At 45.9% G+C, this 60,948-nt stretch overlaps 2 protein-coding genes across 8 annotated transcripts; one reads left to right on the forward strand and one right to left on the reverse strand.

Annotated features, from left to right (window-relative positions):
• The first annotated feature begins 2,587 nt into the window (after positions 1–2,587).
• On the forward strand, positions 2,588–42,942 carry Edc3 (enhancer of mRNA decapping 3). Of its 4 annotated transcripts, none has more exons than XM_057766828.1 (7): positions 2,588–2,638; positions 6,812–6,993; positions 12,426–12,745; positions 26,692–27,027; positions 35,774–35,927; positions 38,488–38,705; positions 40,911–42,942. In XM_057766828.1, exons 2-7 carry the CDS (start codon positions 6,830–6,832, stop codon positions 41,243–41,245), a joined length of 1,527 nt encoding a protein of 508 aa, XP_057622811.1. In that variant the 5' UTR covers positions 2,588–2,638; positions 6,812–6,829; the 3' UTR covers positions 41,246–42,942. The 4 variants fall into 4 exon arrangements, with proteins under 4 accessions (XP_057622811.1, XP_057622810.1, XP_057622812.1 ...); XM_057766827.1 differs by having other exon boundaries at positions 2,597–2,727; XM_057766829.1 differs by lacking the exons at positions 2,588–2,638; positions 12,426–12,745 and having other exon boundaries at positions 6,865–6,993.
• A 504-nt stretch (positions 42,943–43,446) lies between these two features.
• Positions 43,447–57,813, reverse strand: Clk3 (CDC like kinase 3). Of its 4 annotated transcripts, none has more exons than XM_057766822.1 (13): positions 57,280–57,813; positions 53,811–53,962; positions 52,956–53,172; positions 50,800–50,896; positions 50,458–50,524; positions 47,938–48,054; positions 47,141–47,307; positions 46,141–46,235; positions 45,916–46,045; positions 45,488–45,570; positions 44,949–45,028; positions 44,573–44,663; positions 43,447–43,933 (listed from the first exon to the last, which is right to left on the reverse strand). In XM_057766822.1, the coding sequence occupies exons 1-13, from the start codon at positions 57,721–57,723 to the stop codon at positions 43,757–43,759; spliced, it is 1,917 nt and encodes a 638-aa protein (XP_057622805.1). In that variant the 5' UTR covers positions 57,724–57,813; the 3' UTR covers positions 43,447–43,756. The 4 variants fall into 4 exon arrangements, with proteins under 4 accessions (XP_057622805.1, XP_057622808.1, XP_057622807.1 ...); XM_057766825.1 differs by lacking the exon at positions 57,280–57,813 and adding an exon at positions 57,243–57,263 and having other exon boundaries at positions 43,450–43,933; XM_057766824.1 differs by lacking the exon at positions 57,280–57,813 and adding an exon at positions 56,650–57,053 and having other exon boundaries at positions 43,450–43,933.
• Positions 57,814–60,948: the final 3,135 nt, after the last annotated feature.

Genomic DNA, 60,948 nt, shown 5'->3' on the forward strand with positions numbered 1-60,948 from the left:
ACTGCCCACAAATCTGGGACAGAAGATGTAGTGAAAAAGACAATCCTGGAACACTTGGTCATGCCAGATGGTAGAGCTGCTACAAAAATTCCCGGAGTGGATTGAATCACTCTGGAACCAGCTTGAGCAGGTTTCAACTTCTTTTTTTTTTTTTTTTTTTTTTTTTTGGTTTTTCGAGACAGGGTTTCTCAGGTTTCAACTTCTTAAGATAGGACAGTTTGATTATTCATAATAATTTCTATTGGGTATGATGGCACATGCTTTTATTCTCAAAACTCAGGCAGGAAGGTTGCTTTGGGTTTGAATCTAGCTAGGGCTACATAGCAAGACACTGACTCAAAAAAATTTTCCCATAAATTAAAATCCTTCCAGTGTGTTTGAATCTATAAGCTCATAAAAATTTAATTTTTGAAGATTTATTTTATGTATACTGCATTTATGTCTGTGAACTGTGGTAGTTTAAAAGAAAATGACCCCCAATGAGAATGACACTATTCTTGGTCATCAACTTGACTATATCTAGAATGAACTATAATCCAGAAATGGAGGGCACACCTGTGATCTGGATCGTGAGGCAAGAAGACGACATGTCTTTGATGTGGATCTTGAGATTGGATGGCGCACTCCTTTAATCCAGATCTCGAGGCTGGAAGACACCTGGAATCTGGGCCACACCTTCTGCTGGAAGCCTATATAAGGAAAAGGGAAGAAAGAAGGGTTCATTCTTGGCCTGCTTGCTCGCACCTTGTTAGCGCATCCATTCCTTCACTGGCATAGGAGCCTGCTTCTTCAGGATTCCAGCATACACAGAAGACCAGGTGAGACACCCAGTCTGGTGGGACTGAGCAGCTATTAGATTCTTGGACTTTCCATTCACAGCTAGCCATTGTTGGACTGCAGCCTGTAAGTCATTCCAATAAATTACATATATATATATATATATATATATATATATATATATATATATATATGGAGAGAGAGAGAGAGAGAGATTCATTCCATAAGTTCTGTGAACCCTCACTAATACAGGAGGTATGGCCTTGGAGTGTGTATGGCCTTGTTGGAGGAAGTGTGTCACTGTGGGTTGGGTTTTGAGATTTGATATGTTCAAGCTACTCCCACTGTCACAGACCCCTTCCTGTTGCTTGTGGATCAAAGATGTAGAATTCTCAGCTCCTTATCCAGCACCATGTCTGCCTGCCTGTTGTTATGTCCCACCATAATGATAATGGATTGAACGTCTGAACTGTCAGCCAGCTCCATTAAATGTTTTCCTTTATGAGAATTGCTGTGGTCATGGTGTCTCTTCACAGGAACTGAAACTGTAAGACATGCACCATGAGTTTTATTGGTTCTCTCAAATGTCAGAAGAGGCTGTTAGATCCCATGGGAGTGGATTTACGGATGGTTGTGGAAGAGTTACACATGCTTTTAACTTCTGAGTAATCTCTCCAGCCCAAAAATTCTCTCTCCAATTGCTGGAATGAAACACCATGACCAAAAATCAACTTGGGGAGGAAAGGGTTATTTTGCTTACACTTTCACATCACTGTTCATTATTGAAGGATGTCGGGACAGAAACTCAAACAGGGCAGTGTAGTGATATTTTGTTTATTTCTTAACAAATAAAGCTTGCCTGAAGATTAGGTGCAGAGCTAAGCCACTAGAGGCCAGGGAATGGTGGCAAACCTTTCATCCCAGGACTCAGGAGACTGAGTCAGAGGGATCTCTGTTATTCCAAGACCACACTGGGGTTATGTGAGATTGAATCTGTCTAAAAAAGATACAGCTCATACAAAGGTGCTCCCAGCTCTTGGAATTCCACGCCTTTAATCCCAACACTAGGGAGATGGGAACAGGAGTGATATGGCTGGGCAGAGAGAGAAATATAAGGCAGGAAGAGACTGGAACTCGTTGAAGTCTGAGGTTTGGTGGAGACAGATGCAGTCTGAAGTTTGGTGGAGACAATTATAGTCTGAGGATCGCCCCTGAAGTTAGAGGGGGAAGTCTGAGGATAGGATCGCCCCCTTGGTCTGAGCACTGGTAAAGGTATATGGTCTCTAGTGGCTGGCCGAACTACTTCTCTGACTCTTCAACTTTCACCCCCTAATATCTAACTCTGGGTTTTTGTTCATTAAGACAATTAGAATTCGTGCTACAGGGCAGTATCCTGGAGGATCCCAGAGCTGATGTAAAAGCCATGCGAGGGTGTGCAGCTTACTGGCTTGCTCAATCTGCCGTCTTATTGAACCCAGGTCCACCAGCCCAGGGATGGCACCACCCATAATTGGCTAGGTCCTCACCCATCAATCACTAATTAAGAAAAATGCTTTACAGGTCTACGTAGAGCCGGATCTTACTCTTATGAAGACATTTTCTCAATTGAGGTTCCCTCCCTTTAGGTAGCTCTAGCTTGTGTCAAGTTGGCAAACTAACCAGCACATTTCCATACTTTCTTCTCTCGTTCGCTGGTTAGCTCCCTTCTCAGTTTGCACCCTTTCAAATTTCGTGGGAGTCCCACCCTCTGGGCTCCTAGCGCCAGCCTATTACGCTTCAACGGAAGTGACATCGCCCAGGTCGGCGAGGCACGGGGGCGTTTCCGGCGGCGGTGCTGGCGGCTGCTTCTGTGACTGTGGAGGTGGGCGTGAAGCCCCTTTGGTGGTGTTTTGGCGTCGTGGGATCCGCTTGGTGTGGTGTCCCGCGCAGGCTGGGGTAGACGGTGGGGAGGTGAGCCCGGGGGAGGCCGGGTGTTCGCGGTGCTCGTTGGTTGGCGCTTCCGGGGTGGTCAACTCAGTTTGCTTTTTAGGCTGCGGGCTTCCAGGCCTTGTAGACCTTTACATTGGCAGGCAGGAACTGGGGTGTGTGTGTCGCGGGCAAATGTTGGGGTGTGTTGGAGGAATAGTCACATTGGCAGGCAGGAACTGGGGTGTGTGTGTGTGTGTGTGTGTGTGTGTGTGTCGCGGTTAAGTGTTGGGGTGTGTTGGAGGAATAGTTCCAGGCCTTGTAGACCTTTACATTGGCAGGCAGGAACTGGGGTGTGTGTGTGTGTGTGTGTGTGTGTGTGTGTGTGTGTGTGTCGCGGGCAAGTGTTGGGGTGTGTTGGAGGAATAGTTCTTATTGGCTTCGTTAGTTGGTTTTCAGTCTCCCAAGTGCAGAGCTAAGAGGAGCCTCGATCTTTCCACAGTACAAGCGACTTTCCCTGAGCTATTAGTATCGCATTTGGAATCGTGAGGTGTGTGTAACCCAGGTTTTTGTTTTTGTTTTATGTATTGGACACAGGATTCCTAGTTGTTGATTTCTCTGAAGTAAAAGTGTTTGCAAAGAACGGCCCGTTTTGGAGACTCTGGCTGGTCTAGAACTCTGTATGCAGACCAAACTGGCCTGGAACTCGCAGAGACTCTCTTGCCTCTGCCTCCTGAGGGCCGGGCTGACTTGTTAACTACCAAGGATTCTTGGTTTGGGCGTTACCAAGACAGTCTCCCGTTTGGGTCCAGTTGCTTTAGCCTCTGGAGTACCGCGATTATAGGTGTACACCACTATGCCTGACTCTACCTGACAGTTTCTGATAACTTTGGCTCTGATTTTCTGTGTAATATGAACAAGAACACAAGTAAAAAGTTAGGTATTTAAGCAGGAACTCAGGATTGAAAATAATCCAGCTGTTCATTTTAGTAGTCTGGCTTAAATAATTGCGGTGTCCCTGAATAATACAGTCTGGACAGTGTGGTTAACGTTTGCTCCATGTTTCACAGATGTACTGGTGACGAATGACAGCCAGACCCACGTCAACTTCTGTGACGTTTGAAAGCAGCGTAAACTGATCTTTCATGGTGTCAGAATAGCTGCGCCTTTGTAGAGACCCAGTGGAGCCCCCTGTGATGTTTAGGTCATGGCTCAATGGGGGATTACTGTGCACATTTTTGGATGACCAGATGTCATGATGTATAACCGTAATCACAGTACCCAGGAAGCTGAGACTGGGGGATCTTGAGTTTGAGCCTGCTCTGGCTACATAGTGAGGCCCTGTCTTTGTTTCTTTGTTTTGGGTTTTTGTTTTATTTGGTTTACAACTAGATGGAAAAGTAGAAAATAAAAGGTCTCAAGATTTATCCTGTGCTAGGGATTTAACTCGGTGACAGAGCTTGTCTAGCAATAAGCGCAGGCTCTGGGCTTGATCTCCAGCAAAACACACACTACAGGTTAAAAAAAAAAAAAAGATAGCCCTAGGCAAGTGTAGTGCTTGGGAGACAGAGAGAGGCAGGTTGCTGAGTTCGAGGCCAGCCTGGTCAACAGAATTAGTTCCAAAACAGTCAGAGCCACATAGAGAAACTCTCTGCCCCTGCCAACCCCCTACCCCCCACCCCGAATCCTTTGCAGCTCCTATGGATCCTGCTTCAACTGTAGTGTTTTTGACGGAGGCCTTAGACTTGTAGTGATGGAACACACTTCCTCAGAGTAGTCACCACATGCAGAGTCCAGTGGGGGCAGTGATTACACTGTTTGAGGTATATTTAGTGTCTGCGTAATGAAAAAGTTTTGTTTTTGGCAGTATTGGGGTGTAGATCCAGAATTTCATCTACACATTCCTGGAAAGCATTCTCCCACTGAGCTTCGTGCCCAGCCCTAGGAAATTTGGGCTGGTTTATGTTGCTTCTTTTGAGACCTGGCTTCTCTGTGTAGCCCTGGAGGGCCTGGACCTTGCTCTCTGAATCAGGCTGGAATCAGACCGCAGACGTGGCGGCAGTCCTGTTTCTGCCTCAAGTGCTGGCATTAAAGACATGCACTACCACGCCCACGTGAACTTTTTTCTTTATAGAGAAAGCTGTTTGATGAGTTTTCAATAAAATATCAGTATATTTTATGGGAGATTTTCCAATAAAAATGGACAGTTACACACTAATACAGAGCCAGATTTTAAAAAAACCTGCACTTATCACTAAAAGCCACATTTTCAAAGTGTCAGCCTTTTGATTCAGTAGTTAGCACGGTATAAATTTGAATGTAAAAGATCAGGGCATTAAAGATACATGTTGACTGGAGAAGCAAAAGAAACTTGTTCATTTGGTTAAATTCTAGTTGTTGTTGTTGTTATTTTTCTTATGACAGCTTTTTATAATGCATCTATCTAATACCTAAGCAGATGCCGAAATAGGATTATGATGGAGTATAAGTGATAGGCAAGAAAATTTATGCCACTCTGATATAAAATAGGCAAAATCTGATCAGGAATAGAAAATAAGCCTAGAGTAAGTAAGTATCTTTTATATGTAGCAATTTATTTAATTAAAGTTTATTTTATTTTTATGTGTGTGAGTGTTTAACTGAATGTATTTCTGTGCATCATGTGTATGCAGTGCTTGAGGAGGCCAGTAGAGGGCATCAGGGCCCCTGAACCACAGTATATATATGCTGGGAATTGAACTGGGATCCTCTGGAAGAGCAGCCAGTGTTTTTAACTGCAGAGCCTTCTCTCTAACCTTTTTTTGTTCAGCTTTTTAATTTTTTAAGAGTTTTGATGGTGCTAAAAATTAAACCCAGAACTTTGTGCTTGCTAGGCAAATACTCCTCCACTGCTGGGCCACATCCCCAGCCTTCTCTTTTGAAAGATTCTGCACTATTATCTGCAATGCATGTACTAAAACAACAACATGGTCTTTGGGTTGCTTTTTTGTTTTTGTTTTTTGTTGTTGTGTTGGTTTTTTAAGGCAGTGTTTCTCTGTGTAACTCTGGCTGTACTGGAACTCAACTTTGTACACCAGGCTGGCCTTGAACTCAGATTCCCCCTGGCTCTGCCTCTAGAGTGCTGACATTAAAGGCCTATGCCACCACTGCCTGATGTCTACATGGTCTTTGTATACATATATCAGTATTGCTTATTAATCTGTATGTCCCTACTAAAAAAGGTTTTTGGTTTTTGAGGCAGAGTCTTACTTACTGTGTAGTCCTGGCTGACCTAGAACTCTCTGTATAGACCAGGCTGGGCTAAATCTGTCTCTGCTTCCCCTCCATACCTCCAGCACTAGAACTAAGGTCTTTTCAGCTGGGCATGGTGGTATATATCTTTAACTCCAGCATTCAGAGGCAGACAGATCTCTTTAAGTTTGAGGTCTATGTAACTTGTTTTAGGCCAGCAAGTTACATGGTAAGATGTGATGATACTTTGTTTGTACTTAAACAAATAAAGCTTGCCTGAAGATCAGAGTGTGGAGCTAGCCACACTAGTTAGCCATAGAGGCCAGGCAGTGGTGGTACACACCTTTAATTCCAGCACTCAGGAGGCAGAGGGATCTCTGTGAGTTCAAAGTCACCCTGGGCTACACAAGATTGAATCAGTCTAAAAGAGAAACAGAGCCAAGCGGTGGTGGCCTACGCTTTTAATCCCAGCACTAGGGAGATGGAGACAGGAAATGGATGGTATGGCTGGGAGTAGAAAGGACTATAAGGTGGAGGAAACAGGAGCTCAGGATTCAGTCTGAGGATTCATAGGGACAGAATCACCCCTTTGAGCTGAGGATTCTGTAGCGGTAAGAACTAGTGGCTGGTTGCTCTGCTTCTCTGATCTTTCAGCATTAGCCCCTATATCTGACTCCAGGTTTTTATTATTAAGATCAGTTAGAATTTGTGCAACAGTAAAATAAAAATAATATAGAGTGTGTGTAGTTATGCCTCACTTCTTACCAAAGTTGTTTTATTATTTATGCTTTATCACCTTAGGCAGAGCATCGTCAGTTAGCGCTAAGTGCAGAGCCTGCCGTACTTGCTGAGTTAAGTCTTTCTTCAAGGTGCACTGAATGCTTCCTTCTCTTCACAGTGACCCCACACCGGGAACATGGCTATGGACTGGCTAGGCAGTATTGTATCAATCAACTGTGGAGACAGCTTGGGTGTCTATCAAGGAAGAGTATCAGCAGTGGATCAGGTCGGCCAGACCATTTCTCTTACGCGGCCCTTCCACAATGGAGTAAAGTGTCTCGTACCAGAAGTCACCTTTCGGTAAGTGTGCTGCTTAGCACCCTTAAGAACCCAGCCTGGTGTCTGTGGTGCTGGGCTCGGGGTCTGATTGACATTGTTTTCTCAGCTGGGCTCTGTAGAGTTCATAGTTTTACAGGCCTTAGAGTACTGTTGCTATTCTCAGTGGAGACTTTACATTATAATACAATCTCGAGCTAACGCTTTAGTGTTCACCTGTTTCTAACCTCTGTTAGACATGGAATTTTATTTAAATTCAGCATCACTTTTCAAAATTTTTCTCAGTATTGTATTATATGTGCTTTTCTACATCAAAAGTCTCATCAGTTTTTTTCCCCCTTAGCATAAATGTGTTTGTCTTTGAGATATGTGTGATTTGTCTCCAGGAGCACATGATAGTTAATAACTAAAGGCCTTAGTTATGGGGAGTTCTTTTCTTAATATTTGCCAATAGAGCTCACTCACTTGTCTCTTGATGCTCTCATCTCCATCACTTTGAGAGTCAGCCTCCTGTATGTATATTCCCAAAATGAGGCTGTCAGGTGTGAGTGCCCTTATTTCCCTGAACAATTCCTTCATATTTGAGTACCTGTATTTTTCTTTTTTCTTTTAATTTTTTAGATTATTTTTAATTACACAAGTACATGTGTGTCTCAGGGTACATGTGTGTCTTGGGGTACGTACCGTTGAGTTACTTGCAGAGCCAGAAGAGGGTCAGATGCCTTGGAGCTAGAGTTATAGGCCAGTGTGGCTGCTGAGAACTGAACTTGAATCCTCTGCAAGAGCAGCAAGTGAGCACTCAGGAGGCAGAGGCAGGCGAATCTCTGTGAGTTCGAGGCCAGCTTGGTCTACAAAAGCGAGTTCCAGGACAGGCAGAGCTGCACAGAGAAACTCTGTCTTGAAAAAATAAAAGCAAAACAAAAAATAGCAAGTGCTCTTTTGGTTTTTTGTTTGTTTTGTAAGACAGGATTTCTCTGTGTAGCCCTGGTTGTCCTGGATCTATAATCTCTCTGCCTTTGCCTCACTGAGTGCTGGGGTTAAAGGTGTGCACCACCACTGCCAGGCACAGCAAGTGCTCTTAACTATTAACCTAGGGCATCTCTCTAGCCCTAGGTATTCCGCCTGCTCTTAACTACTTATCTTTGTGGTCTCTGGAAGTAGCCCTGTGTTTGGGCTGGCCCCTTCATTTGTGCTTGAGATGCACTCTGCCTCCTTCGAGACCTTATTTCATCTTCTCTGTGTCTTCGGCATCAACTTTGGTTGTACTGTCTCTTGTATTCTACCGTTTGACCTCCCTCATGTGAGGCACCCCACCCGCCATTTCCCACTAGCTAAAGACAGTGCCCTATCCTTCTCTTCCCTTTATGGCCATACTCTTGTTTCGATGAAAATGATTTGTCTTTACTCAGTTTTGCAGCTTTATTTTTCAGTCCCTTGTTTGTGTTTTTCTATCATCATCCTGGATTATCTCTTGCCAAGCTACAGATGATGTAATGTCAAATTCAGAAGCCCTCTTCTCTTGGTTTCTTCAGCTTGCCTTTAAGATTTTTTTTCTTGTCAGATTCAAAGATTGGTTTATTCTGGATTCTGTATTTTTTCCCCCTCAATATCAGATCAGAGCTTCTAATTTTTTTCTAGTTAAAACACTCTTTTTTTCTCAGACTCTTGAGACAGAGTCTCACTATACAGCCCAGGCTGGCCTGGAACTCACAGAGTTCTGGTGGCCTCTACCTCCCCAGCACTGGGATTTAAAGAATGAGTCACCATGTCTGGTTCTTAGACATTTTAAAGTAACTGTAGCATGTAGCCATAGAAAGTAGGTATACAAACAAAACATCTGCTGCTTTTCAGTCATAAAGATATTTATTTTAGGGCTGGAGAGATGGCTCAGTGGTTAAGAGCATTGCCTGCTCTTCCAAAGGTCCTGAGTTCAATTCCCAGCAACCACATGGTGGCTCACAACCATCTGTAATGAGATCTCGTGCCCTCTTCTGGCCTGCAGACATACACACAGACAGAATATTGTATACATAATAAATAAATAATTAAAATTAAAAAAAAGATATTTATTTTAAAATAATTTTTTGGTATTCTTATAATTTTACCACTTAGTAAATGTGAAGTGTATTTGGATACTAATGAGGTAGGTATGTGTTTTATTTTACATAGAGAATTAAAGCTTATATAAATATTTGATGCTGTAGTACACAAAATACTTTATTTTTTCACTTTAACTGGTGATATTGATGTTATAGTTGTCAGTGCTGGGAATGTTGATCCACAAATGTAGCATAACATGGAAATGTATTTAGGGACATTTGAGAAATTATGAAAATTCTGTCCTAAGGGGCTGGAGAGGTGGCTCAGAGGTTAAGAGCATTGCTTGCTCTTCCAAAGGTCCTGAGTTCAATTCCCAGCAACCACATGGTGGCTCACAACCATTTGTAATAGGGTCTGGTGCCGTCTTCTGGCCTGTAGGCATACACGCAGACAGAATGTTATATACATAATAAATAAATTAATTAATTAAAAAAAATTCTGTCCTAAGCCAAAATTCATTTTAACTTTCTTTAAAATATTTATGTGCCAGGTGGTGGTGGCACATTCCTTTAATCCCAGCACTTGGAAAGCAGAGGCGGGTGGATCTCTGTGAGCTCGAGGCCAGCCTGGTCTACAAAGTAAGTTCCAGGAGAGTCAGGATTGTTACATAGAGAAACCCTGTTTTGAAAAACGAAAGAAAAAGAAAAAAGAGAAAATTTTATGTATTTAACTGGCAGTGGTAGAGCATGCCTTTAATTCCAGTATTGGGGAGGCAGAGATAGGCAAATCTTTTGAGTTTAAGGCCAGCCTGGTCTACAGAACAAGTTCCAGGACAGCTAGGACTACACAGAGAAACCCTGTCTCAAAATCAAAACAAAATATTTAATTATTTTAATGTGTATATTGTGAACCCAAGTATATGCGTGTGCACTGTATGCATGTAGGAAGTCAGAAGAGACCTTGGATCCCCTGGAACTGGAGCTACAGATAGTTGTGAGCTGCCAGATTGGTGCTAGGAATAGAACCCAGGTCCTCTGCAGGAGCCAAAGGTGCTCTCAACTACTGAGCCATTTCTCCAGTTGTGTGTGTGTGTGTGTGTGTGTGTGTGTGTGTGTAGACAGGGTTTCTCTGTGTAGCACTGACTGTCCTGGAACTCAGATCTGCCTGCCTCTGCTTCCCAAGTGCTGGGATTAAAGGTGTGAGCCGTTTTCCGTTTTTAGATGAAACTTAAGTTACTTAAATTAGTAACTCAAGCAACAAACTTGTAACACTATACAATTTGGAGATTTGCTAATTTGATGTTTACATATTGAGAAATGATAGTATAACAATATTGAAAGACTTTGTATTCATAATAAGACTATTATGTTTCTATGAGGCCAATAATCTTTGTAGAGTAGAAACCTTACACTGTATAGTGTATAGTAGTCTCAGATTTGAGCTGCGGTGTTTGAGGCAGCAGTAGTGGGTTGGAGGGCATGACAGCATGCACAGTGCAGAGTATGCAGAAGCACACTGGATTTGTTAGATCTTTGATTTAGTTCTTTTCTGGTCATGGCATGTTCAGAAGTCTTTTACTATTGCCAATTTTTCCCAAACCCCAAGTTCACCTGTGTGGAGCCACAGCCCACAGATTAAGCTGAGTTCTAGGCACTCTTGTGTATTCTTTTATGTATTTTAGTAAAAACTCAGATCTTTGTTCTTTGAACTCATTGTCTGAGCTGTTGATACTTTGTGGCCTGGTCCTTCCCAATTGAATATTCTCTAGTATGTCCTCAAGGGAAGACTTACAAGCTGAACAGCTGCTTATTTGCAGGTTTCTTCTTCCAGAGGTCCACTGTTGGCGCCTGTCACCAAAGTTAGAAATGTAAAGACTGGGCTGGTGAAATGGCTCAGCAAGCCAAGTTCTTACCAACAAGCCTGACAGCCCAAGTTCAGTTCCCAGAATCACCTCCTTCAAAGTTATGTTCTGACTTCCACGTGCATACTGCGACACCCTCCTCCCACCCCATCTCTACCCTTCCCCATGCAATGAATAAGTACGTGAAGAATAATTTAGGATCTATTCATTTGAGTGTCTGGCAGTATTATGCATTGTATCCACATAGAAGAGGGCAGTGGGTCCCATGGAACTGGAGTTAGTGTGAGTCCTCTAGAAGAGTAGTCTCCTAACCTTGAATCATCTCTCCAGTCCAAGGGAAAAACATTTTTGTTGTTATTTTGTTTTGTTTTGAGAAAAGGGTCTCAAAAGTGTAGACTTGGCTGACCTTTAACTCACTATTGTTAGCATATTCCACATGTCCAGGCTCAAAAAAGAAAAAAGAAAATAAACCTTTTCCCCAAATATAAGCTTGAGAGGATACTTTTATTAGAGTTTGACAGAAAACCCTTATATCAGCAGCTACTTAGTGTGGGAAAAGCCACACTATTTGAGTTGCCAGTATTTATCCTCCATATGGTAGCAGACAGCCATATGACAGGAGAGGACTTTAGGAAAAGAATAAGGATTCTTTCTGACTTGTTTGAAACAAGTCTTTGTAGTCCTGACTATCTTTTAACTCTTTATGTAAATCACACTAACCTTAAAATTGAGCTCCTGCCTCTGCCTTCCAGATGGGAGGGTTCTAAGCAGGAGACTGGGTGCCCTGCTAGTTTCTCCCTCCCTGTTGCCATGGGAAAAGCCCATTGTGCTCATGATCTGGGCCCTGGTTATCACTTTATTTTCCTGATGGCCCCTGTCAGCATTCTGTCCTTATGTGATACCATAGGCAACATTAGCAGTTCTTCCTGTGGATGACGTCACATTTTCGTAGTCTCTGAACCTCTGGCTGAGATGTCTTTCTCCTTACTATTCTCTGCTTAATTCGCTTTTCCCTCCTCCCGTCTTGTACACCCTGACGTAGCTTAACTAGTCCGTATGCAGTGTGAATTCAGGTATTTTGTTTCTGGGCTCTCTGGTGCCCTGTGTTTATCTCTGTCCTAGTATCTGACACTTGATTGTTTACATGTGTCTTTTCCAGTACCCAGACTGAGTTGTTTATGAGTATGTACTGTGTCTCTGTATGTCCTGCTCCTAGCCCAGGGTTTACCACAGAGTAAAGACATTATATATGCCCATTGAGTGAGCAAGTGGGTGAAGTAATTTTAAAAAGCCACTAACGTTCTGAAAATCTAAGATGGCTGTAGAGTTTTGTTATTAACAGCTTCTCTCTCTAAAGGCCAGTAGAGTATGAGTTGAAAATTGGTGGCTGAGCACTGTCTCTAAATGCTGTGCTGCCTTCTTAGCTTTTACGTCCGATAGCTCCCTGAAGTACAGCTTTGTAGAGGGGTAACTGATTTCCATTAATCCCAGCTTCATCCTTAGCACTTTTCTATTGCAATTATAATTTTGAGACTTGGACTTTTGTGTATTTCAGGGCAGGTGATATTACAGAATTAAAAATTTTGGAGATACCAGGTCCTGGAGACAACCAACAGTTTGGAGACCTTCATCAGACAGAATTAGGCCCTTCTGGTGTTGGGTACCAAGTGGGTATCAGTCAGAATGGTACGGGCAAGGTGGTCAAGAAGCCAACCTCTTCCAGTAGTACCCCTCAGAACATCCCTAAGAGGACAGATGTGAAGAGCCAGGATGTTGCCGTTTCTCCTCAGCAGCAGCAGTGCTCAAAGAGTTATGTGGACAGGCACATGGAATCCTTGAGTCAGTCTAAAAGCTTCCGTCGTCGGCACAACTCTTGTAAGTACAGTCAAATTGCCGTTTTCATACCTGCTGTTTCTGTGTTGTAAGCTCTTACTTGTTGTGGCTCTTTAAATCAATCCTTTATTTTGTAAAGTGGGGTACTGGCGGAGTTTGACAAAAATATAGTGCGCTTCTGTCTTTCTAGGGCTAATCCCTTAAGATACCAAGGAAAAGAAAATGAGTTATTAGAGGTATTCCTAAGCTTCTTGCCTACCTTTCTTCCTTCAGGAAGAGTTGGGGATCTGCACTGTATTGGTGTTTGAAATCTGTGGGGGTAGTTATGATGTCTGAATTGACTCAGGCTGTTCTAGTTAATTTTGTTTTTTTGGGTTTTTTTTGCTTGTTTTTTGTTTTTTGTTTTTCGAGACAGGGTTTCTCTGTAGTTTTGGAGCCTGTCCTGGAACTAGCTTTTGTAGACCAGGCTGGTCTCGAACTCACAGAGATCCGCTTGCCTCTGCCTCCCGAGTACTGGGATTAAAGGCGTGTGCCGCCACCACCACCCGGCTCTAATTAATTCTTGAGTAAGACTTCTGTTCTCGGAGAGGAGGGGCTAGTGTAGGCATCACTGTTACCATCATTCTGACAGACTGAGTATGTTATTTGTTGAGGTGCTGTGGGTTGAACCCAGAGCTGTGTGCATACCTGGCAAGCATTCTGTCACCACGCCCCAGCCCAAAGGGACTCTTTCACTTTTATTTTTTTTACAGCACATTTATTTATGTGTATGTGTGCAGGGATGTACATGTGGAGGTCGGAGTTGGTTCTCCTTCCATCATGTGGATCCTGGGGATCAAACTCAGGTTGACAAGATTGGTGGCAAACACCTTTATAATAATTCACTGGCCTCCAAACTGATCACTTAAATTTTGTTGTGTTTACTGTCCCCACTAGAACATTAAGGAGAACATATATGGATATATATTGCTCTCTGGTTGTTTGCTAGTAACAGATTATTGAATTCCACATGCTGGTTTTAGAAACGTAGATGGGTCACTAGAACCTGTAATGTTTTTTTAACATGTGTACTAGAGTAATGTAATTTGATACATAATAGATTTGTTCACATCTCTTATCGTTCCTTAAATACATATGAATGTCTTTTAAAAGTTCCTTCTAGGGAGCCTGGATAGTCAGCTTGATGGTTAAGAGCCTTGTTCTTGTAGAAGACCCTGTATCTCTTCCCAGCATCCAAATGGTGGTTCGTAACTGTCTGTGACTCCAGTCCTAGGGGATGCAGTGCCCTTTTCTGATTTCCAAAGACACCAGGCACACATGTGGTACATGTGGGTAAAACTCTTGTGCATAAAGTAATAAAATAAATACAATTTTAAAAATTACTTCTAGACCTGGAAAGATAGTTCAGTAACTAGGAGCACTTTTGCTGTTCTTACAGAGGACCTGAGTTCAATTCTCAGCACCCAAGTCAGGTGGCTCACAACTGCCTGTAACTGTAGCTCCAAAGACCCTCTCCAGACTTCTTTGGGTACCTGCAAAATATACATACATATAAATAAAAATAAATATTTCAAAAAATGCTTCTAAATGATAAAACTTCTCGTCTTAGTTAGAGTCACTATTGCTGCAGTGAAACACTATGACCAAAGCAACTTGAGTAGGAAAGGGTTTATTTAGCTTACACTACCACATCACAGCTTATCATTAAGGAATTCAGGATAGGAACTTAAACTGGGCAAGAACCTGGAGGCAGGAGCTGATGCAGAGGCCACAGAGGAGTACTGCTTACTGGTTTGTTCCTCATGGCTTGCTCAGCTTGCCCTCCCATAGAATTCAGTCCCACCAGCCCAGGGATGATACCAACCATAATGTCTGTCCCTACCCCTGTCAATCACTAACTTAAGAAAATGCCCTACAAGCTTGCCCACATCTTGATCCTATAGAGGCATTTTCTCAGTTGAGGTTCCCTCCTCTCAGATGACTCCAGCCTGTGTCAGATTGACACAAAACTTTCCAGCACATTCTTCTTCTTCTTTTTTTTTTTTAAGATTTATTTATCATTTGTACAGTGTTCTGCCTGCAAGCCAGAAGAGGTCACCAGATCTCATTATTGATGGTTGTGAGCCATCATGTGGCTGCCGGGAATTGAACTCAGGACCTCTGGAAGAGCAATTAGTGCTTTTAACCTCTGAGCCATCTCTCTGGCCCTACACTATTCTTACATTTTATTTATTTATTTTTACATGTGCATTTTATTCCTAGAAATAGTGACAAAATATACTGGGAATTTAATAACATAGAAACTCATAAACTAGAGTCATGTTAAGGCTAAGTAAGGCATTACCTCCTAAAAGGCAGAATTTAGAATGAGCTGCTTTCTGGAGCCCACATTAAAGAGTTGATTAAAGAAAGTTCCAGATGTCACTTACTGTCCTTTTAGTTCCTCATTTCATCTCAGTGGCCTTGTAGTAAGGTTTTAGTGTGCTGCTTTAGTTCTAGCTTGTGATGTGACATTTGTGTCAGAACTAACATTTTAAGTTATAAGAATGCTTACTTTAGGCTGAAGAGATGGCTGAGCAGTTAAGAGCACTGGCTGCTCTCTAGAGAACCCAGGTTCAATTCCCAGCATCCACATGGGGGCCCACAATAATCTGACTACAGGGGGCTAGAGAGATGGCTCAGTGGGTTAAGAGCACTGGCAGTTCTTCCAGAGGACCTGGGTTCACTTCCCAGCACCCACATGGCAGTTCACACCTGTCTGTAACTCTAGTTCCAGGGGATATAACACCTTCATACCAGTGCACATAAAGTTAAATAAATTATTTTAAAAAAATTAAAAAAAAATAATCTGACTACAGTTCCGGGGATCCAGTACCTCACAGAGACACACATGCAAACAAGACACCAATCCAGTACCTCACAGAGACACACATGCAAACAAGACACCAATCCAGTACCTCACACAGACACACATGCAAACAAAACACCAATGCACATAAAGTAAAAATAAATATAAAAAAGCAAAACAAAGCAAATGCCTACTTTAAGTGGGGGAAAAAAAAACAATAAAAGAGGCATTTCCAGGCAATTTAAATACCTATAGGCAACAGTTTTAATTGGTGATGGCCTGAAACAGGAGACTCAAATGCATGGGGTAGTACTTCTGTATCCTAAGAAAAACTTAAAATGGCTTAAATAGTGACTTTTTCCACTTAGATTTTAACCTTTTTTGAATAAACTACATATTTTATTCAGGTTGCCCTTGTATTTACCTAATGTCTTGGATCTTATTCGGTATCCATTTCATTTAGAAGTTACTAATCTTGGACTGACTTTTTTTTAAAGATTTATTTTATTTTGGGGTGTGTGTGTAGACAGGTACCCAAGGAGGTCAGAAAAGGATATCAGAACCCTTAAAGCTGGAGCTGCCGTCAGCTGTGACTGGCAGTGTCCTGTAGAATAGCACTGTGCGTTCTTAACACTGGTAGTCACTCCAGCCATAGGCGTTCCTATCTTTGTTCACAGATAGTTTGATGCATACTGGTCAGGTATTTTGTAACAAGTCCCCCAGCTGATACTTTTCTTATGATTAGATTAGTGATTTGGGGGTTTTGTTGTTGTCGTCGATTTGGTTGGGGAGGGGGAATACAAAAGATAAAATGCTGTTTTCATTACATTGTGTCAAGGTTATGTACAATGACCATAATTTGACTTTGCATCATCACTTTGGCCACCTGATTAAAATACCATGTCAGGTTTCTCCTTTGGAAAATAATTCTGTATAGTCCACATCCAAGGAGTGAACAATTAGTGATATTTCTCCTTGGCAGTACAATGTTTTCACATATTATTTGGAAAAACCTGCACCAGAGATCCCCTACCCATGTATTTATTTATCACTTTTTATCTTCTGAGTCAGGGTCTCATTGTGTAGCCATTGGCTGACCGGGAACTCGTTATGTAAACAAGACTAGTCTATAACTCACAAAGATCGGCATTTCTCTGCTTCCTGAGTGCTGGCTTATTAGTCAGTCATTTAGAGTAGTAGAGTTTTGACTCACAAGTGTTTATTTAGTCCTTGGCTCATTGATTGTGTATGTGCCTGTGCCTGTGGTGTACCAGATGTATTTGCGCACGTGTGTATGCACATGTCTGTACATCTGTGTGTGCTTGTAGAGGCCAAAGGTTGACATTGAGTATATTCTTCATCACTTTCTCATCCTTACCTTATATTTTCAGAGAGTTTCTCACTAAAACTGGAGTTCACCAATTGACCATATTGACTGGTCACTGAGCCCCTGTGATGTAGTGATGTTTTATTTGTATTTTAATAAATAAAGCTTGCCTGAAGATCAGAATGTATAGCTAAGCCACTAGAGGCAGGGAATGGTGGTACACACCTTTAATCCCAGGACAGGTGGATGAATCTCTGAGAGTTCAAGGCTACCCTGGGCTACACAAGGTCGATCCTGAAGGAGATCCAAGTGGTGGTGGCTCACACCTTTAATGCTGGTGTTTGGGAGTCACACACCTTCAATCCTAGCACTAGGTAAGTGGAAACAGGAGCTGTATGGGTGGGTGGAGAAAGGAGTATAAAAGAGAGGAATTATAAAAATATAAAAGAGACAGGAACTCACTGGAGTGTGGAGTCTGAGGATTCATGGAGACAGTCTCGCCCTTTCAATCTGATGATTTGGTAGAAGTAAAAGGTCTAGTAGTTGTCTGCTTTGCTTTTCTGATCTTCAACTTGAACCCCAATATCTGGCTCTGGGTTTTTAATATTTGTGCTACATATGACACCCAACGTTTTGGGTATAAATTCATGAAAAAGCCATTTGCCTGTAGCTTTACAGCCACTGGCATAGACCAAGCTACATGTGGCTGGAGTCACCACCCCACCAGCTAGATTTTTCTTCTCTTCTGGCAGGCTCTCAGTGAACCCCCTTCTCAGGCTGCTGCCAAACTAGGTAATTGCCTTGAAATTCAGTCAGGCTTTTACTATTCAATGCAGCAGCAATGAGCCTCACATGTAGTGAACTGGGAGTATGGGGACCATGGGAGAGAGTTGAAGGGGAGGGGAGAAGGAAAGGGAGCAGAGAAAAAGGCATAGCTCAATAAAATAAAATAAAATAAAATTAAGCCTCATATCTTCATCAACATTGGCAGCAGATTTGGTAAGACATTGGGAATTCTTAAAGAGATGAATTAGTTAAGAGTTTTTTCCCCACATTAAAGATGCTGCAAATCTGAGTCAGGAAGCCTCTCTTTTTTTTTTTTAAATTTATTTATTTATTATGTACACAATATTCTGTCTGTGTATATGCCTGAAGGCCAGAAGAGGGCACCAGAACCCATTACGGATGGTTGTGAGCCACCATGTGGTTGCTGGGAATTGAACTCAGGACCTTTGGAAGAGCAGGCAATGCTCTTAACCTCTGAGCTATCTCTCCAGCCCCCAGGAAGCCTCTCTTAATGAAGCCTTGCCTCTAACAAACAGAGCCTAGTGGAGAAAACATAGTTACCAAGAAGCTGTGCTTGACTCTGTTCTTGTCTGTGTAGAATCCTTTTTTTTTTCTTTTCTTTTTTTCTTTTTTTGCCCCACTTTGGTTTTTCAAGACAGGATTTCTCTGTGTAACTTTGGTGCCTGTCCTGGAACTAGCTCTTGTAGACCAGGCTAGCCTCAAACTCATAGTCTCCTCCTGCCTCTGCCTCCTGAGTGTTGGAATTAAAGGCATGCACCATCACCACCTGGTATTAGAATCCTTTTTGTAAAGCTTTCTCAGGCTTTATGTGGAAATTCTTGCCAAATGTTTGGGGACCATTTGTAGACAGAGACTGCACTTTCGTTTACTGGCTTCCCAGACCCAAATAATCACACAGAAACTTTATTAATTACATCATTGTTTGGCTGATGGCATGGGCATATTTCTAGCTTGCTCTTACATCTTGAATTAACCCATTTCTGTTAGTCTATGTATGCCCATGTAGCAGAGGCATTACCTCATTTTCTACCAGTCTTGTTTCCTCTGTGGCTGACTGACATCTGCTTGACTCCGCCTACTCTCTTTATATATCTGTGTTCAGATTTCCCACCTGACTTTACTCTGCGAAGCCATTGGCCAAAACAGCTTTATTCATCAACCTATAAAAGCAACACATATACAGAAGGACATCCTACATCACACCACTAGCTGAAAAACACCACCTAAAGATCGACTTGGGACTACAACCTGCTCAGAACAATTTCAAAGTGGCTAGCTGAGAAGATCCAGCCTCACAGACTGCTCTAGCTAGGACCTGAGACAAGCCATGCACTTCCCATTACACAGAGACTGAACAACAAATGATAGAGCTGCCTCTCCCAGGACTTGATAATTAACCTAAATCTCTTTTTTCAGGATTCCCTAAAGCTTTTCCTCACCCCCAGACAGCAGGAAGTAAATTTAAGAATACAGTGCCCACATTTCCAAGAGATGGGGTGGGTGGTTTTTGTCTTTCACTGGGTTATGGATATTTGTCATTGTTTATGGGGCTTGGTTATAATTTGTTATTGGTAATGGTCAGGAAAACTAAACCGAAGAAATTAGATTCAAGGTTATTGTTTTGAAAAGAAAAAAAGAGAGTGCTATCTGTATGATAGGATAAAAGGGTAGGTCATTGAGTCTACTCTGAAAATCATATAGATATAAGATAAAAAGGGAAATTATTGAATCTGCTTTTAAAAAGCAACTACTAGTTTTAAATATTTTACCTTGAATTGGACTTTTGTATATTATATACAAATTTTGTATATTGATACAGATTTAAGATTTTGTTAGAACATACTGTACATACATTTCTACTCTTCAAGGTATTGTACCTATACAACTCACTTAACAATGTATTGCAAATTTATAGTCCTTGAAAATTATTATTACCAACTGTTTAGGATAATAAGGAAATGCAGGTTAGTAGTTAATCACCTATTATAATCAATCTTGTAGTCACATTAGGTATGTTTTCAAGGTCAAACAATGATATATTTTAGATAAGTCATTTTCAAACTCTTCAGAGATGTTTTAATAGGCTCTTTTTTTTTTTTTTTTTTTTTTTTTTTTTCCTGGCAATGAGACACATCTGCCCCTGGAAGCACTAATCTACCTCAGAGACAGTGACGGGTATTGAGGAAACTCCATGTGAAGTTTATTTTCTTTGTGGCAAAAGTAAGCCACTGGGAAAGAAAGTACCCTGGCCTCAACTGCTGACAGTATGCTGTTCTAAATGGACAAGCATGACAAAAAAACAAGAAAGAAATATGACTGCCAAACATTGTCAAGACAAGGAGGGACAACCTTTCAGAATATTCTGCTTCACAGAAAAATCTGCTGGATATTTTTAGGCCTCCATGATAGACTGTGATTGGAAAATGTTAGCTAAATAAATCCTTTCCTCTCCATGTTTTTTTTTTTTTTTTTTTTTTTTTTTTTTTTTTTTGTCATGGTGTTTATCAGAGCAACTGAAACCAAACTTATGTTCATGGATTAGTCTTAGTTTTTTTGCTTGTTTTGCTTGTTTCGCTTTTTGAGACAGGGTTTCTCTGCAGTTTTGGAGCCTGTCCTGGAACTAGCTCTTGTAGACCAGGCTGGTCTTGAACTCACAGAGATCCACCTGCTTCTGCCTCCTGAGTACTGGGATTATAGCCACATGCCAGCACCACCTTGGAGGAGTTACTTTCATTGGTTAATAAAAAAACTGCCTTGGCCCATTTGATAGGCCAGCCCTTAGGTGGGTGGAGTAGACAGAACAGAATGCTGGGAAGAAGGGAAGTTAGGCAATTGCCATGCCTCTCCTCTCTCGGTCAGAGATGCGATGGACCCAGCCGCCAGGTCAGACATGCTGAATCTTTCCCAGTAAGACACCACAGATTACTAAATATGGGTTAAAGCAAGATATGAGAGTTAGCCACTAGAGGTTGGAACTAATGGGCCAGGCAGTGTTTAAAAGAATACTATTTGGCCGGGTGGTGGTGGCGCACGCCTTTAATCCCAGCACTCGGGAGGCAGAGGCAGGCGGATCTCTGTGAGTTCGAGGCCAGCCTGGTCTACAAGAGCTAGTGCCAGGACAGGAACCAAAAGCTATGGAGAAACCCTGTCTCGAAAGAAAAAAAAAAAAAAAAGAATACTATTTGTGTGTTGCTATTTCGGGGCATAAGTTAGCCAGGCGGCCACCTGTCACCTGTTTACTACTTGGTTGCAATGTATGTATAATGATCGAGGTTGAGCAATACTAATGTGAAAATCTAAAATTTTAAAGTGCTCTAGAATCTTAAACTTGAACACTGACATGATGCCACAATTGGAAAATTCTGAACCTAGTCACATGTGACACAATGCCATCAGAATCCTGGTATACTGAAAATATTATATAAAATCACCTTCAGACTGTATGTAAAAGATACATATGAAATATAGATGAATTTTGTGTCTAGTTTTGGGTCCTATCCTTAGGATAGCTTATGTATATACAGATATTCCTAGAGTCTAAAACACTCTGGGCACAAGCAGTTTAGATTGAATACTCAGTCTATGTCAGAATTACTAATTTGCACTCCCCATCCCGATCAGAGACCGTCACATAGAACATAATGCTTGTGTGTGATCCTCTTTCCTTTCATCTTGCAGATTCTACTTGTTTTCAGGGTTACTTAGGCTTTTCACCTGTGTGGATTTGTTTCTTGATTTGTAATGCAGATGGATTGCCATTTTTCATTACATTTGGGATTCCTCAAACCTACTGAATGAGTATTATTTGCACATATAAAGGCTTATTACTCTTTTTCGTATAAGGTTTTGTTGGTGTCTAGCAAACACGTGGTTGTATTGGTCATTACAATGCCATATAGACTAGTCTCAGTGTCCTAAGCGATCTCCTGTGCTTTGCCTGTTTGGCTGTCACCTTCATCTTCTCTACTTTCTCCTGGTAGCTGCTGTATTTTTCACTTCCCAGAATGTCACAGATTAAATCACACAATATATAGCCTTTTTGAATGACTTTTTTGACTTTGCAATATGCATTTAAGATTCATTATGTCAGCCAGGTGATGGTGGCACACACCTTTGATCCCAGCCCTCAAAATTTGAGGCCAGACTGGTCTACAGAGTGATTTCCAGGACAGCCAGAGATACACAAAGAAACCCTGTCTTGGGGTGGGGGGAGATTCATTCATGTATTTTTGTGGCTTAGTATGTCATTTTCTCTACTGATGAATAATATCCTATTATATGAATGTATCAGTATTTGTTTATCTTTTTACTTATGTTGAAAGGAATCTTAATTGTTTCCATCTTTTGGTATTTATAAAGAAAATTACTGTGAACATTTGTTTTCGGTTTTTTTGTTGTTGTTGTTTAGTTTTGCCTGTTTTGTCTTACTAAGAAGCCCTAACTGGTTTGAAACTCCAAGAGATCCCCCTACCTCTGCCTCTTGAATGCTGTAGTTAATGGGATGTGCGACTGTTTTTCATGCATGTATGTATGTGCACCTTGTGCCTAAGGAGGTCAAAAGAGAGTGCACTGGATACCGTAGGACTAGAATTACAGATGGTTGTGACCTGCTAATGGGTGCTGGGAAGAGCAGACAGTGCTCTTAACTGCTGAACCAACTCTCCAGCCCTCATTTCTGTTCTTGTAAGTGTTCTTCCAAGGTGAGCTCTAAATTGAGGGGTATTTGTTGGTTCTAGTTAGCTTATCCATTACTGATAAGATTTAGAATAATAAATGTATCTTTCAGGTAGTGGTGATACACACACCTTTAATCCCAGCACTTGAGGCAAAGGTAATTGGATCTCTGTGCATTCAAGGCCAGCCTGGTTTACAGAGTGAGTTCCAGACAGGCAGAGCTACACAGAGAAACTCTGTCTCAAGGGAAAAAACAAAACAAAAGATTGCGCACATCTTCATGTCTTCTTGGGTTAGGTGAGGATGGCTTTAAAGAATAGTTTCTATGACTGTCAGAAAACTTGCCAAATGGGTGAATGGATCAACCCATCTGGCCCAGGTTACAGAGGGAGACCACTTCAGTTTTACTAAGTGTATAGATCACTATGTGGGTAAAAATCATACTTGTCATGCTGGTGGTGTCGCTTAGTTGCTAAAGTGCATGCTTAGCATGTAAATCTGGCTAGATCTCAGTGCCACATATGCTGGATTTTGGTGCTGTGCACGCATTTGACAGGTGTCATAGGTGCAGGTGTGCACACACACACTAATAATAAATGTAAGATCATGTTTTCCAAATCCCATGTGAGCTGAAAATAGTGACTATTAGGGACAAATAAAAGACACTCTGAAATCACTTTACAATCATGAATGTGACAGACATTGGCTACATACTATTAAATAGTTAAGGCTTTTTTGCCCATAGGACATGAAAGACATTTTTATATAAGCAAAATGTCTTACAGATAAGACATTTTGTGGAATCATAGTATGTATAATTCCAGGTCCAGAAGATCTAATACTTTCTGCTGGCCTCTTAGGCACACACCCATCCATCCCAAAATCACATATATACAAAATTAGAAGTAAAATATAATCATAGGTACAAAATTATGTCTACTTGGTACCAGATTCTCCCTTCCTCTTTTGAGGATAGAAACTGGGAAGTATAGTTAAACCTTTTAAAGACGTTGCATGTTAACTTGCTGCAGCATGGTTGGGCTCTAATGGCCTATTGGATCTGGTAGTCATCTGCAGTTGGAACTTATGATCCCATGGTTCTGCTGGAAGTCCCCTTGACTTTGTATCTCTTCGGATGTGCTTCGTCTGTTTTCCATACTAGAGAGTGCAGCGCTGTGATTTGGGAAATAACTAGAGTGCTCCGATATTGTCAGGCTTTCTGTCATAAATTCTGAGTCTAGAGCTAAAATATTTTCAGTTTGACTATCAGAAGATACCTTTTAGAACTTTAAGTGTAGGACAAAGTTTTCTTTTATAATATGTGTGTGACAAAAGCCAATTAGTGACACTGGGGGTTACACAACAGTGGGTTTGTTACAGAATGTCCTGGCCAAAGGGCCTGTGTATCAAAGGCTGGCAGGAAAATGGCACAGGAAGGCCAGCTTCCAGTCCCACATGTTTGGCCCTTGTTTGAAAGGTATACAAGCCTGGAAAGTGCTGTTTATCTTTTCCAAGGAAAGGTCCTTGTGCTCTCAGTGGCCAGAGGCCAGTTTGCTTAATGCACAGCCAGACCCATGGGCCACGTGAGCCAAGTACTGAGCAAGCTCATTCACTGAGGACTTTGGTGTATTTTGTATTCAAGTATGGGGAAATGGGAGACTTAAGACAAATGACTATTTTGCCTGCAGGTGGATCTCTGTGAGTTCAAGACAGCCTGGTCTACAAGAACTAGTTCCATCCAGGACAGGCTTCAAAACCACAGAGAAACCCTGTCTCAAAAAACAAAACAAAACAAAACAAAACAAAAAAATTATGTAAGTCCACTTAACATGGACAGACTTGTTAGGTAGAGAACATTGCGTTTTCTCCAGATATCTCAGAAATGGTAGTTAGTGATTTACTGGCATGAAGCCTCCTAGGATGTCAGTTTCCATCAGCATATTAAATTCATGAAGTGTATGTAATTTCCCACAATTTTTACTTAAAAGTGAATAAAATGTTTTTTGTCATCATCTGTATCCCAGTGGATTATCCTGTTTGGACCTGGGGATGAGAGGCAATTGGGTTGCATGCCTGTTTCCTAGTAGATAGTTGATTTAATATTTAATATTGAGTCAGTGCAGTGATCATTTGAGAGCTGGACTTTCTGTCCTGTTCTTTCTTCCCTTTAACTACAAATATTACTAATGGTGTATTTGTAGTTTCATGCCTGTTCTCCTGTTCTTAATCCAGCTGTATGTTCTCGTGGCCTGAGGAGAGGGCTCAGTGGGTAAGAGCACTTGCTGTGAAAGCATGCAGACCTGAGTTCAGATCTCCAGCACCAAATCTGAACACATCCTGTGTCTGTAACCGCAGTGCGGTGGGGTCAGAAACAGGAGCTCTCTGGGACTGCCAGCCTAGCTCCAGGCTCAGTGAGAGACCTCGTCTCAAGGGAATAAGGTAGAGCATGATAGATCAGGTCACCTGACTTCCACCTGACTTCCTCTTGTGGGGCACACACACCTTTTAAGATTTGAATCCACGCTGAATTTTCACTGTTTGTATACTTTATTTTTCCTTAGTTTGTATATATCTATCATGTATTCCTGGCACCTAGTTATAGCACTCAGTGTTCTCTCACTAAATGTTTGGCAAACAATTGAAAATGGAATTTAGTCTAAACCCCTTCTTATTTTGTAGGGTTTACAATCCGAGTTAATGGTGCCTCTCTGTTCTTTACCCTCATGTTTTGTTTTTTTCCCTCAGAGACCAAAGTCACATATTCCCTACTAGCACAGCTTTTCCATACTGAGGCATTAGAAAAACATTGAGTTATATTTGCATAATGTATATTCTTCAGAATAATGTTAAATGGCCTTGCTAGTGTTGCTTAATTTGTCAGTTGTTTATTGACTGCTTAGAAACTGTGCTATGAACATTCTGCTTAATGGAGATTGAAGCCCTAAATGTTGAATAGCAAATATAAGATTATACATAATTCTTACTTTTTGCTTTTGTTTTTAAAACAAGATCTCCATGTAGCCTAGGCCAATGGATGACCTTGAGTTTCTGTCCTGCCTCTTCAAGTGCTTGGATTACAGGTTTGCCCCACCATTTCCAGTCTTTGTGGTGCTAGGAATTGAACTTAGGGGTTAGTGCATGCATGGCAAGTTCTCTGCCATCTGGGCTTCATCTCCATCCCCAAATTATATAACTATGTGTGTATATTGTGCATGTGTGTGTTCATGTGGCTATATGCATGTGTGTATGCCCATACACATCCACATGTGCATGTGGTGCCAGAGGTCAACATGGTGTTCTCTTTCATCCCTTTCTGTCTTATTTTTTGAGACAGAATTTCTTTCACTGATTTGGCTAGGCTGTCTGGCTCGCCCTGTAAGCTCTCAGGGATCCTTCAGTTACAGATGCGTCCACTTTTCCATCCAGCTTTTACATCCATGTTAGTGATCCAACCCAGGTCCTCATGTTTGCTCTCACATACTTTAATGACTGCCATCTCCTCAGCTTCTAGATGACATAACATCTTGATGACAAAACTAGATTAAAGATCTTCTAACTCTTGGCACATTGAAAGATTATGAAAAGGGAATGCAGTTGAGCTGAAATGAGTTGCCTACCTGTATGTGTGGGTGTCATTTATTCTCTGAATGATTGATTGGGAGAATTTTACAGGGCTTTCTCTGTGATTGCTAGAGTAGTGTTGATTGATGTGCAGCAGCCAAGTAGAGTCTAAGAGATAGGGTGGCCGGTTGCTGCGGTTTTGGTGTTTATTTTGCTGTGATCACTTGTCTTTGATAGTCCAGACAATGTTTATGTATAGAAGAGATACAGTTCTGAGAAAAGAGACCATGGTAGCCAAAGACTGAAAGACATTTCAGATTATCTGCATCTGTTGTCTGGATTCTAGCCTGCTGTGATCCAGCCTGAGAATAAATTAAGTTAGAAAGGACCTTGGTGGGTGCACAGAGAATAAGAACTGAGCAATGTCTTCCTGTGGACCATTCTTTTACTTTGGTAGCAGCTGTTGCCTTGTTGGTGGGGCACACCTGTAATCCAAGCTATGTGAGAGTTCAAGGCCAGTTTAGTGGGCTTATTGATGACCTCATTGACAAAGAGCTTCTATTATCACCTCTTCCCTTACAAAAGGCAGCACTGATTAAGATTTATAAGAGTATTTTTCATTTCATGTTTAGTTATTTGAATGGTTTTTCAAATTTATTGTTCCACGTGAGATTTGTGCTCTTGCATTTTTTTTGCTACTTAATGTGATTTAGAAATACCTTTCCCTTTATTTCCTGCACACTGATTTTGATCTTTATTTTTTTCCCTCAGGGTCGTCTAGTAGCAGGCACCCCAACCAGGCAACCCCAAAGAAAAGTGGTTTAAAAAATGGCCAAATGAAGAATAAAGATGACGAGTGCTTTGGAGATGATATTGAGGAGATCCCAGACACAGATTTTGACTTTGAGGGGAACCTGGCCCTTTTTGACAAGGCAGCTGTGTTTGAGGAGATTGACACCTATGAGAGGAGAAGTGGCTCCCGTGCCCGGGGTGTCCCAAATGAACGGCCTACTAGGTACCGCCACGATGAAAACATCCTCGAATCAGAGCCCATTGTCTACCGTAGAATCACAGTACCACACATTGTGAGCAAGGAGTTCTGCACAGGTGAGTTCCGTTGACTCCACCATGGGCTACTCTTCCTTTTGAATTTGCTTAAAACAGAAAAACCTAATTGTTTGAAAGTCAGCATCTTGCATCAGGAATTAGTGACTTGGCGGTTGGTGTGATGTTATTGTCTGTTGGGGACGATGGCTAACTTAGCACTGAGCTGTGGTGGAGGGGCCGTTTCAATACTTGTTCCTTTATGTCCTGTATCTGGCAGGCTCCGTGTTAATCTTAAGTCTGGTTTCCCTGATAAGTGTTTGTTTCACCAGAAATGTAGCTCTGTTTAGTAGTTATTGGCTGATGCACAGAGGTGAAGATGGGTAAATTTCATGTGCTAAAATTGGAGTTTCAGGAAATTACATTTGTTTGTCCTACTGCCTTTACCTTCCAGTAGCCTTGGTCATTGAGAGTTTGGTTAAAATCTCACCTAAGTAGTCAGTCCCTTTGTAATCCTGAAAGCCACTGGATTAGAGTGTGTTTCTCTTACCTTAATGATTTCCTTTTAGGTTGATTTCCTTTTTAATTTTATGTGTGGATGTTTGCTTGCATGTATATCTATACGTGTATGCAGTGCCCTAGGGGCCCAGAAGAGGGCATTGGGTTCCCTTGGAACTGGAGTTACAGTCAGTTTTGAACAGCCATGTAAGTGCTGGGACTACAACTCCAGTCTTCTAGAAGAGCAGCCAGTACTCCAGCCTCTGCCTCAGCTAGTTTTAAGGGTTTTGTTTTCGACAGGGTAGCCCAGGCTGGCCTGATCTACCAACTGCCTGTTCCTGCTGCAGCTCTCTGTGCTGCTGTCCTTGTGGCTATGCAGAGGTGGTTGGATTATAAAGTATGTGGTTTCTGAAATTATTTAGACCACAGGAATTACTGAACTTGGGAAGATCATGGTCTGACTTGTGGTTAAATGACTAAAAAGTAAGAGTTCATAATGAGAAAGAAAAACATTTCAGATCCCCCAAAAAACTGAGAAAACATTCCTAAATAGACCAAAACAGTGGTAGTAATTTGTCTTAGTTAGGGTTTCGATTACTGTGAAGAGACACCATGATGATGGCAACTCTTACAAAGTAAAGCATTTAATTGGAGCTGGCTCACAGTTTCAGAGGTTTAGTTCATCATCATCTTGGTGGGAAGCATGGCAGTGTGTAGGGAGACATGGTACTGGAGAAGGAGCTGAGAGTTCTATTTAGAGCCACAGGCAGAGAATGTCCCACTAGGTCTGACTTGAGCAATTCTGAGACCTCAAAACTCACCCCCTAGTGACACACTTACTACAACAAGCTCATACCTCCCACTGCCCGGGGCACGCCTTTAATCCCGGTACTTGGGGGGCAGGTACATCTCCAGGTTTGAGTCCCTGTGAGCCTGTGGGGCCATTTTCACTCAAACTTCCACATCATTTTTCCTATTAGATACTGTACCTCTCCAACTTTGTTTCCATACATCTTTTATTTTTAATGACAGGAATAGACAGTTCTGTCCTCTTGAAATTATTTTCCTATACTTGCCAACAAATACACTACAAGGCACACATGCTGGCTCTTGATCAGCGACTCAGGATAGCAGCCTGTGTTGTGTAGCGGTAAGTGGCAGTCTCCTAGGGCATGGAGTAAGGGGACAAGAAGCCCAGCAGCCTCTCGCCACCTGGTTTTTCTTGTTTTCCTTAATCGTGGTTAGAAATAAAGCCCTTCTGTTGTTCTAGAAATAGAGCAAGTTGTCTCACTAAGCAGTTTCTCCTCCAGATTCAAAACACAGTCCTCAAGCAGGCGTGTACTGAGCAGTGCTCAAACAGTGAAGAGCCGAACGCTTTTCAGTTGCAGATGTTAACAGCTGAGTAAAGCTGTCTGTCTAGAATGTTTGGAGAAATGATCTAGTTGACATAGCTTTTTGTCTTGTGAATGTGGACAAGTTAAGAGAAGACTGTAGTATAAGAAGAGAAATCTGGGGCAGGGGGCTGGAGAGATGGCTCAGCAGTTAAGAGCTGTGGCTGCTCTTCCAGAGGTCTTGAGTTCAATTATAAGCAACCACATGGTGGCTCACAGCCATCTCTAGAGGGATCTGCTGCCCTCTTCTGTCATAAAGGTGTGTATGCAGATAAAACACTCACACATAAAATAAATTTTAAAGAAAGAAAAAAGAAGCTAAATCTAATTAATAGCAAACAGACTGCAGTTTCCAAAAAGTGTTGTCTCCGAAATGGACCAGTCTGATCAATAATTTGCAGAAGTGGCCTGGAGAGCCCTCCAGTCTAGCCTTGTGTCATTCATGTTTTTAATACTAAATGCTGTCATCCTGTTCATACCTAGAGTACTGAACGAGGAGCAACATGTTTATTACCCATTTGGTAATAGCTTTGATTTTAGAGTTCTAACAGCTTGCTGCTGATATCCTGTACGTTCATGCTAAGTGGTGCCAACAGCACATAGGCACTTATTTGGGAATTGCATACACTCCCCTTAGCACTCTTCTTTGCCTTTCTTTGCCAGCAGAGAGGGAGAAGGTGTAAGCACACCTGAGTGCATGTTTATGTGCATGAACACTTGCTTATTATAAGAGGTCGGTTGTTCAGGAATCAACTAAATTTAGTTCTGTGTTTATGTTTAACTCAAATTTCTCTGGAAAGCCTTTTCTTTTTTTTTTTTTTTTAAAGATTTTTTATTTATTATGTATATAGGTTTCTTCCTTCATGTATCCTGCAGTACAGAAGAGGACACCAGATCTTATTATAGATGGTTGTGAGCCACCATGTGGTTGCTGGGAATTGAACTCAGGACCTCTGGAAGAGCAGCCAGTGCTCTATTCCTCTGAGCTATCTCTCCAGACACCTGGAAAGCCTTTTCTGGTCCTTTGGCATGGCTGATTTTTCTACAGTGACAGGTTGTAAGACAGTCTAACTTAGGCCTACCCTGTAAGATAATAATGTTCAGTAGTTACCCCCGAATGGGTCAGGATATCTCTGGATCTGGACTTGCGAGCTAAGAACTCTCTGGAAACAAATGGTTTGCATGTGTGTATGTGAGTGTACCACATACAGTGAAAAAGTCCCCAGAGAATACTGGCAAGTGCCAGAGAATAGTTTTTGCTCAAATTTTATAATATTCTAAAATGCATACTTAGGACCATTGGGTCTCAAAAGACACTGTGCTTAGGCTGGGAAGATTGCTCAGTCGGTAGAGTGCTTACTGTGTAAGCACGGGAATCTAGTCTGAGTTTGGTAGCACAGCACCCACATAAACACAGGGTGTGGCAGGACATGCCTTATTCCCAGTGCTGGCGAGGTGGAGACAAGAGAATGGATTCCTGGAGCTTTCTAGGGAGCCAGTGTCTCAGGGTCTTTTCTAGACCTGGTCTTAAAGAGTAAGATAGTGAATGAGGGTGACACCCATTGTTAACTTCTGGTCTCAATATGCATACCCACAAGCACAACAAACACCAGGGGAAAAAAAGCTGCTGTGCTTATTGTAACCTGCTCTTAAGAATGTAATTAATGGAAGCCAGGCGTGGTGGCACACACCCTTAATCCCAGCAACAGAGAGGCAGAGGCAGGTGTATCCCTGAGCTTGAAGTCAGCCTGGCATACAAAGCAGTTCCAGGACAGCCAGGGCTACATAGAGGAAGCCTGTCTTGAAAAAGCAAAAGCAGAAGAAAAAGAATGTAGTAGAAAGAGCTGTGTGCAGACCAGCTTAGCAGTCAGGAGCTTGACTTAGATGCTCACTCAGCATGGGGATAGGAATGGGGAGTAAGAGATGGAAAGATCCCCATGTGCGGGTGCTGACAGTGTGTGTGCTAGATGATGAAAGGCGGGTGAGCTTAGGATGGGGTTGAGAGCCTGAACAGAAGCTCATGGGCAGGATTTTCTAGGCTGAGAAGAGGATGTTTATAGAAAATGAGGCTTAACTTTACAGAGAGCTGTGCATAGTTTTGTGATTTGAGTTGTCTGCCCCTCTTCTGCATTGCTTTGTGGATGAACCTGTAGAAAACAAAAGGTATAGTTGCCACTCTGGAGGACAGAGAGGTGAGAAAGTGGTTGTGAGTTTCATTGAGAAGGATCTTGAGTTATAAGGCCAGTAGAAAGCTAATGAGTCTGTTCCTTATCTGATGTCTGCTTATGTGAGTTTGATCTCCAGAACCCACATAATGGTAAGAACTGACTCCCACAAGATTTCTTCACCATTGCATGTGTGCACAAATAAGTAAGTACATATAATGAAATGTTTTAAAGTGAAGATTGAGAAAAACTAATGCGATGAGAGGGGAGCTAAGAGTCTAAGGTATTTAGGACTGTTGGAGTAGAGACAGGAAGTGAAGAGTGTACTGAGGCCTGACAGAGGTGGTGCGTGTGTGAGGGAAAGGCTGTGAGATCGATGCAGCCAGGATAAAGGCTTGTTGCCAGGATGTTTGTTGTTGCATATCTCTAGGCTTCTCTAGGCTACATTGCATTTTGTGGTAGATTTCATATAGATCTGCAGGGGCTACTTATACATTGCTAGTCTGAAGGTACTAATTTGCAGGTGGTTTTGAACCACAGAAAGTATGCTACCTCCTCCCAGAGCCTCCATTTTGGAACTGCCACAGAATAGACTCAGTTTACAGACCTAGAGAAATCTCATGCCCATCAGTGGAGCTGTACTCCTTGTTCATGAGACATAGAGCACAGGACCTTTCCTACTAAAGGACCACATTTGTGTGAAGATGGTGCTACATTGAGAGGCACTTTGTTGTAAGAGTCTGGTTAGACAGGAGAAAGGCTAGACCTGGATGGATGAGAGGGGAAGCTTGGAATGTGGTGCTTCCAGATTGGGGCAGGGAGAATATGAGGACGTGTGTAGTCTATAAGGAGAGAAAGACCTGAAGTGGTATAGATTGGGATGGGGAATGCATAAGTGATAGTGTGAGAAAGGACAGATATTTGCAATACTGGGCCCCTGGGTCCTGAGACAACCCAGCCCCACGCTGTGGAAATGAGCAACGCAAGGAGCCCCCTTTCCATTCATGCAGTCTGTGCTTGTTGGTTTTCCTTGATATCTAGAGGTTAATGGGAGCCTTGTGAATGTTCTGCCTGTCACAGACTGCATAGTTATATCCCCTTTCTTACTTCAGTACAGCTGTAAAATGCATACTAATATCCAGAGAAACCCAGAAACCAATTGACTGCCTTGATTCTCAAACAATAAAGATCCACCTTCCAACCCAAACATAATTATTAGACTTGGACCACGTTCAGACTGCCAGTGTTATTGTTTGCAGTGTACACGCTATGTTCTTGCTTCATTTCCTTTGGAGCTTATTTTATTCCCCCTGACTGTTTTTGATAAGCAAGTCCAGCTTCTTGAACTTTCTTTATAATGTTTAAAAGGAATATTGTGTGATTCTCATGTGTTCCTTTTGGAGAAGCAAACAGCAGGCTCTCGTAAAGTCCCCAGCATATGACTTCAGGCAAAGAGGATTCTAGCCTCTCTCGCTCTAGGTTATAAAAATATGCCAGCCCATCAGCACAGCCCTTCCTCTCTGCACAGACCAGGGGAGATGGTAGGAGATTCAGTTTCCAGCTGTAGTAGCTTCTAGCCAGAGTGGGGAGTGCTTGTTTCCCCGATCCCCAGAATTTTATTCATATTCTTCAGGGCTGTGAGGCGAAAATGGGCTGGAAATGGACCTACTTGTTCCCAGAGAGATTCCTGTCTGTGCGCAACACAAGAGCCAGACTTGGAAAACTTGATTTATAGGGTAGCCGACCACTCCGTTATAAACCCAACAGCACCAGTTCGGGTAGACAGGTGAAGGAGGCAGGCTGAGGGAAAGCTCTACTCTGCAGGGCTTTGCAGGGAAGGAGGCTTTTGAAGTGCATAGGTGTATGACTGTATGACTAGTCCTGACAGGTTTGGAGTACGACAGCTCAGGAGGCTTGGAGACTCAGCCTCTCAGGGCTTCACCAGGAAGCTCTACAAATATGTGCCTGTCTAAAGTGGGCCATAAAAAAATGGCTGTTTTATTCGCGTTTTGATGTATAAGGTCAGACTGCACCCTCAGCCTTAGTGCCTGGAACACCAGAGACTTAAATTTTAGAGAGGGGTAGGAAGAGAGTCGGTGCTTGAAAGGTGCTGTTGGTCACCTCTGCCCATAACAGAAATGGGTCGGGCAGGTAGAAGCACTCAACTGATAATTTATTTTGACAAATGTTAGGCACTTTTCATTATGCTTTTCTTATATTAAACTGTGTTGGTCTTCCTTCACTTGAGGAGATGCAGACTGCTGTAGAATTGGGCTTTCTGGGGGCTGGAGAGCTGGCTCAGTGGTTAAGAGCATTGCCTGCTCTTCCAGAGGTCCTGAGTTCAATTCCCAGCAACCACATGGTGGCTCCAAACCATCTGTAAAGAGATCTGGCGCCCTCCTCTGGCGTGTGGGTATAAATGGAGGCAGAAAGTTGTATACATAATAAATAAATAAATCTTTAAAAAAAAAAAGAATTGGGCTTTCTGCTTGGTTCCTATTGCTAAAACATACAAAAGCCTCCTTTTGTCTGGTTTGGGTAATCTACACAGTCAGGACTGGATTCATGATAGAAGTAAAAGAAATTTCTCGATGGACAGTGACAGCGTACACCTTTAATCCCATTTTCAGGAGGCAATGTCTCTGTGAGTTCAAAGCCAGTCTGGCTTACAAAGTGAGTTCTGTGACAGCCAGGACCACACAGAGAAGCTCTGTCTCAAAAAAGAAAGAAAAAAAGGAAGGAAGGAAGGAAGGAAAGAAAGAAAGAAAGAAAGAAAGAAAGAAAGAAAGAAAAAGAAATTTTTCTAGAAATGACCAGCGGGGCAGGGAAGTTTTTCTAAGCAGAATGCTGGAGCAGTGATCCACAAGAAAACTTCTGTTTTTAGACCAGATCATAAATAGCATGAGGTTTGTATCTATACATTTGACCAGTTGGTGAGACCTTACCTGTCTGGACGATGGAGATGCAACAAGCTAACACACTCCAGAAACCATGGCTACTGATTTAAAACTACTGCTTGGAGTTCACAGTCCAATGTAATTGAGGATACAGGATCTAAAATGCCAGATACAGCCAGTAGGCAATCCTCTGATGACTTGCTAGAGCTTGTTTTGTTGTTGGTTTTATCTTTTAAGCATGTTTGAGTGTTTTGCCTGCATGTATGTGTGTGCCATGTGCATACAATACACACCGAAGCCAGAAAGAGTGTCCGATGCCCTGGAACTGGAGTTTACAGATGGTTGTGAGCTAACATGTGGCTATTGCTCTCAGACCTGAATCTTCAGAAAGAGTAGCCAATGCTCTTAGCCTCTGAGCTGGCTCTCAAGCCCAGATAGAGCCCATGTTTGTTTCTTCAGACAGGGAAGCTAAATGGTCTTCTTTGGCAGTAGGTCTGATCCTCTGGGGCCAGTCCAGCTTTGGCATTTGTAATATGGCGTTAAAGCAGGGGCTTCAGATCACCAGTTTTTACTTTGGTATTTCTTCTTTGCTTGGTTTCCTGCTTTCTGAAGTGTCACTGGTCTGAAGATACTGATGTATGTATGTGGGTACACCACATAAACTTTTCCAAGTATACTAGCTGCCAGGGAATTGTTAGAATTTTGTTTCTGGGGAATGAAACAAAATGTTCATTTAAGTAGCTTGACAGTTGTTTTGCTGTGGCCAGAGGCTGGGTAGTATGTAAATAGGGGGAAAATGACATTTGAGAAAATAAGTTGCTGTCTAAATTTCCTTAAGCTAAGAGGAAGAACTAAATGGAAGAAAGAAATAAGAGGAAGCAGAGAGCAAATGGGTGGAACTTCCTGCCAAGAAATTGATGAGAATAGCAGTGTTCAGAAAGGTCAAAGGGCATTATTGTCTGTTCCAATTCTTGGGAAAGAGGAGCAGCCTATTTATGAGGAAAACTCCAGTCCAGGGTGACTTTCCCCCACTTTGGGAAAGTGTGCTCTCTTTATTGTGATGGATTGCTGTAGCATCTGTGCATAGTGGCCTGAAGCCAAGTGCCTAAGGAGAGAGGGCGAAATCCTCCTTGCTTTGTGTTGATCTGCATCAGTTCCTTCTGTTGTGGTGACCCCAACCATAAAATTATTTTCGGTGCTACTTCATAATTGTAATTTTGTTACTGTTATGAATCGTAATATAAAAATCTGTTGTCGGATGGTCGTAGGGGACCCCTGTGAAAGGGTCATTCGAACCATTGGTTGAGAACACTGATCTAGACCAAATTGTGTATAAGTTGTCATTTACTCTTCAAGCATGCCTTCGCTTCAGGGAGGAGAATGGATCAGGTGAGGATTGGTCTTCTTTTTTAAAACAGGCTCTCTACATAGCCGTGACTGTCCTGGAACTCACTAGTAGACCAGGCTTGCCTCAAACTCACATCTGACTGCCTCTGCCTGTAGAATGCTGAGATTAAAGGCATGCTTCAGCATGCCTTGCAAGGCTGAGTCTTAAAAAGTTGACATTTGGCCTAGAATACAGCTCATTTGGTAGAGTTTTTGCCTAGCACACACAAAGTTCTGGGTTCAGTTCTCAATACTGAATAAATTGGCTGTGCTGTGCTCACTTTTAATTTCAGCATTTTGGAGGTGGAAAAGGGATTTGGAGTTCAAAGTCATCCTTGGCTACATAGTAAGTTTTAAGTCTGTGCTACATGAGAGACCTTGTCTCAGAATCTGCATAGAATGCCTACATTTTTTTTTAAAACCTGGTTTCTTATAATAATTTTCCGTTGCTTCTTGCCTCTTTTAACCACAGACTCTGGCCTGGTGGTCCCAAGTGTCTCCTATGAGCTACATAAAAAACTGTTATCTGTGGCTGAGAAGCATGGACTGACCCTAGAGCGGAGACTTGAGATGACTGGTGTGTGTGCCAGTCAGATGGCACTGACTCTCCTCGGAGGACCCAACAGGTAAGTGACCCTGCTGAGTGTGGGCTCATGTCCTGCCTGGTCAGCCCACAGCACCTCGCACGCACACAGGGCCTGTCTCCTGTGAGCCTCCCTTGTGCCGCAAGTCTCCGTCTGCCTCTCTCCTACCCATCTCCTGGAAGTCCTTACCCTCCCTTCCTTGCTGACAGCAACTGTCTGGGCTTTTGAGCTCCCTACTGATTGTCAGGCCTGACTTCGAAAGACCTTGCAGAGATCTGGGCTTCGACACTCAGCCTTTTTACTAGGAAGCGCATCAGTTTTGAGCACCATACCTGAAACTTCTAGAAACACCCTAAAAACCTATCAGAGAAGATTGTTCCTGCCTGCCCAAGGTCATTGTTAGAAGCAGAGCATGGTCTCACCAGTGGGTATGTGCTAGACCGTGTGTTTGACACTGCACACACCAGTGACAAACACAGCACACTCTCCTCCTGCCCTCTTGTAGCCTGGGTAGTCTGGAGGACATGCACTGAGTCAGTCGCTGTGGTGATGGAAGCAGAGAGGAGTGTCTAGGACGTCTCCATCTGTGCTTGGCTGCACAGTGTCTCCTAGCTCTGAAGCAGTCTCAACGAAAGCAAGTTTGATCCGGGATGGATGGATTTCACTCTGGCCCCTACTCGTTAACAAAGTAGAGTTAGGAGTATTTGTTTCCCCTTGTGCTTTGCTTGGGCCTGTTCTTTGCTCTACAAGGTCTCTGATGTTCCTGTATAGGAAGAAGACTCCCCAAGGAGTGATAGCTTGTTGCACACACTATGCTCAGAGTAGCCACTCCGGTAGGTCTTGGAATGAGTTCCTTGGGGAGAAGGGTTTTGGAGCCGTCTGGAAACCATAGCATGGGCATGCTATGCGTGTCCTCACCAGTGTACTCTTCTCTAGCTAGCTTTTTGTGACTAGTGTTTTTCTTAGTCTGAGCTTTCAGGAGACCCATCTGTGTCCTTTGTAGCAGTTGTCAATAGGCCTTTGGGAGCCAAACGCTGTTTCTTCCTGTGTGCACTGTGTGTGTCAAGTGCTGTTTTCCACAACGGAATCTTATGTGCTGCTCAGAGGTTCACTCTAAAGAGAAATATTCCAGCCCCATGATTTAAGAGGAGCAAACTATGGCTCAGAGCTTGAAGGACTGCCCAGGTAACACTGCTGGTGTACCGGACGCCAGATCTCCACTCTGTAGAGGTGCTGTGGGTGCTAGACACCTGTCACTTACTTCTTGGTGAAGGCTTGTGATGGGTGAGGGAAAGCCCATTGAAGAAGCAGCCCCTGTGAGTCTGGTGCCAGCTTACCCTGCAGTTTCTGTGTGAAGGAAGAAGTAGTCTATTTCCTCTAGAGCAGTGGTTCTCAGTCTTCCTAATGCTGCAGCCCTTCAGTACAGTTCCTCATGTTGACCATAATAAAATCATTTTTGTTGCTATTTCTTTTTTTTTAAGAGTTCAAGTCTTACCATTGCTTTTTCATAGCTATAATTTTGCTGCTGTTAAGAATCGTAATGTAAATCTCTGATATACGACCCCTGTGAAGGGTTGTGTAGCCCTCAAAGGGGTCATGGCCCACGTGTTGAGAACCACTGCTCTAGAGGCAGAGATAACGGGGTAGTGACTAACTTGGTGTCTGTGGAGACGATGGTACTAAGTTCTCCCAAGAGCCTTTGGGAAGGGAAGTTTGTCTTGACAATACCTATCCTCTTCCTCCCTGTGGGGGATGGGATTGGCACTGCTCCACCCCTAAGTCTTGCAGTTTCCCTCTCCTCTACCTTCTGTCTTGATATGGGCCCCTCTGGGGCTGATCTGAGCCAGTGGCATGACAGCTTTGACTAGCAGAAAAACAAGTGGCTGCCTTGTGCAAGGCAGGTCCTTCCCTGGTGCCTGGTCTCAGTTGTGATGCCTGTGTTGGGGAGTGCTTTTCATCCATTTGCTCACACAGCCCCCTCGGAAATACTAGGAGTCATCCACAGCATTGCCCTCCTCAGATTATTGACACCTCGAAAGCAAACGTGGATTGGCAAATAATCAAGGACAATAGGGGTCAAGAAAGGGAAAACAACTAGCGTGAGTCAGGGTATCCCCACAGAGCTGAGAGCCTTGGTCTGAACTAAAAGAAAAGGTTGCTCAGAGTCTGGAAAGTAAAGGACTGTTTGCCCAGAGACCGTAGTTTGAGCACAGGCAGGAAAGACCCTTACAACTCCATGGAAGAATGAGGAACCTGACCTTGTTGGTCTGGGGGTGAGAGATGGAGCAATTCCGCCACGTGGAGTTTTGGATCTAACAGTTCACATGAAGACATTTTTGGGTCAGAACATAGTTCTGGCAAACAGGGTTTTATGCTACTTGTTCTGGGTGAACTCCTAGTGGGAAGAACAAGCAATGAGGGCCACACTACAGGCCTGTTAGATTTGTAGTGGACTTGGGTTTTTCTGGGACCTAGGACTTGGTCAGCAGTGGAGAGTGGGAGTGGGGTGCCCCTGAGAGCAACAGCTACCTATTTCTGTGTTGGGGACTTAAGGGATTGGCCAGTCTGTGTCCAGAAACTGCTTCTTCACTTTGTGTTCTAGGTTGAATCCTAAGAATGTCCACCAGAGGCCTACGGTTGCCTTGCTGTGTGGGCCCCATGTGAAGGGGGCTCAGGGTATCAGTTGTGGGAGGCACCTAGCCAACCATGATGTGCAAGTCATCCTCTTCCTGCCCAACTTTGTCAAGATGCTGGAATCTATCACCAATGAACTATCTCTCTTCAGCAAGACTCAAGGTCAACAAGTGTCTAGCCTAAGAGGTGAGCATTAGCATTGGAGAGTAGCTCTTTCTGTGTCAAGACCTAGGTTCACCAAAAAAAAAAAAAAAAAAAAAGTGCCCAAGAATTGGGCAAGGTTTTCTGCTTCCTTGGTAGCATGACAGTCTGGTGGTGCCATCTGGTGGTGCTAAGTAGAAAAGCATCACATGGGTGGAATTTTCTGCTTTAGTTCAGTATGGTGGTGGCCCACATGTAAAATCTCAGCACTCAGGGCATGGGGACAGGAGGTTCTTGAGTTTGAGGCCAGCCAGGACTACATAGTGAGACTCCATCTGGGGGAAATACATGTGTATGTGTGCATGCACATATGCACACGCAATGCTCTGCTTCTAAGGGCTCTTTAAATCACCTAGAGGAAACAGCCTAGGCCCTACCCTTTTCCTGCCACGCAAAGAGATCTGGATATCCACTAACTCATTCCATAAATATATATGGGACAAGTACTTTTCCCAGTTATGGGAATAAACATGGCAATGATTTTTAAATCCATTTACCGAGCTGGATGCAGCAGGGCATGGCTTTAATCCTAGATTCAGTCAACATGGCAGCCCCAAACCCTATGTAGCTCCAGTTCTAGGGTATCTGACAGTCTTCTCCTGGCCTCCACACAAGTGGTTCATATTCATACTAAAATGATATATCAGAGAGAGAGAGAGAGAGAGAGAGAGAGAGAGAGAGACAGAGAGAGAGACAGAGAGAGAATGAATGAGAATGAGAATATACTCTAAATGTTTTGGCCTGAGTCCCTGCCTCAGAATTGGAACTTGATAGAGAAAGAACACCTCAGGTTAGATGTTAGTAAAGTGTTCAGGGGTTGGGACTGATACTGCCAAACAGGAAATTTTGTGACTGTAGTAAAAGGAAGGGTCCAGCCTGGAGTTTCAGGTATTGAAGGATATGGAAGCTGAAAATAGCCAGGAAAAGGGAAGAAGGGCAGAGGACTGAGTTCTTTGTTTCTGAAGTTACGGAGATGGGCAGGAGTGGTCAGGGAGGGAGAGGGAGGTGCAGTGGTCTGTGTAGCTGACAGCCAGGTGGAGGAAAGAGTTCTAAATTAATTCATGGGAAGACTGAGAATTAGATTTGGCAGTGTGGAGCCCAGCGTTATTTAGAAAGCGCAGTTTTGGTGTAAGAACAATGTCTCAGACTTAAGAGATAACAGGGTAAGAGCTGGAGCAAAGATGGTCCAAGAGGGAAAGACCTTGCTAGAGGCCACATGGCAAGTCAGGAGCCTAGGCCAGAACCGCAGGCTTCTGTGTACACATAAAGGGTTCCATTCTTAATCTTTCGAGCCATTCATGGCCCACAGGAACTTTATAGTGGTGCGTTTTAAGGAGGGAAGCTGTGAATCTCTAATTGAGCAATGCTATTAACTATAGGCTGAGTACGAGGATGAATTACAATTCCTGATGCAGTGCCAGGTTCCAGCCAGTCTTCCTTCTAGCTGTCTGAAAAGCTTCCTAGGGCAGGTGGTTCAGGAGGCTGTCAGGTTGATTTCTTAGGTAATCCACGATTTGCATACATGTTGAGACTTCCTGTTCTTACATTGTTACAGAGGTCTACAGCCTAATCAAGAGCAGAGGCTTTTTTTTTAACATTGCTATTACATTTTACTAAAGTTTGTGTGTATGTGTGCACATACTGTGGCATGTGGGTGGTCTAGAGGAAAACTTAGAGGAGTTCTCTCTTCCACCATGTGGGTCCTGGGGGCGAGGGGCAAACTCAGGTCATGGGGCTTGACTGCAAGTGCTTTCACCAAGCACTGAGCCATCTCACTGGCTGACAGAGAAGCCCTTTTAAGTGCTGGGAGAACAGAGATCATTTTTCCCTGTTACTAAGTTAGGGCTGAGTAGAGGATCCCTTTGTATAAGGAATTCCCAGAGAAGGGCAGGCTGGCTGGAGTGGGATGCATAGACCAGCGTTTTGCGTATAAACATCTACTGCCAACTAGGCAGACAATGGACCAGAGAGCATCTCAGAACTTGTAGCGTCTGCAGGGTTAGTGAGATAGAAAGCCCTATCTGCAAGGCAGAGGTGGTGAGGGCCTCATGCTCTTGAGTAGGCTGGCCTTTGGAGAGGCTAATATTAGAGTTGGTGCCACCTCAAACACTAGATCTCATGGAGCGATAAACCCTGGTCCTGCCTGCTGTCTGGTCCAGGAATGTTCAGTTGCATTCTTTCCATCTACAGATCTCCCTACTAGCCCTGTGGACCTGGTTATCAACTGCCTGGATTGCCCCGAGAATGCCTTCCTGCGGGATCAGCCCTGGTACAAGGCAGCTGTGGCCTGGGCCAACCAGAACCGGGCACCAGTGCTCAGCATAGACCCTCCGGTGCATGAAGTGGAACAGGGCATCGATGCCAAATGGTCCCTGGCACTGGGCCTGCCTCTGCCACTGGGGGAGCACGCAGGCCGAGTCTATTTGTGTGACATTGGCATTCCCCAGCAGGTCTTCCAGGAGGTTGGCATCAACTACCATTCACCCTTTGGCTGCAAGTTTGTCATTCCCCTGCACTCTGCATAGAGGACTCTTGGCAGCTGGACCCTCTATTCCCCTGCACTTCTGCTGCCAAACCCAACAATGGACGCCTTAAGGATGTGAAGTTTTGTGGACCTTATAGATTCTCTTTTGGGTTTGTTTCTTATATGAAAGAACACAAACATACTTAAAACTTGCCTGCCACCTCCCCTTAATCAGGGAAGGCTTTCCCACTGGCATGCATGTCAGGGATAGACCAGTGGCTCCAGGCATCTTTTCTATCCTACCATGCCTCCATCCAAGTGGGGCTTTGTTTACAGACATAGGCAGCTCTAAGACTGTTTCAGGTTTACAGCCACTGGGCGTGGGCTGGCACCTTGTGGGGTTGGCCAGGGCCTATTGAAGCCTCACCCACCTCATTTCAGAAGGCTTTCTCTTTTCCATGCGTCCTCTGGCCCTGCAGCCAGCCAGCTCACCTTTACTCTAATCATGTAGATTAGGCTGCTGTCAGGCAGCTATCCAGAAGGCAGACCTGTGATCTCCTAGGTCCTGAGAGTGCTGTCTCTGCCTTCCCCCAGTGCCACCCAAGTTTTTTTTAGAAGCTTTGGACCCTCCTGAAATGTTCCAGTTTTATGTTGGAACTTTTCCTGGGGAGTGTATCGGGATAATGACTGTGATGAGGTTCTAAGCTGGCTGCTTTGCTGTCATCTTTAACAGAGGGTTTGTGCCTGTCAGGCTACAGTGCCCACCTCCTAGTTGGGAGCCAGATGTTCAGGATGCAGCTTTTCAGTACTGGGGAAACCCTGGGGAGTTTGGTGCTTCTGTTCTAGGCCGTCATCACTTCCTACCTCCTCCTTACCCATAAATAGTATTCCTTGATTCCCCTTCTGCCTGCCTCTGGAAATGCCCCCCTCCCCATGCCATGGCTTCACTCTTATGTCTGGGCTTTAATCCTTTATAGTTGCCCTCCCCTGTGTGCAGACTTGGGACTAGAGGTCTGTCTCAAACATGGCCAAAAATGAGCCCAGTTCTGGATGACCTTGCTGATGGGGCTCAGCCATGGGAACATCACATTGCTCAGATCCTAGGGCATTATCCTTGGGATCTTCCTGGATTTGGGCCCCTCCAGGCTAGTAGGATAGGACCATGCCTGGAACCTTAGCAGGGACCTTTACAAAGGACTTGTACTTTGAAGCTCTCCCCCTACATGGTTCTTTCTGTTGTGCCCATCACTGGTGGGCATAGGCAGACATGCAGTTGGGCTTACTACCCTGATATTGTAGATTTCAGGCTATCTCTTTTTTTGTAGGAACTTGGCCCCAACGAATGAGAATAGCCCTTCCTTTCTCTCCATCTTTTCTCTCAAGTTATTTCCAGCAGCAGGAAAGGACTGGGAGCCTCAGCTGCACACTTCAAGAAAGACTTTGTAACTTTCAAGCTAGGCCTCTTCTCTGAATGCAGGGTTACAGTTGGGACAGCAGGCAGCCATTACAGGTCACTAGACACATACAAAGTATGTGAAGATGGTGACCCTGGAGGTGGTAAGACTTTGAGAAGCCTCCTCCCTCTTTTCCCTGCCCTTGGCCTGAACCACCATTTGAGTTACTGAAACTGTTGTACTCCTATCTGCAACTCTTTTTGGAAGTCCCTGCCCAGTGGCTGGTTTCAGTCAAGTGGTCACATCTGTCAGTAACTCATGCAGCTCTTGGGAAACCCAAAGCCAGCACTACAATAAAGTGAGTTCTGTGCTGTCTCAACTGCTTTGTAGAGTGTGAAGTGCTGCTTCCCCAAATCTTAGGAGCCTACCCTGATCACCGTGATTGCTGGGCATGTACAGGCTAGCTATAGTGTGCTATGTATACCCTTGGGAAAGATGCAAGAGCCTTCTAGGTCTGGCAAGTCTGCCGCCTCATTGCCATCCTGCTGCCAAAAGTGCTCTACTTAAAACCCTAGAGCAGTGGCTCTCAACCTTTCAAATGTTAAGCCTTTAATATGGGGTTCCTGATATCGATGAGCCCCAACCATAAAATTATTTTAGTTACTACTTCATAACAGTTTGCTGTTGGTGAATCATAATGGAAATATCTGTGTTTCCTGATGGCCTTAGGTGACCTGTATGAAAGAGTTGTTGGGCCCCAAGGTTGAGAACTGCTGCCCTAGAAGATGTTCCCGTTTACTCATTGGCTTGCCTTTCTGTGTCTGGCCCAACCCACACTTAGCTTTCCACAAGCTGAGCTGCTAAGAAAGACTTTATTAATAAGTCAGTCAGAGAAGGGAGAAGGCAAGGAGCCTGGAGATGGACACACTGGTACCAGGGGGTTACAAACAGTAAGAAACACTTTATTATAACTTTACAACATATAAATAGCTTGGGTCCAATCTGTGCTTTCTGGCAGCTGGGCACCACATCCCCCCGTCCCTTGCAGGCTCCTTGCCTTCCTTCACATTGCACTGTTCATCGGTGGCCCTGGCTCGGAGGCCAGTGGGAGAAGCTGGAGAAAAGGGGCCAGGAGCCCAGTCCAGCTCTCCAACTCTTCGTATGCTGGCCTGCACTTGTCATCTGCTGGGGTTACGGCTGCTGTGGAAGGACCGCTCCTCAGGGGTCAGGCCAGCAAAGAAGGGATGCAGCAAAGCTTCTGCCAGTGTGATGCGCTGAGCAGGGTCGAATTCTAACATCCTCCTCATCAGGTCAAACAGCTGCACATGCTCCAGGGAGTCCTGGAGCATGTAACTCTGCTCAAGGACACAAGGTGCCTCAGTGTGATAGCACGGTTGTGGGAAGCCACGCAGTCCCCTTGCCTCTGGGATGCCTTGCTGGGATGGGTCAAGGAGGCAAGTATGCCTCCTTCGAGGACTACTTCTGCCCTCCAGGACAGAACAACTCCTTTCCTTTCATGCTCAGAACTTAGGCTACCGGGTGAGATCTTGCTGGGTTGGTGCTTCTACCCCACATGCAAAGTTCTAATGGATGGGTAGAAATCATCTCTGCAAAATGCACTTGGCCAGGTACCAAATAACAGTTGACAGTCCTCCTGGCCACATCTAGGTTTTCCTTCCCTCTTGCCTTAGTCCTGCCTAGTTCTTCCCAAAATTCAGAGAAGAGAAGGAGACAGGAAGCAGCAGTCTGACAGCTGGCTCTTCTGGTATGTTCCCCATTACATTCTCAGCCCCCTGTGGAAAGGGGCAAGGCTAAGGGCGCCTCGGGCAGCTTGCAGAAAGCCTTACTGCAAGTACCCAGTAGTCTTGGGTGCTCCCTCACAGAGAACTGATATGATCAGGCAGCTGTTGGCTGCCCATCCTGTCTCTACTGCTTGTTTGCCCAATGCCTGGGGTCTCCTTGAGTGAGCTGAGCTGGGGGAGCCAGAAACTGACCTTCAGAGGTTTGCAGTTCTCCTTCACATACCGCCCATCAGAGCTGTTCTCATCCCAAACCAGGCCCCCTTTGTAGAAATATTTCTGCTTCCTAGAAAGACAAGGGAAAAAAAGGAATCAAGGAGTGGAAGCCCTCAGGTCTGGACTTAGGTGGGAGGTGGGGAAAAAGTGGTTTCTGGCAGTCTTCAGGTAGCAACAGGGACAGAAAATAGGTGTTAGCCTGACCCTGCAAAGGTTAGTAGGGGCAACAGCTTTTACCAGACAGGTTTGAGGAACATACAGTAAAGGTTATGAGGAGCTGGGAGAACCACAGGAATACTTGGCAAAGGCTGTGTCTCTGGTAACCAGCTGACCCAGAGCCATGGAGACTTCTTACCTGGTACGGTGGATCATGTGTGATGGGATGGGCCCTAGGATCTTCTCCATCATAACCAAGTGTTCTCTGTTTTCATGAGTCTGCAGAAGATCAGGGATAGAGCAAGTAAGAATTAAGTCCAACTTCTGCCCATTTTGGAAGAGTAAAGGGTGAGAAAAGACGGGCCAAAAGCTCCCCACTCCAGGAGAGGAAAACTGTCTCAACACAACCTGGTGGCATCCCACAGGCCTAGAACCAGGGCTGGACTCATGTTTTTCAGCCCAATAAGTGGACCTGGCTGGCTGATTGCACACCAGGTTGGTTCTTCATGCCACAGGATTGCTATGATAAGTTCTTGCCCAGACAGAATCTGTACCCAGTCTTTTCCTGGATGAAATTCTCCCTACCTGCTTTAGACTCTTAACTGATTCCTTGCCCTGAGCAACTACAACCCCTAAGAGTCTAGATTCACATGAACTGGTAGGGATGGAAGGTATCAATTCCTTAACCACACAGCTTCTTGACCATGTGCCCTACAGCCCACCAACCCAGTACTATACCTGGAAGAGGGTAAAGCCACGGTAGTACTCGAAGAGAATACAGCCAATACTCCAGACATCACAGGGCTGTGCCCAGCCCAGCTCTGTAAGCCAAGATGGCAAGATGTGAGACTCAACACCCTACATTCCCAGGAAGCTGCCATCCTAGCTGGCATAGCTCTTGCCCAAGCCCCACTAACAAGGCTGTTTCTGACTAACACCAAGTCTACCTTGGTGTCTTAGATATTGTCCAGTCCGGGCAGGAGATTGATTAGTACTGTTTACCATATGCCTCGCTTTGAGACAGGGTCTCATATAGCCAAGGCTGGTTTAAACTGTTCTTTTCTGCCTTCTAAAATCTTGGATTACAGATGTGTGCCACCACATCCAGCTATTCATTCTGACAACTGCCCAGTGTAAACAATACTGGAGGCTATGAAGACACTCACCAAGGATCACCTCAGGTGGGCGATAGTGACGGGTAGCCACAATGGTGGTGTGATGTTCGTGGTCAAATGTGGCACTGCCAAAGTCTGCCACTCGGATGCTGGTGTTCTTCACTGACTTTTCCTCGCAGCTCTGAATGCAAGGCAGGCCAGCTAGGTCAGTCTGCCCAGGTAGGTGACCTACCTTGGAGCAGGGCCACACTCTTGCCCACCCAGTCAGTGCTCTACCTTGTGCTCATTGTAGAGGGTTTCAAACTCAGAATTCACAAACAAGATGTTCTCTGGCTTCAAGTCTGTGTGGGTCAGCTGGTTCTCGTGTAGAACTAGAGGAGAGAGAAGCACATATTGAGACCCTAGGCTTGCCCACCAGCTTGTGGCCAGAGCTGCTCACTTACAACCCTAGCCCAGTTCTGTAAGGCCTCTTCATAATCCTTCAGAAGACAGGGAAGGAAAGAATGCTTTCCATCAGAAAACCCCTCCACCACTCTCTAGAGAGGCAGAGCCTTACCATCTCACTGAAGCCACATTAGTGAGTCCTCTCCTCAGTACTAGCTATATAATGGCTCACTGCACCAAAGTGTGACTGTTGGAAAGCATGCCTATGAAGCCATCCCGGGGAAGGAAAGTCTTCTGCATCCAATCACTGTCACTTTCTACTTTTCAACCTCAATGTTCCCATTTGGCCTGTAAGATGCTCCCAAGGCAGTCTAGACCTTTGCAGAACTGTGCCCCTTACTTGGTTCTTTTCCCCATCACCTAAGGTACTAAGGCCTGCGAATCTTAGCTCTAGGCCTTGTCACTTTCCAAGCTGCCTTTCTACCTAAGTCCTACAGTGCACTGAGCACTGGGTTCCAGCAAAGCTGCTCTTCAAGGTTGGTGGATAGATGAGTGACAGAGGTCTCTGGGTAGCAGGAGCCTGTCAGGTCCACTTTCTACCTTTTCCTCTTCTATGAAGGTGAAGGCAAGGTCAGTAGCTAGGCAACTTCTAGAGCACTTTCTCTTTTCTTCCTAAGCACTTGGGGAAGAGCCTGGCACATGTGGTCCCTCTAGCCTCACACGGAGATTCCTATCTGAAGATAGAAGAACCTTTCAGCCAGGGGCCCTAGGCTTAAGAGACCTTGCAGAACCAACAACAGTGTGCTAGAGGAAACAGAGGGTGGCAAGACCACTAGGTGACTTTGTTTTGAGAACAAAGTACTCCATGCTCCAACCACCAATGGGCACTTACATCTAAGGGCATGGCAGAGCTGGTAGGCCATGTGCCGGACATGTGGTAGGGGGTAAGGCTGGAAGTTGTTCTCCTTCAGGAACTCAAAGGTGTTCTTGCCTAGGAGCTCAAAGGCGATGCACATATGACCATGGAAGTTGAACCAGTCAGACATCAGGACACACAGGCTAGAAGAAAAAAGGATAGGTGGGGTTCAAGCTCCGACTCACCTGACTCAACATTGTTTTGCATACCATGATACGATGCAACAGAGCACGTGTCTCAATCTACTATCACACAGATGGGCTCTGAGCGAGAAATTAACTTCCTACTGTGTGGAGGGACTTTAACTTTGGGCTCAGCTCACCCATGGCTGGAATGGTAAGCAGCCCTGCCAGTTACGAGGGGGAGATAGAATTACACCAGTACAACACAGGCCTCCGGGTACTACTAAGCTTCTTGAGGGTCTGGGCAGGTACATCCCCTCTGTTGAGTGTAGCACAGTGAAGTGCTTGGTATCTATCTATCTGCCAAAGAAAAGCTCTATAAGTGTCCAAACAAGCGTCACAAACCTGTGAAGTCCCTAACTCATAAATGCAGGACTAGGACGACTTCAGAACACAAAGCCAGATTAGATAGAGCCTGAAGTCCAAGGGCTCTTTCCAGAAAGAACCCTGTCACACTCCCCTACTGAGTGTTTTGAGAAAGCAGTACCAAGCTCCTGTAAGACACTGAGAAATCCCTGGGTGCTCGGGCAGCTGGAACTAGAGGATGCTACCCCACTGAGTGATCCCCTCTCACTCCTTGTAGATACTCACAACTTATTCTCTTTGTCCTTCTCCTTGATTTTCTTGAGAACATTAATTTCTAGACGAGCAGCCTCCCGGTACTTGCCCACATTACGGATAATCTTCAGGGCAACCTGTGACTTCCCTCTGTAGATCAGGAAAGACATGAAGGCTCTCATCAGCCAAGTGCCCAGCATGCTATCCTTTCCTGAAACCCAGCAACTCAATACCACTACATAAACCAGATTCTGAGGCAGTGTTTATACTTGAGGTACAACCTGTTAAAGCAACACCAGACCTCTGCTCACCATCCAAGACCCCCTGGCATCTGTATGGACTCTCTTGGTTTCCATGCTGACATATGCCTTTAGGATCTGAGAAACTTCTAGGCAGAAGAGTCGAGGCCAATCCTGACCAACCCCAGTCCCTGGAAGCTTATCTGATAACCTACCCTCCTGTAGGCCCCACTTCTTCACTGGAAGCCTGGGCCACTCCCTACACTACACTCTAATCCAGGTCCTTCCCCCAACTAACTAACTACATCAGCATTTCCCACCAGCTACAGAGGGCCAGGAAGTTTCTCAGTGTCCCATGGGAGTTCCACTGTTGTTGCTCTACCCTTCATGCTCTACCCCACCCTAGCAGGCCATTTGTAGGATGTGACCAGACAAGGAAACATGCCAAGCTGGGTTGCCAAGACTTGTCAATGAGAGCTAGTATTCAGGTGCCAGTGGAGACCTAAGATGAGGTGGCCCTGGCCCACCAGGGTATACCCTCTGGTGCTTCAAGGGATGGCATTGATGCTGGGAACAGGTTCATAGACCCATAGGCAAAGACAACTTCAGAATTCCCTGCTCTGCCAGCCCTCATCCATTTTTCTCGTTTCTTGGGCAGTGCAGGCTGAAGAGAGGTCACTACTTCAGACTTCTGAAACAAGCTGCCCCCTGCCACACACCCACACAGTTGTCTGTCAGGGCTGTTGGCAGAGCCGAATTCTACCTCCACTGGCCCTGTATTGACTCCCTTTGAATTCTTTAAAGGTTCCCAAGACCTCATGTCTGTCCTTTAGTGACTTCAGAGGCTTATATCCCACCCCCAGCTTCAAAGAACAGTTCACACATTAGTAGCTGTCTTCCTGTATCACAGTTCTTGGATTGGTCATGTCTACATCTGGTCACAAGACAGTGCATATATGTTCCTATACTCATTCTTGGGGGTCATGGTGGATGAACAAGCATTTAAATGGAAACTGGGAGCAGAGGAAAGCTTCTCGGTCACATTAGCACTTCATCTCACAGCTGACTTTGGGTTCAATGGTCCTTTCTAAGAAGCCCACTTAATGTGGGAGAACCATGAACAGCCCAGCTCGTCATCAAAGACTGAGGTCTAACTTGGGACGCCACAGAGGATGTTAATGCTTCATCTCTGAAGCAGTGGCTGGCATGGCTCAAACGAGAGCACCAGCACTCTTTAGCTAATGCACTAAAGCAATTAGAGGTTAGTAAGGAAGGAACAACTGGTTCCCAGAGGGTTGCCTCTCACCTACGGCTACAGGGAAGAAAGCAAGGATTCTAGTCTTGCAGATGATGAGGGGATATGTGTTCACCGCTAGGACCGGAGGGAGTGATTTGGCCTCAGTAGAATGACACAGACAGGCACTGCCTCTGTAATCTGGACCAAGTCAACATGAACTAGTCAAGACCCTAGTCACAAGCTGGGCAGTGGTGGCGCATGCCTTTAATCCCAGCACTTGGGAGGCAGAGGCAGGTGGATCTCTGTGAGTTTGAGGCCAACCTGGTCTACAAGAGCTAGTTCCAGGACAGGCTCCAAAGTTACAGAGGAACCTTGTCTCGAAAAACCAAAAAAGGCCCTTGACCCACTAGGGTGGGCAGCAGATGCTAGATGTGAAGGCCAGAGTTTCATGTCCCTCATCTGGCCCTGGAACCTCTCATGCAGACATGGCAGGAGCAAAGGCAGCATAAGGCCAGGCCGGCAGCACTCTCATCCTTCTGACAGAGAGGGAGGCGAGCCCTCTACTTTAGACTTCTGAAACAAGGTGTACCCCCCAACCCTGACACAACACAGATATAACTCATTCCAGGGCTGTTGGAAGAACTGAATTCCACCTCCACTGGCCCTGTATTGACTCCCTTTGAATTCCTTATAGGTTCCCAGATCCTTTTATAGCTGTCCTTTTCTCTGCCCAAGAAACCAGAAAAAAGAGATGCAGCCTGACCAAAAATCTCTAAAAGCTCATGGGATGCAGTTCCAGGCCACGCCACAGAAGCCAGGCCTTGGCCCTGCCTGGTTATCAATGCCACAGCTCATAAAGGGCAGAGGCACCTATTAATCAGAAGTTCTTGGGCAGCGATGTCACATGCCTGTCAAATCTCATGAATTTCTCCCTTACTTCATGAGATTAGTAAAACCCAGCACATACATCGGCACTGATGCTACCCCCAAAAAAGAGCTACACCCTGAGGAGCCTCAAACTAGCTCTTCCAAGCATGCTCACACCCAGAGCTGGCTATGCTGCCCCTGCATGCTCACCTGGCATGGTCCAAGCACTCCACCACCTTGCCAAAGGTTCCTTCACCCAGGTTCCCCACGATCTCATCTGTGAGAGAGAAGAAGCTGGGCATCAGAGTCTGGAGGGCGGGAGTCTGGCAGCTCCTGCAAGTTCACAGCATTCAAATCCTCAAAAACAACAAAGGTTCTTGCTCACTGCTACACTCTTAAAAACAGAAGTTGCTAGTGTCTGTGTCATTCAGGCAATTACTGGTGGCCCCACTAAGGCGCCACGCGCACTAGGGCCCCTCCACGCAGGAGAGGTCTCATCTAACAAGGGGGGTAGAAAGTAGAGAGGTAAAGTTTTACGAAAGGTGGCTGTACATCGCTCTTGGAGCCAATCGCCGATCCGGCACACCAGGTGACCCTCCTTGTCATCTTCCACACTCCGGCTGCTGCGCTTACTGCTCTGTTGGCTTCTCTGCATGCACCGCCCCCCGAAACGCCATCCGACCAATCGCATGGTAGGCGGTTCCGATTGACAGATTGAGGTGTCAGTCAAAGGCAGAGGTGGAGACGGTGAGGAGCCGGTGGGTTGGTTGGTTGGATTTTCCAGATCCCAGCATTTCATAAGGCACACAGCATATATAACGATAGGGATATTGCAAGGGACACGTCAAGACACAAACTGACTTCAAAACAGAAAAGCAAAAACAGCTACAGGTATGTAAGAAAACTCGGACATTATCTCTAAGAAGAGTGCCACAAATGCTCAGAAAGATGTCCAGCCTCTGACACAGAGGGGCCAGGCCCCAAGGACAGCCACAGCCCTGACTCCCTCCTCTTCTGAGTCTCCCCCGCCCTGACCCTCCCATGACTTTGGCCAGAGCTGAAGACGCAGGGAGAGTGGACGGCGCAAAAAGGCGCTGGCCCAACCTGGGTCCAACCTTCAGGACTGATCTGAGGGCTATCCTGGCTTCTGCAGCAACAGCATGCTCAGCCTGTCCTTGCCTGCTTCTGTTCGCCCACACAGCCTCACAACATGTTCAACAGCTGCCACGTAAAACCAAGCTACCACCTGCCCCCACATGACATCCTTGGCCAGACTTAAGCAACTACCAGAAACAGCCTTCTGCCAGCAGTCCTCCTGCCACCAGCCTCCAGCAGGAAATGAGCCTGGCTGAGATCCTCTAGGACAGCCGACCTTCAGGCCCCAAGCCAGCTCCTGGCCTGGCCTTAGGACTTGTGCCACTCATAAGCCACACCCGTCCCACAACAACAGAGGGCACCCTAAATAAGCAGAGCAAACAGACTTACACTGCCATCCAGTGGCAGCGTGTGGCACTGTGTGAGGCCACAGGCCATGCTGGATTCACTTACAAGAGTCAACCTTCAACCCATGCCACTCAAGTCACAGAGACTGGGCAAAGAAGATACCTCCACTGAACCCACCACTACTATTCAGAGGCCTCTTGGCCAGGAGGACAGCATGGGGAGAAGAGATGGGGAGAAGAGAAGACAGCACATAACCTCAGAAACACACATGTGGACTTTTCCATGGGATTGAGTACAGTGTGGACTCTTGGTCTGTTCAACCCACCACCCTGGAATGCTGGCCAACCTCTGTTTTTAAGTGGTCAGCAACAAGGTGAGGCCTAGGTGCCCCAGCACACAAATGGCTGCCTCTCCTCATCATAAGTGCCTCACCTATCAAGGAACAAAGCAGAAGAGAACTGACTGACAGGGCAAAGTGATATACGCTTACAGACCAGCAGCTTAGACGGCTCAACACAGAAATTCAAGATCCATATCAAAAAAAGAAAGGGCTAGAAACTCAGGAAATAGAGGCAAAAGGATCAGGAGTTTTAGGCCAACCTAGATACATAACAAGATTTTCAAAAAACAAAGAGGAAGTGTGGGAACCAGGGTGTGACATACATCAGTGGTGGAGCACTTGCCTAGTACGTGTTGGCTCTCGGTTGGACTCCCAGCATTTAAAAAGTTAAAAAAAAATTCTGACTGGTAAAGTGTCCCTTTTTCATTGGGTGATGGAGACTCTAGTACTCTGGGAGAGGGGGGCTGTGAGGTAAGGCGGCAGAGGTGGTCAAGTCCGCACTCAAAGTACTTAGCTAAGTGCGGGGAGTTGGGGGGAAGTTTGGAAGGGGACAAGACCTGATATGAAAAAGACCAGGCCGTATAACTCCAAACCATCAATCTTAGTACAATTCCTGAGGAGTGTGTCCCAGACATGTGTACCATGTAGCCTAGGTCTGGAACAGTGGGTAGACACAGACAGGCTGGAAACCAGCCAGCGCCGGAGCCAGAGCCCCTACAGTTACCACTGGCAAGGGGCCAGAAGATAGAGGGCATAACATCCTTGCTCAGCCCTGTACCAAACACGCACACGCACACATATGTGCACACACAATGGTGTGTATGCACAGGGCTGCCAGTACTCACCCAGACCAGCCAGCCTGAGAGAAGGCTAGAAAGAGATGAGGCCTTTAGGCCCCTGTTAGCACACTCTGGCCACCACTCACCGAGGAGGCGCTGCTACAAGACCTGGTACGACGTTTATGACAGTGGTGGGCATGTTTGCGGGTACGGTATGGCCCCCTCTCTCGTGACCGTCTTCGATGTCGAGAACGTGAAGACCCATAGCAGTCCTCTCCAAAGGATGGGCTCCGCTCCTCACACCGGTATGTATCGCTGTCACGGTGCTCGCGGTATCTCCGCTGGTAAGGTAGGCGGTCATGGCTGCCAAGAGGGGGTGGGGACATGAGTCAAGAAGGGCCCTACCAGCTGGGTTCCTGCCAGCAGGCAAGAGGCCTTTCTTTGCAAGGCCCCTGCAAAGACTCTCAAGGAAAGTCTGTCAGAGCTGAAACATCCATGCTAAGGGAAGTGAGCAGGGAGAAGGAGCAAAGGTACCAAGCTTACTCTCAGAGCCTTGGGTAATAACAGTGTCCTTCCAGTGCCACAGGAGGAAGAAGTAGAAATAGCAAGCGAGCACAGGGAAGGGCCTCCAACAGTGACAGAGTTGACTAGTCTGGTACAACTATTACTTGGTCTGGGGACTCAGATAGGACTTAGGAGCAGTCTTTCTAAGGCTAGGACAATGTTCTACTTCCCACTGAGGAAGGCTCACAGTTGGGTGGCCTAGAAAATACAGAAGGAGGAGGATCATTTTGTGACAAAGACAGGACAAGAAAAGTGGCTTCTACTGAAGCCAGGAAACACAAATACGGGTAGGCAAGCAGCCCAGAGATTGTGACAAGGGTCCATGGGCATCTGGGCAGAGGCAGTCACCTAAAGGAACCTAAGGCCACCAGAGTCTTTGGGCATCTGCTCATCTAGCTGAGGAAAGAAGAACTTCCTCCAACCCAGCTCCCACTCACCTTCTGGACCGTGATCTCCTTGGGGGAGGCTCCCTTCGGGATGGGTATCGTAGTCTACCTTCATGTTCCCGACTGTAAGACCGCCTCCTCTTCCAGCGGTAGCTCAGGTACGGGTCTGGCTCTGGGGAACGGTATCGCTTACAGTGATGCATCTAGGCCACAAGAAAGAGAAAGCCCTGCTCAGCACACAGCTCACTGCTTCCAGTCACAGGGCTGCCTGGTGCAGCCAGGTGCTCCTGAAGAAGAGGCCCATTGTTCTATTTAGCGGCAGCCTCCCCCCCCCCCCCCAGGAGTTTATGAAGTAAAGAACTCTGAGGTCACAGTGACAGAACAGCATACAATGGGTGACTCTCCTTTGCCAGTGAGTAAACAAACAGGTGCCTCCCCAGCACGGCCTAGGGGCCTAAACATTTGAGCCAGGTGAGCAGGGTCCACATACAGAAGTAGAGCTCTTAGAGGAATGCTGAGCACTGCCACAGAGATTCCAAGGGCAGGGGGAAAGAGCTTCTTCGCTCAATTTCTTCCTACTATATCTAAATATACCAGGAGTCTGGAGCTAAAGAACTGGTGGCATGGAGCCAATGTACTGGTTTCAGAAACTGAAAGCTGCCCGGCTAAGGCACTGAACTGGATTCAACTCAAAGAAGTTGAAAACTCTTAAGCCAGTGACGAGTCACAGTAGAAATGAGAACACTGACTCTTGAGCAAAGACACAATATCTCATCAATATTCCCTACCTCTACCAGGGTCTAGCCAAGTGAGTATAGGCCCAGAGGACCTGCCCAGCCCTTGTTGGCCCATCCAGTCTCAGCCCAGGAAGATGCCACACACCTCGGAGAATTTAAGCTGCTTGCCTGAGGTACATTTTAGTGGCCCTCAGACCAACTCAGACCTATGCCAAATGCTTCGCCTTAAACCAACACTATCACTGCCATCCCGCCTAGCTCCCCCTAACAGCACTGTTTCCTGTGCTGCTGGTTAGATGCCAAGAGGTGGCTGCAGGTCTACATTTGGAAGCAGAAGCAGGCTTCCCATTCACTATCCCTAGCTGAGGACTGATATCAATAGAGGAGACTCTCAAGCTGGATCAGCAACCAGTTGAGGAAGATGGCTACATGAGGCTGGTACCCTTTTCACACATATCCTGCCCCTTCACATTTTCTCCACCAGATGGCCAGGCAAGAGCCCACACTGCTTGTTTGCTTCCCAAGCCGGCAATTGCTCACACCCAACCTCTAGTCTTGCAGTTCTAGGCTTGCCTGGCCAAGCATCTTTTAAACAAATCCATCAAGGTTGCTTCATCTCACCAGCATAATCCAAAACTGAAACAGCTACTTGTGTATACGCAGGACAGGGAGGCCAATTCATCTAAACCTCTGGGAGCCTCTGGAGAACTTAAAGGCACTGCCTTCTATCTCCCCACTAGTAATCCTCCATGTGAAAAGTCTGGGCCACCCAGAAATCCTTGGAGATAAACACTACATAAAATCGGTAGATTTGTTATTTTCACAATCGTCTGAATGTTTCTGTTTTCATTTTTTCCCAATCGTCTAAATAATGTTGCTGTTTTCATTTTTCCCCCAATTACCTTAAGGCAAGTGCTCAACCTGTGTCCTGAAAACAGTATTTCATGTCTCACTAATTGACCCAAAAGACATCCTACTGGCCAGGGCACATATCTTCCCACAAGGCAAGTGTGGACCTGCCCATCCTCATCAGGCAGACAAAGACTCATCTGGAGGATGTAGTAATGTGGTCTAATATACACCAGGCAACGTTTTCCTTCTGGGACCTAGAAAATTTTTATGACCATATGTCTACTTGAGTGGAAAGTCACAGCTTCAGAGTTCAATGTCAACCTAATCCATGCCACTACCACTGTTTGCCTTTGGGCAAGTTATTACACCACTCTGAGCTTCGGCCTCCTCTTGAAAGAAGGAAATAATCTCTTGCAGGTTCTGTAAGAATTAAGTATATCTGCCCTATGAAGTCAAAAGCCTAGCACAGGTTTGGGCCTCAAGAAGTAAGACAGTCTGAGAAGGCTCCGGGTTAACACTCAGCGTTATGATGAATGGCACAATTTATAATCCTTTCCATGGGAGCCGGTAGGAAGTTTTGGCAGAAAACCCTGAACTCAATCCCAGTGCTGCCACTTACTGGCCCTGTGGCCTTATTTATACAAGTCACTTTCGAGCTCAGTTCCAATGCCTGGAAAACGCAGATAAGACCTCCCAGACAGGCAAAGAAGGCCTGGTATGACGGTCATAAAGTACAACGTATAGGGTAGCAATGAAGATCACCTCCCTTGCGACAGCCCGGGCAGGTGAAATATAGGAACTACCAGGTGTTCCACGTCATCCCAGCCAGGGCTCTTGGGCCCATTTCTCATAAATTCCCTCCGATTTCTTGAGACCTCAGTAGAGAGGCTTTTTAAAACTTAAGCACCACAATTATGCATTGGGAGGCTCTGCACAATGAAAAAAAGGCAATGTGACCAATGAAACCAAGCTAAGGATGCCAGCTTTTCTCTGAGCACAGGCCTGGATGGCTTCTCATCTGCTGTTCTTGGCTAGAGAACCGGGCTGACAAGAAGAACAGCCAGCCAGGTCAGCGGCTGCCCTCCCGGATTCCTGCCACCCCAGCGACCCATGGTTATTTTTGGCTGGCAGTGCCCCACCACTGCAACCTCAAACCTGCCACCTCGCAAGCTGCGGCTGCCACCGGGCAAAACGCTCCTCCTTTTCAAGGGCACGGAGGAGGGAAGCTGGAAGGCCGCCAACTCCGCCTTGACGGGGGCCAGACTCAAGCAATTCCCACCCAAGCATCAGGGCACCCGCACCCGGAACTAAAGCATAGAGGCTCCCGGCCGGACCGAGGAGCAGCCTGGACACTTGTACTCCCGGCTTGGTCTGACCCACTCTCCGGGATGGAGCGGTTCCATCATAACAAAACACCGAGGGGGCCGGAGGCCCTCACTCGAGTTCCTTCCTTCCGCCCGGATCCCGGGGACCTCAGAGCCCCGTTCTCCGTAACCGCCAAGGGAAGACCCGGCGACCAGAGGGAAGGCCAGCCTGAGCCAGAATCAAACTCCAGGCGGCTCGCGACGGAGGTCTGCGGGCTAAGCCTCGAGCCCGGGGCAGGGAAAGCCTTTCCAGGTTAGCTTATGTCGGACGCGAATCCAGCCGGCGGGCCGGCGCGGGGCCCGACGGGGATGCTCCCAGTCGCCTCGGAGGCCGCCTGGGCTCCGCCTCCAACACCGCGGGATCCAGAAAAGGGGTCTACAGTGACCGCCCTCCGGGAGAGAAGCGGCGGGTCAGGGGTGAGAGGTCGGGACCGCGGCCTGACGTGGGCCGAAAAGGGAAAAGGGTACACGCCGAGACCCGACCGGGAGCCGAGGTGCCCGTACCAGCTTGCCCGTCCCCACCGACTCACCCAAGCCGCCCGGCCACAGGCTCGGGCCCATACTCACCGTCTCCCAGGCTCCGGCTGCGGCTAGGCCCCACTCCCCACTCCGAGCGCCTCTTCCGCTTCCGGCTCCGGCCTCCGCCCGTGGCAGCACCGCCCCCTCGCGTGACGCAGCCGTCGGCGGCCCGGACTCGACCCGGCCCAGAGGCCTGGCCGCTCTAGCCCCCAACTCGCAGGCTCTGGAGGATCGGCCTGCCCCTCTAGGGTCGGGACTGCAGCGGTGGAGGTGTCTTCCGGGAGGTCCCGGGAGCAGCCTCGGACCGCGGCTCGCCCCTCGTCGTGCGGTAGTGCACGTAGGCCCCTGGGGACGCATCGGTGCGCGGCCGCGACCGGAGTCCGGCTCTGGACCGAAAGGAGGAACCCACCGGACTGCCAGGCTGGGTCCACTCCGCCGCCGCGGCCCGGCCGTGCTCGCCAGCCTCTTCCTGCGCGCGGAGAGGACCGGCATTGTTCTCCCGGGGCCCGGGAGGGCGCTAGAGACGAAAGCGGTCGCTGCGCCCGGGCAGAGGAAGGCGGGCGCGACTCCGCTTGCGCGCTAGAAGCAAACGACACATTCTGCTCTTGGCTTGTGCGGGTTTTTTGAAAGTCTTGGCGCCACGCCCCAGCTCGCTGGAGCTTGCCGAACAGTCTCCGGGAAGATCCCCGCGGTCCCCGGCTGCGGGGTCTGAAGGAGAGGACGTCCCCTTACTTGAGCACCTCAGAGCGTCTCGCTGCCAATCAGCACGGTTGCTGGGCTAGGAAACCCGCGCCACACAAAAGCCCCGCGCCGTGCGGCGCTTCGACTCTACCACTCGAGTCACTTGGCCAGCCTTTTTGCTGCGACCTCGGGCGTGCGGCCACTTAGACCAGACCCCTCCCACCTACTGACCCACGCTTTGTCGTGGCGGGATCATGAGGTCCTATTTTTCCAGTAAAAACAACAGGTCGCGATCTTTTGGGAAGGCCTCGCTTTGACGGCGTCCCCGCCCCCGCGCGTCGTGCAGCCAAGCGGGCGGGTGCTGCACCTAATTACCCCACGCCACGCGAGGCCCGCGAGGCTGGAGCGGCCGGCCAGGGCTGGGCGCCTCTTCCCTTCAGGATCTCGCTGACTCAGCTAGGGCAGCCAGGGTTTCCCAGGTGCCCAGCTCCCCGGGCAGGATGAGATGCACGCCCACCCACCAGGCCCTGTCTCCCCCGAGCCTCTCTCCCGTACTGCAACTCCCTCTGACTCTGATGTAGTGGCCCGACATCTTCATCACCACCCAAGCAAACAGTGGCTGAATAAAAAAAAAAGCTGGGTGATTACATTTGCTAATTTAACCTCAGTTTGACCCCATGGTTACCTTTCAACGACACAGACATTCAATAGCAGTTTCAGCTGCTTCTGCCCTGGAGTCCCCGCCCCAGGAGCCAAAGATACTGAAAAACTCAGGTGTCTGAAGATGGCAGTTCCCACCTGAGACCCAGGGCCACAGTGACAATTTCACACCATACGTTCTGTCATCGCCTCCCACCAATATTACCCACCCACGTTTCCACAGCTGTGGGAAACCAGTATCCTCCAGTTTAAAGCCGACATCCTCAAAAAGCTCGTGTCCCCTGCCCTACCCTGGCATCAGGAACGAAGGGGGGAATCTTAGTCTTCCTGCCTGCCCTCCTAACATGAAAAATCCAGGCCATCTGCCCGAAGCTCCCACCTCTACCCAGCTCTAGAAAGCGCCCCTCACTGGCATAAACAGGAACTGTCTCTGCAACTTAGCCTTGAGGGTCTCCCATTAGAGCTTTGCTTTCTTGTCTCTCTTCATAAAGAACTCACACCTAACAGAAGGAAAGAATTAGTCCTGAAGTAAAGTTGGGTTGACTCGCTCCTCCCTGTGTAAATAAATACACAGGTCACCTCTCCAGGCCACCCTCAAAGGAGGCTGGCTGTTCATCTGCTGGGGCACCACACTTTGCCCAGCCTGTGCCCTTTGCCCATCAAGCCTTTTCTGCGTCCCTGGTCTGCAGCATGACTCTAGGGCACCAAGGAGATGTCCCTGTTCTGCTTTGACTCAACTCCCACAGCTCCTCTTGTTTCTCGATACCTTTTTCCACTCCCTAGGTTCTTGGGCCCGGGTTCTCTCTCCTCTGACTGCCCTTGCATTCTCCTCTGCCACATCCAGCTTCGCCCTGCCTGTAATGAAAGGGTGCACTTTTGAGCCTCATCCACAAGGTCACCTCCCTCAAAAGCATCCTGAGGGAGGTCAGATTCCCCTTCTCTGTGCTGTGATGTCACCCTCCCTTGGCCCCTCACACCCAACAGTCTGGCTTGGAAAACCATAAGCCTCTTAAAACCAGTTCAGCACAACCCTGCTTCTCAAAGAGGACAATAGACAGCCTTACGGGAAGACTAGTCCCCCTCGGGGCCAGTTAGAATGGAGTTGCGGATGCTGTGCCAGGGCATGGGGTCAGAAATCATGGTCTGTCTTAAAGTGGCCTTGGGTGAGCCGGGCGGTGGTGGCGCACGCCTTTAATCCCAGCACTTGGGAGGCAGAGGCAGGCAGATCTCTGTGAGTTCGAGACCAGCCTGGTCTACAGAGCTAGTTCCAGGACAGGCTCCAAAACCACAGAGAAACCCTGTCTCAAAAAACCAAAAAAAAAAAAAAAAGTGGCCTTGGGTGGTACTGGTGTAGGAAGCCAACCAAGAAGGGCTGTGGGAATGGGCTTGGAGTGGAGGGAGTCAACCTGCGGAGAGGGGGAGGGCCCTGCTGGAGGGTGCTACCAACCTGAGAGGGACAAAGTTCTAGGAGTATAAGGTGTGTTGAAGCCAGAGCCATGAAAGGTGAGGTAGGAGAGGGGCATGGACACCATCTGCTCAATTGGAGATATCTCGGCCCTTCCTAAAGCTGGAGTGGCAGACCTGGAGCCAAGGAATGGGAGGGCCACAGAGTCCTCCTCCATCCTATGAGTGGATGAAATCTCAGGAGCACTTGGTCCATCCCTTGTAGGTAAAGAAGCCAGTGGCGAGAAACGGTGCTACCACTGAGCTAGTCCACTCACCAAAGTGGTGGGTATGGAGGGCAGGAGCTGAAGCCAGAGAGCCACTAGAGCAGGGGTGAAGGTTTCTGGCTCCTTACATCATAAAGTAGTATCTTGGGAATGTCCACTTGAGCTCTACAGTTTCCAGAGTCTATACTTGGAGGAAGACCACTGGGCAGTGGCAGAGTTGAGGGAAGTGGGCTACTGAGACAGCACTGAGAGCAAATTCCAGGCTTCCCAGGACTGCCAGCATGATCTGCGACATTCATCATCCTGTTTTCAGCTTCAGTTCCCCTCCAAACTTGCTCTTAAAAGGATCAAACAGGTCTTGTTGATTGAGGAAGGTTACCCAAAGTCAGCACCCATAGCTCAGAGAAGCCTAGACCTGAGAAACTAGATGGATTGAGGCTGATGTATATGTGAAATGTCAAATCATTGAGGGACCCTGGGCCAGGGGTAAGGGGTGGGATGGACCCCAGTTCTGCATCTCAGCCCAGTGCTTAGAAGCCAGGACTACTCCATATTCAAAAACTGCAGGGCTTATTGCCCCTGGGACTTCTGTCACTGTGTCCTCTGTTCTGTGTCCACCGACTGAGTCCCATTAAAGGACTCGGGTAAGCACCAGCCTCCTGTGATCCAAGGCACAGCATGGTTCCTCTCTTCCTGGCAGGTGCTC

Source organism: Chionomys nivalis, chromosome 4, assembly GCF_950005125.1.
Source record: "Chionomys nivalis chromosome 4, mChiNiv1.1, whole genome shotgun sequence".
Lineage (NCBI taxonomy): Eukaryota > Metazoa > Chordata > Mammalia > Rodentia > Cricetidae > Chionomys > Chionomys nivalis.

Coding starts and splice junctions, on each gene's coding strand:
- Clk3 (XM_057766822.1), bottom strand. CDS start 57,723: ATGCCGGTCCTCTCCGCGCGCAGGAAGAGGCTGGCGAGCACGGCCGGG. Junction 50,897..52,955: donor CTTGTAGCAGCGCCTCCTCG/GTGAGTGGTGGC, acceptor CGGTGCATGCAG/AGAAGCCAACAGAGCAGTAA. Junction 46,046..46,140: donor CCCTCTACAATGAGCACAAG/GTAGAGCACTGA, acceptor CCTTGCATTCAG/AGCTGCGAGGAAAAGTCAGT.
- Edc3 (XM_057766828.1), top strand. CDS start 6,830: ATGGCTATGGACTGGCTAGGCAGTATTGTATCAATCAACTGTGGAGAC. Junction 6,994..12,425: donor GTACCAGAAGTCACCTTTCG/GTAAGTGTGCTG, acceptor TGTGTATTTCAG/GGCAGGTGATATTACAGAAT. Junction 27,028..35,773: donor GAGCAAGGAGTTCTGCACAG/GTGAGTTCCGTT, acceptor TTTTAACCACAG/ACTCTGGCCTGGTGGTCCCA.